Source organism: Ahaetulla prasina, chromosome 4, assembly GCF_028640845.1.
Source record: "Ahaetulla prasina isolate Xishuangbanna chromosome 4, ASM2864084v1, whole genome shotgun sequence".
Classification (NCBI taxonomy): Eukaryota; Metazoa; Chordata; class Lepidosauria; order Squamata; family Colubridae; genus Ahaetulla; species Ahaetulla prasina.
In genome coordinates, this window is record NC_080542.1 from 43,207,467 (window position 1) to 43,274,337 (window position 66,871).

The following is a 66,871-nucleotide window of genomic DNA, read 5'->3' on the forward strand; positions in this document are numbered from 1 at the left end:
AAGAGGGAGAGAGAGGGAGAGAAAGAAAGAAAGAGGGGGGGAGAGAAAGAGAGCTGACAGAATAATGGGAGAGAGAGTAAGAGAGGGAGAGAGAGAGGGAGGAAGGGAGAGAGAGGGGAGAAAGAGAGAGAGGGAGAGAGGAGGAAAAAGAAAGAGAAAGGGGGAAAGAGAGATGACAGAATGAGTGAGAGAGAGAGAAAGAGAGAGGGGAGAGAGAGAAAGAGAGGGGGAGAGGGGAGAGAGAGGGGGAGAAAGAGAGAGAGAGAAAGAAAGAGAGAGAGAGAGAGAAGAAAGAGAAAAGGGAGAGAAAGAGATCACAGAATGAGTGGGAGAGAAGAAGAAAGAGGGGAGAAGAGAAAGGGAGAGAGAAAGAGGAGAGAGAGAGAAAGAGAGAGAGGGGAGAGGGGAGAAGAGAGAGAGAGAGAGAGAGAGAGAGAAAGAGGAGAGCGAGAAAGAGATGACAGAATGAGTGGGAGAGAAAGAGGGAGGAGGAGAGAGAGAGAGGCAGAGAGAGAGAAAGAGAAAGAGGAGAGAGAGAAAAGAGATGATAGAATGAGGGGAGAGAGGAAGAGAGGGAGAGAAAGAGGAGAGAGAGAGAGAGAAGAAAGAGAAAGAGAGGGGAGAAAGAGGGGAGAAAGAGGGGAAGAGAGAGGAGAGAAAGAAAGGGAGAGAGAGAGGGGAGAAAGAGAGAGGAGAGAGAGAGAGAGAGAGAGAGAGAAGAGGAGAGCGAGAAAGAGATGACAGAATGAGTGGGAGAGAAAGAGGGGAGAGCGGGGGAGAAAGAGAGAGAGGCAGAGAGAGGGAGAGAAAGAGAAAAAGAGGGGAGAGAGAGAAAAAGAGATGATAGAATGAGTGGGAGAGAGGAAAGAGAGGGAGAGCAAGGGGGAGAAAGAGAGAGAGGGAGAGAAAGAAAGTGAAAGAAAGGGAGAAAGAGGGGGAGAAAAAGAGAGGGGAAGAGAGAGAGGGGGAGAAAGACGGAAAAAGAACGGAAGAGAAAGAGAGAGAGAAAGAAAGAGGGAGGAGGAGAGAGAGAGAAAGAGAGGGGAGAAAGAGGGAAGAAAGAGAGGGGAGAAAGAGAGAAAGAACGGAAGGGAGCGAGAGAGAGAAAGAGAAAGAGGAGAGAGAAAGAGAGATGACAGAATGAGTGAGAGAGAAAGAGAGAGAGGGGAGACAGAGAGAAAGAGAGGGGGGAAGGTGAGAGGGAGAAAGAGAGAAAGAGAGAGAGAAAGAGAGAGAGGGAGAGAGAGAGAGAGAAAGAAAGAGAGAAAGGGGGGAGCGAGAAAGAGAGATGACAGAATGAGTGAGAGAGAGAAAGAGAGGGAGAGAGAGAGAGAGGGGAGAGGGGAGAGGGGAGAAAGAGAGAGAGAGAAAGAGAGAGAGAGAGAAGAAAGAGAAAAGAGATGACAGAAGGAGGGGGAGAGAGAAGAAGAAAGAGGGGGAGAAGAGAAAGAGAGGGGGAGAAAGAAAGAGGAGAGAGAGAAAGAAAGAGAGGGGAGAGGGAGAGAGAGAGGGAGGAAAGAGAGAAAGAGGGGAGAGCGAGAAAGAGATGACAGAATGAGTGGGGGAGAGAAAGAGGGGGGAGAGCGGGGGGGAGAAAGAGAGAGAGGCAGAGAGAGGGAGAGAAAGAGAAAAAGAGGGGAGAGAGAGAAAAAGAGATGATAGAATGAGTGGGAGAGAGGAAAGAGAGGGAGAGCAAGGGGGAGAAAGAGAGAGAGGGAGAGAAAGAAAGTGAAAGAAAGGGAGAAAGAGGGGAGAAAGAGAGGAAGAGAGAGGAGAGAGGAGGAAAAGAAAGAGAGGAAGAGAGAGAGAAAGAAAGAGGGAGGAGGAGAGAGAGAAAGAGAGGGGAGAAAGAGGGAAGAAAGAGGGGAGAAGAGAGAGAAAGAACGGAAGGGAGCGAGAGAGAGAGAAGAGAGGAGAGAAAGAGAGATGACAGAATGAGTGGGAGAGAGAGAAAGAGAGAGGGGGAGACAGAGAGAAAGAGAGGGGGGAAGGTGAGAGGGAGAAAGAGAGAAAGAGAGAGAGAAAGAGAGAGAGGGAGAGAGAGAGAGAGAAAGAAAGAGAGAAAGGGGGGAGCGAGAAAGAGAGATGACAGAATGAGTGGGAGGGGGGTCAGAATGAGACAATGAGTGGGAGAGAGAGGGATGGGCGGGGAGAAAGAGAGAGGAAGGACAGTGCCTGAAGGACCCCATCCCATCACTGGGAGTCCAGGCGCTTTAGCAAGCGGTGCACTGGATTCGTATTAGTGGTCCCCGGGATTTAAAATTATGGACTTGGTGGTCCCTGAGGTCCAAATGGTTGGGGACCCCTGCTCCAAACTACTCAAAATTTCCCGCTACTGGTTCTCTGAACTGCTCAAAATTTCCACTACCTTTTCTTCAGAACTTTTCGGAACCTGCTGGATTTCACTCCTGGTCTTTCCCTCTCTTCTTACTTGGTGGCCAAAGTATTTGAGCTTCAGCTTCATTATCTGTCTTTCCAAGCAACAGTCAGGCTTGATTTCATTTGAGATTGACTGATTTGATCTCCATGCAGTCCAAGGCACTCACAAGAGTCTTCTCCAACACTAGAATCTGAAAGTATCAATTCTTCAACACTCAGCCTTCTTTATGGTCTCACAACCATACCTTACGACCGAGAAACCATAGTTTTGACCATACAGATCTTTGTTGGTAAGGTCATGTCTCTGCTTTTTAATATGCTGCCTAAGTTAGCTATAGGTTTCCTCCCAAATAGCACTATGTCCACCAGATTTAATCCCTTCTCCATGGACCAGCTCTGGTCCACGGCATGACAGAAACCGGTCCGCACAAACAAGTAAAGCCCCATCCGCGAGATGCTGGCAGCACAGACAACCATGCCCCCTCCGGTCCACAAAATACCTTTCCTCCACTCAACCGGTTCCTGGTGCCTAAGATATTGGATGCCGCTGCCTTAAATCATCACCTCCATAATATTCATATTTTCTCCCTCTGTCTCCCTCCCTCTCTCCACCTCGGCCTCTCTCTCCCCCTCTCTCCCTCCCTCCCTCCCTCCACCTCTACCTCTCTCTCTCTCACTCTATCTTTCTCCCGCTCCCTCTCTCCCTCTGTAATATATAATTTTTTATTCCTCCATTTCTGAATTTGCGCACTGAACCGACAGAACATTGCTTATTGTCAATACTGAAAGCCAGAAAGAGAAGTGGGACTAATTTGAGTCCACCGCCAAAACTTCCCATAGCCAGACCAGGAGAGGCTACTTCTGCTTCAATTCTTTCACAGAGGGGACAGATGAATGGTCCTGTTTTACAGATACTACTTTTCAGTGCAGGGGTCTCCAATCTTGGTCCCTTTAAGATTTGTGGACTTCAACTCCCAGAGTTCCTCAGCCAGCTTTGGTGCCTGAGGGACTGTGGGAGTTGAAGTCCACAAGTCTTAAAGGGACCAAGGTTGGAGACCTCTGTTTCAGTGGATGCATCCAAACTGTGAAACAGGCTACTGTACCACATTCTGTAACTTCTGTACAGTTTCCACTTTTAAGATGTATGTTATAAAGGTTGAGCTACCTTTGTTGATGGCTCTATAGCTGGTGTTAACCACGGGGAACAACAGGTATATAGCAAATAGACTGACTTCCGGTGATTTTTTTTTTTCACCACAAACGTCACCTCCGCGTAAACCAACGCGCAAACTCGTTTCTCCTGCTCCCCTTTTTCCCCCCTGCCAAGAGGTTCCTGCCTGTAGAGGGAGTTGTCATACGAATTCGCAGTTTCGCAGAAATGAGAGCCCAGACCTCTAAATAAAAAAGTGAGAAGGTTACACGAAAAATCCAACTCTTTTTATTGCGAGGGAAATATATACACACACACACACACACATATATATATACACACATACATATTTAGATTCAGCTTGAAGGTTTGAGGAAACCTGCAGATTTGAAGAATTCTGTGGAATGTGCCGAAGCGGAAACGGAAGCTGCTGATCTTTATCTCCCTGGTTCCTTTTGGGTCTGAGAGAGAAAGGAGAGAAAAGAGGCCGTGAGGTCTGACGAGACGCTGGTGAGTCTGCAGAGGCCGGACTCGATTTGGGTTAAAGAGACGCCGTGAGGCGGAAATCTTCCCCACGCCCCACTTAACGACGGCCTTCCCACTGCAGTGATCGTTTGACGATGTTTCTTCTTGACTCTTTACTTCCTTCTGTCTGCCGAGATAAAGAACAAATGCAAGGCCGCGTGTGGTGGTGGGAGGAGGGGGAGGGGGAGGATTCCTCCCCCCCCCCTATAAAAACGACGTTTAGAGCATTTAACGTCAGAGGCCTTGGCGGCTGAGATAAAAGCTTCATATCTTTGGCCTTACGTTTTATTTTTTGCTCCTTGTCCTTAAGATCTGAGGTCATAAGCGGGTAGTTGGACTGCGAACGATTATCTCTCCGGTTCCTCGTTGACGTAATAACGTTTTAGTTATAGGTTCGGTAAAGGTTACTAGTGTAATGGAGCAAAACGCATCTTGGGTACCTTTAACTCGTTTTGAAAGCTTAAGAGTTACCTGTTTTTATACTATGCCAGCAAGCCAAAGGAACCGGGGATACACATGGAGGTTTCAACGGGTAGCATCTGTGAAGAATAAAAATAATGAAGATGAAATGTAACTAGTATTGAAGACCATCAAATCTTTTTCTGCTACATACCTTTTACTTTTTATGGTATTTCAAATAATAAAGTTTATAAAAGTATGTGATATAGATAGGGTTCGCACATCACCTTGTTGGAAGAAATATCCATCCAACAACCTAAGCCAAAATATAGTTGGCTTGGTTGTGATTTAATGTATTCCGTATGTTTAGATATTACAATGTGTAAACATTACAGATAGGTTTAGTCACTAGCTTATTTTTTTTTTAAAGTAGGCTTGGTGTATCATTTTAATGAAGTTTTAGTGTCATCCAAATTCATTATAATTTGTGAAATCTAAAAGGCCAGATCCTTGCCTAGAGTAGAATGTAAATACAAAAAAATGAGAGAAGAAAGTAAAAAAAGCAGTGAATAAGCATTTTATTCTTAATACTAATTATGGAATCGGAGGGAAATACTATATACCCACATCATAGTGTTTCTTTCAAATTAAGCAGGATTATGCATGGAGCAGAAAAAGTGTAAAAATAATAAACTGAAAAAGAAACTGCTAAAACTAGTTTACATCAACCATCTCCTATTCTACTGTCATTATATACAACTTCATGCATAACATTTTGTTTTTCAAGCTTATCACTTCCCTCTCTTTGAAATTCTTATCAAGTTCAATCACAGCTTTCCTGATCTTTCTTTTCTTCATGACTTATTCACTCTTCCTTTTGTTTATATTGTGTATGTTGTTATTTTTTTTCTAGAGGACCAAACCATCTTACACTCTTTCTACCTGTTATTCACAGTCCTCCATCATTCAGCACTCATGCATTCCTTATACTATGTCCTGTGGCTCTAACACACAGACTTCTTAAGAATCCCACATTTTTACTGCACTTAATTTCTACTTATATGTCCAAGTCTCACAAAATGAGACTTAATTTCTATTTATATGTCCAAGTCTCACAAAATGAGACTTAATTTCTACTTATATGTCCAAGTCTAAGAGAAGCACAGTCATACACAACCATAACATGGACAATGACAGAACTTCATGTTTCTATATTTTGCACATCTTAAAATTTCTCCCTGCATTTCCCCATCTTCAGAAAACATTCAAAGTACACAAATGCATTAGTATTTTTTCCATTTACATATAAATTGCAGTTATTCAGTCCATTTTCCTAGTTAAATGCAACATTGTTTTGCTTTTGCTAGATTAACTAGACAACCCTTGACCCAGTGGTGGGTTTCAAATTTTTTTACTTCCAGTTCTGTTGGTGTGGCTTGGAGGGTGTGGCACGGCTTGGTGGGTGTGACTTGGTGTAGCAGGGGAAGATTACTGCAAAATCCCCCTTCTCTCTTAGTTGAAAATCTTTTGGAACATTGTCCATGACCATATCTATCTTCAGTGTTTTTACAGATGTCATTGTAATACTGCATCATGTCTATTCTAACATCTCTCTGAAAATGTTTGTTAAGTTCCTTCCTGTGATCATTATATTTCTTGGCTTTGGCTTTCTGGCAGTTTTGCCCTTTGCTTAGACATCCAATTTGTTTTCTTTTGTTTCTTGATGTTTTACAATTGTTTTTTACATTTACTCTTAAGAATTTATTTAATTGCTTATTGCATTTCCTCTCGTTCAGTGACATTCAGGACTTAAAGCTCCTAATGTTTTGCTTGAAAATGAACTGTACTCAATATTATATCATGGAAACTGGTGGATTTCTTTCACTTTAGCTTGATTTGAAACTTGCATGTGAGCAGTTCATCATGTGTTTCATAGCTCCCCTGGCCACATCATTACTTTATAACAAAGCTCTACAACCTCCTTGCACCAATAATATAATTAGATTTTTCTGTGCCCCATCTGTTGATTTCCATTTACATAGGCATTATTTCTGTCATTGAAAGACTGTTAGCAGTGAAGAAATCATTGGATTGGTGGAAATTGATACGTTGTTCTACTTCATTTTGGTTTCCCAGGTCATACAAACCAACTTCATTTTCCTTTTAACTATTTCCAACAAGCAACACACATAATTTGCATGTTCTATCAATTTCAGATTGAATTTTATCCTAAAACTCATCAACCTCTTCTTTTTCATTAGTAGCATGCAAAATGATTACCATATTAAAGGGTTGGTTGTGAAGTCTAATAATATTTGGTTATTGATTCCATTGTAGCCGAGTACTGCCCTGGCTACATTCCTCCTAATTATAAAGAAACTGTTGTATCTTTTTTGTTTTTCATGCCGTAACTAGTAAACACTGATCTCCTTTCAGTATCCCCCTAATTTCAGTTTCAACCCAAATAATATCATTTTTATTTTTAATTTCACTATGTTGAAGGCTTCTAGTTTAGCCTTTTTCACTTATTTCCAAATGCTTTTTGTTTCCATAACAATCACTGTACATTTTTTCTTTTAATTGTGCTCTATAAGTATGTATCTTTCTTTTCTTATCAGAAGTTATTCTTTTAAATGCATTTTATTTTCACCTACTGCAAGTATACTTTATCATGCTTCACATTAGTATAAATCCGTGTTCTTAGGGGTACACAGTTCATTGTTTAAAAACAGTTTTTACGTATGTATCAATATTTTTTTCTTTCTTGTTTTTTTTTTATTTAGAATTAATTCCCTCTTCATCCTTTTTTAGTATTTTATTGTGGATTTTAGTTGTCTAATATTTTTCAAGGAACAGAGCATATTGTAGTACATTTCTGTGAACTCTGTATCACATCAGAATGTTTTCAAAGAACTGGATTTCTAATGGTGGCACCTGGTGGTACTTGACTCAAAGTAGTAACTGTAAGAAAGATCTAGGTGTCTTAGTGGAAGTATGAACCAGCAGTGTGCTTCAGCTACCAAAAAAGACAATGCAGTCCTGGCTGCTTTAACCAAGATATAGCATTGAGATCATGAGAATTGATAATACCACTTTATAACATACTAGTGGGGCTATACTTGGAATACTGCATCCAGTTTTGGTCACAATACAAAAAAGGTGTTGAGAAAGTACGTAGAGAAAAGTTAGAGTTGTTTGCTGCGAGATGGGCAGCAAATAAATTCAATAAATAAATAACAAAGGCTAAATCATACGATGAATTGTTGAAAGAGCTAGGTATGTCTAGCCTATCAAAGAGAAGGATTGCAGGGACATAATTGCCTTTCAGTACTTGAGAAGCAGACACAGAAGAAGGAAATGACTTGTTCTACAAAGCAGCAAAGGGCACAACAAGAAGTAATGGTTGGAAACTTGTTAAAAGAGATCCATTCTATAACTAAGAAGAAATTCCCTGACAGTGAAACCAGTTAATTGAATAGCTTGTCTCAAGGAGTTGTGGATACCCCATTATTGGAGGTTTTCAAAATACTCCACAGCCATTCGATCTGGATGATATAAGGTTTCCTGCCATGAGTAGTGGGTTGGACTAGAAGACCTCTGAGGTCGCTTCCAGCGCTATGATTCTATGTTCTAATGTTCCACTAGAAAACCCTTTGGGTCATTGTTTCAGAGATATTTCTTTATCTAAGTAGAGAAACAGAATGACCAAGAGAATAAAAAAAGTATTACTTATGGATAATGGCTTGGGATCAGGTTATCTGAGAGACTGTCTCTTGCCAGTCACATTTACCTGACCCATCAGAGTGGGGAGGCAGGGAATATTGCGGGTCCCATCCCTGAGGGAGATACACCCGGTGGGACCCAGAAGAAGGGCCTTCTCCATGGTGGCTCCCTGTCTCTGGAACATAAGTGTGCAGCAGCTGCCAAAAAAGCCAACACAGTTCTGGGCTGCATAAACAGAGGGATAGAATCAAGAACACGTAAAGTGTTAATACCACTTTATAATGCCTTGGTAAGGCCACACTTGGAATATTGCATTCAGTTTTGGTCGCCATGATGTAAAAAAGATGTTGAGACTCTAGAAAGAGTGCAGAGAAGAGCAATGAAGATGATTAGGGGACTGGAGGGTAAAACATATGAAGAACGGTTGCAGGAACTCGGTATGTCTAGTTTCTCTAGGAGAGACATGATAGCAGTGTTCCAATGTCTCAGGGGTTGCCACAAAGAAGAGGGAATCAAACTATTCTCCAAAGCACCTGAGGGTAGAACAAGAAGCAATGGGTAGAAACTAATCAAGGAGAGAAGCAACTTAGAACTAAGGAGAAATTTCCTGACAGTTAGAACAATTAATCAGTGGAACAACTTGCCTGCAGAAGTTGTGAATGCTCCAACACTGGAAATTTTTAAGAAAATGTTGAATAACCATTTGTCTGAAATGGTGTGGGGTTTCCTGCCTGGGCAAGGGTTGGACTAGAAGACAGACCTCCAAGATCCCATCCAACTCTGTTGTTGTTGTTGTTATCATCATCATTCCCCCAGAGATTAGAATGGCCCCCACTAATACTCTTCCAGAAGGCACTGAAGACCTGGTTCTGCCAGCGGGCCTAGGGAACCCAGAGCAGGATGGAGCCCATTAAATGGCTCGTGCAATCTGTTGTCGGGGTGATTTTGTTATATTGTACTATATTAATTTATTTGATTCTTTTTGTTAGTTTTTATTGTTTTAAATGTGATTTTATATTCTGTTATCCACCTTGAATCACCATGGGTGAATAGGCAGCAATATAAATTAAATAAATAAAATAAAATAAAATAATGATAGATGTAAAATATAATTTATTTTGCCCCCTATTGTGCTATTTGTGTATTTCCATATCTCCATTTCTTCATATATACAAAATGACTAAAAATATCTAATAGAATACTTGTGTGATCCAAATTGGTCATTATCATAGTAGTAATGAAAAGAAATTGAATTGTAGATTATAAGCAGGACCTGAACATCAGTAATATTGTCTCATCATTAATTTCTATAAGATGCTTCTAATTTTCTGAGAAATAAGATTTTTGATATATTTCTTTACTAATAACTCTTGGTTGTAAATTATTCATATACTTCAGAGCTCAGAAACTAGAAATAAGCTTACATTGTTTAAAATTATAATTCATTAAAGGAGTGTTTGTGGTTATGTATTCTCTTCAATTTATGTATTTTAACTGTAGGCATTATTAATGAACTGCACTGGACCAACCAGTATAATAGGCTAAGATAGACTTTATTTTACAGCATTTTGTTATTGTTGTTTTTCAGATCTAATTTCCCCTGGTTGAAACTTTTACCTACCAAAATGTCAAGTAAGTTAAGTTGTATTTTTTCTTAGCTTAATTTACAGTATTCACATTTGAAATGATATAGAAATAATTTGATAGCTCAGCATAGATTATACTGTGGACAAACCTATATAAGAATAAGCTCCATTTAACACATATGTGTTCAACATATCACAATACATTGTAATGTGGCTTCTTTGGTTTTGTGTTAATACAGGTAGTCCTCAATTTACAACCATTCATTTAGTGACTGTTCAAAGTTATAACAGCACTGAAAAAAGTGACTTATGATCATTTTTCACACAACCATTGCAACTCCCGTAGTCATGTAATAAAAATTCAAACACTTGGCAACTAGCATATATTTATCATCGTAGCAGTATCCCAAGGTCACATAATCATCTTCTGACAAGCTACATAAACGGGGAACCCAGATTCACTTAACAACTGCAATGATTTACTTAACAATTGTGGCAGGAAAGATCATAAAATGGGGCAAAATTCATTTAACAACCATTATTTAACAATGGAACTTTTAGGGTCAATCTTGGTTGAAAGTCAAGGACTACCTGTATATTGTGTGACTTCAAGTATTATATTTTGGAATTATTTTTATTTATCAAACTTATATGCAACCCATTTTGCCAAAGGCAATTAATATGTGAAATTAATTTTTATGGACTATTCAGCAAACCAAGTTTCAATAAGCCATTGTTTAAGGCTATACAAGTAATCCTAAACTTACAATAATTCGTTTAGTGACTATTCAAAATTACAACTGAACTGAAAAAGAATGAATTAGACCATTTTTCATACTTACGATTGTTGAAGCATCCCAATGGTTATGTGATCAAAATTCAAATGCGTGGTAACTGGTTCATATTTATGATGGTTACAGTGTGCCGGGATCATGTCACCTTTTGCAGTCAATAGGGAAGCCAGACTTAACAACTGTGGCAATAAAAATCGTGAATTGGGGCAAAACTCACTTAACAAATGTCTCACTTAGCAACATAAATTTTGGACTCAATGGTGGTCATTAGTCAATGGCTACTTGTATTTGAGCCTATTATTTCTAAATAAAATGAATGTATGTACTTCAGTTTTAGATGTCAAATACACAGTTAACTTTGTGATTCTCCACATGCGTAATAAGGATGGTCATAATGCTGGTGGCACTTTAGGTACAAAAAATGAGCTGATGTAATAATTAAATAACAGCAATAAATAACTTATGAAGTCAAATGTAAAGTCATTATTTCAGTCATTAATTTTCATTTGATCTATTGTATACATATTAAACTCTGGATTCAAACCAGTATAATGGGTTGACTCTAGACATCAAAATAGATCTCAGACTTAGTCATTTCTAAATATTGTTATATCCATGCTTGCCTTTTTCTGAAATCCCTGTATTGTGTTAGGATTCCTTTATGTGGACCTTGATGTTGACCACCATTTAATTAATCCTAGCTTTAACTATCCAATCTTTTTTTTTTTTGCAATGTTCCTTGAAGTTTGAAAGTGCTATGAGTGCTTTTGCAAAATAAAAGTTTGGACATTACTCTTGTTGTGGGTAGGCACTTGTGCAAAATTCTTTGCACATTAAATTTTTCCTACTTGTTAAATGAAGAATAAGGACACAGGTTTAGAACTATTCTGCCACAGAGGCACAGAATACCCCTCACAGGGCAAAGGAAAATAAATCATACCCTGTGTAAAGACTAAAATGTCCAATTACATGAGAAAAGAAGCAAGCGGAATAAGTTAGGAGACTAACAGGACATAGAATAAAGATCTTGCATTTTTTAATATTCTTGAACTTGTTTGCTTCATTCACTTCTCTGAACCTCAAGAATTGCATATGAACTTGAAATCCACAGCTTGGTCATTCCTATAACAATGTCTGAATAATATGTTGTAGAATTGCATAGTTTTTTTTATTCCTTCATATTTTGATTTGCTGTACAAAACTTAATTTGAAGTCCTTATGATACAATCCTCTACATAGTCATTTTCCCCACTTCTTTTAAAAACAGAACGGCCATCTTACGCGCCACCACCCACCCCAGCCCCCACAACCGTAAGTATGGAAGTATTTTTCCTTATATTGCAAACTCTGATTCCCGATTTCATTTTCGTTCCACAGAGGCAATACAGTTGAGACATTTTATGGATCCTAGATTAAACATTTCCTGAAATCAGTACCAAGATGTTTTTGGAATCCTGTCAGTTAGCCTTTTTAAAGAATAAAGATTTGATGTTTCCATCTGTACAGAATTCAGTCTCCATCCTAGGACATAATTCCATTTGATCCGATGTTTAAAGTTTAATTTTAGAAATATTTTTATTTTTAGTCTTTACAGAGATTATACTTTTAATTAAAATGAATTCAATGTTGATATATCTCTAAAAAAATCTTAAATATAAATATATTGTTAAAAGCTGTGGCTACACATCATTAGAAACCAGAAAACAGATATTGTCTTTATAATATACTAAATGAAAGCATATGTATTGAGTTTTTTCTAATATTTTACTTTTATCTTGTATTTATTTCTAAAGGCTGAGAAGTAGAGGCTTTGTGAAGAAAAATTTGTTTTATAACTGTTAGATAATGGGATAGTTTTTTTCTAATAGGTTACTTTTATTTTGTATTTATTTCTAAAGGCTGAGAAGTAGAGGCTTTGTGAAGAAAAATTGTTTTATAACTATTAGATAAAAGCAGAAAACACATAAACAATGGTATATAAAGTTTTCAGTTTTTAGTTGAAATGTGACAGTTCTGTTCTAAACAAATAATATAAGATAAAATTCTTGAGTAAAAATGTTCAAATTTGTGATGTACATGCTGAGGAAAGATGATAAAACAACCTGAAAAATGAAAAGCTAGAATTAAATCTGGGCTTAAGAAATCTCTTGTTTGTGGCTATCTTCGGGATGAGTGGAATGGAGGAATTGTGAAATACATGTAAATGATATTTGCAGATTTGATTTTCACCTATATTTTCACTAAAGCAGTCTTCTTGAGTAATGATTTATGCATTTGCACCTGCTTCTTTTTCTGCACCATTTAGAATAGTTTTAAAAAAACCTCACTAGAACAGAAGCATATACTTGACACCAGATATCAGGACAATTGCCCATTTAGAAATATTGCACTTTTGTCTTTACCAAAGAAACTTATTTTTGATATTAATGAAATTTGAAATATATTGAGATAAACAATATTTATCATTTCCCCATAGTGTAGATTATTTTTTAAATTGTCAGTGATAATAACATCATATACAATGTATTCCTGCTGCTGTGTTAAAACTATAGTTCAGCTAAGTACAGGTAGTCTTCAACTTACAACAGTTCATTTAGTGACTGTTTGAAGTGACAACTGCACTAAAAAAAGTGATTTATGACCATTTTTCATCCTTACCAGTATTGCAACATCCCCATGGTCACGTGATCAAAATTCAGCTGCTTGGCAACTGACTCATATTTATGACGGTGTCCCAGGGTCATGTGATCCCATTTGTGACCTTCCGACAAGCAAAGTCAATGGGAAAGCCAGATTCACTTAACAACTTCGGCAAGACAGGTTGTAAAATGGAGCAACATTCACTTAACAAATGCCTCACTTAGCAACATAAATTTTTGGCTCAGTTGTGGTCACGAGCTGAGGACTACCTGTGACTTACTAGTGCTGCAGCCTCAGAAAATTCAGCATTTTGCTAATGATTTATTATTCAAAATTTCCTATTGCTTGCATGATTCCCGTTCTTTGGATCAAGAATATTTTTATTTATTTATTTATTTATTTTATTAAATTTTTATACCGCCCTTCTCCCGAAGGACTCAGGGCGGTGTACAGCCGAAATAAAATACAGAGTATATACAATTAAAAGAAATTAAAATAAACTATTACTAAATGGCCAGTAATTAAAAGATTTAAAAATTTAAAATATTACTAAAACCCCAATTTAAAAACCACTATTTATGCCAGTCCTGCTTATATATGTTTTTAGCTCACGACGAAAGGTCCGAAGATCAAGCACTTGACGTAAGCCAGGGGGGAGTTCGTTCCAGAGCGTCGGTGCTCCCACAGAGAAGGCCCTACTCCTGGGGGCCGCTCTGTGGGAGAAGGCCCTCTCTGTGGGAGCGTACGGGTCGATGGGAGGCATAAGGTAACAGCAGGCGGTCTCATAAGTACCCGGGTCCTAAGCCATGGAGCGCTTTAAAGGTGGTAACCAGGATCTTGAAGCGCACCCGAAAGACTACAGGAAGCCAGTGCAGACTACGGAGCAGTGGTGTTACATGGGAGCCACGAGCGGCTCCCATTACCACTCGCGCAGCTGCATTCTGGACTAACTGCAGCCTCCGGGTGCACCTCAAGGGCAGCCCCATGTAGAGAGCATTGCAATAATCCAGCTGAGACGTAACCAGAGCGTGAGTGACTGTGCATAAGGCATCCCGGTCAAGGAAGGGACGCAACTGGCGAACCAAGCAAACTTGGTAAAAGGCCCTCCTGGTGACGGCCACCAGATGTTCATCAAAGGACAGCCGACCATCCAGGAGGACGCCCAAGTTGCGAACCACCTCCTTTGGGGCCACTAACTCGCCCCCAACAGTCAGCTGCGGGAGCAGCTGACTGTACCGGGGTGCCGGCATCCACAGCCACTCCGTCTTGGAGGGATTGAGCTTGAGTCTGTTTCTCCCCATCCAGACCTGTACGGTTTCCAGGCACCGGGACAGGACTTCGACCGCTTCGTTGGGATGGTCCGGGGTGGAAAAGTACAGCTGAGTATCATCAGCGTACAGATGATAACTCACCCCGAAACCACTGATGACCTCACCCAGCGGCTTCATATAGATGTTGAACAGGGTAGGCGAGAGAATCGACCCCTGAGGTACCCCACAAGTGAGGCCCCTCGAGGACGACCTCTGCCCCCCTGTCAACACTGTCTGCGACCGGTCGGAGAGATAGGAGGAGAACCACCGATAAACGGTGCCTCCCACTCCCAATCCCTCCAACCGGCGCAGCAGGATACCATGATCGATGGTATCAAAAGCCGCTGAGAGATCTAATAGGACCAAGGCAGAGGAACAACCCCTGTCCCTGGCCCTCCAGAGGTCATCCACCAACGCGACCAAAGCCGTCTCCGTGCTGTAACCGGGTCAGAAGCCGGACTGGAATGGGTCTAGATCAGGGCTGGGCAACTATGGCCCCTTTATGACCTATGGACTTCAACTCCCAGAATTCCTGAGCCAGCATGCTGGCTCAGGAATTCTGGGAGTTGAAGTCCATAGGTCATAAAGGGGCCAGAGTTGCCCAGCCCTGGTCTAGATAGACAGCTTCCTCCAGGTGCCGGGGAAGCTGCCACGCAACCACACTCTCTACAACCTTCGCTAAAAAGCGAAGGTTGGAGACTGGACGATAATTTCCCAAAATAGCTGGGTCCAGGGAAGGCTTCTTCAGGAGAGGTCTCACCACCGCCTCCTTCAAGGCGGCGGGGAAAACCCCTTCAACCAAAGAAGCATTTATAATCCCCTGGAGCCAGCCTCGTGTCACTTCCTGAGCAGCCAGTACTAACCAGGAAGGACACGGGTCCAGTAAACACGTAGTTGCATGCAACCTCCCCAGCAACCTGTCCACGTCCTCGAGAGCCACAGAATCAAACTCATCCCAAATAACCTCAACAAGACGAGTCTCTGCCACCTCGGCTGAATCATCGCAATCATGGTCCAAGCCATCACGAAGCTGAACGATTTTATCGTATAGATAACCATTAAACTCCTTGGCTCGACCCTGGAGGGGGTCATCCCGTCCCTCCTGTTGAAGGAGGGAACGGGTCACCCGAAACAGGGCGGCCGGGTGGTTATCTGCCGATGCAATGAGGGTGGAAACGTAGGAACGTAGGTAGGTCCTAGTAAAGGACCTCACTAGTGTCCGATCAGCCTCGGAACGGCTGGACCTCCAAACAATAGCGAACCAGTGGATAGTATTATTGAGCAGTTGAAATATTTTAATGCTGAGGATTATAATCCTGTAACATTATCGACTTCAGGAGATATCTCAGAAAAAGATGTCTGTGATCTTCCTCTTTCAATCTCTTTCTGCTTGGCTATTTGAGAAGCACCCAGACTGATCTCTTTGTTGGACTTGAATTGTGCAGGAAACTTCATGTGAAAGAAAATGTTTTTGGTTTTATTTATTTTTAATAAAACAATCTGCAGGTCCCATGTGATCTATATGTCTATAGAGATAAATTACTATAGAATTATAGACTAGAAATCTTTATTGGCCAAGTGTGATTGGACATACACAAGGGATTTGTCTCTTGTGCATAAGCTCACAGTGTACATATAAACAGCAAGTAATAGATCATAGATCATAATAAACAACAATTGATAGAGGGAGGTATTATTTAAGAAGTATTAAAATATATATTTTATTGCTGCCCTTATTGAACAGTTTAACAAACTAATCACATAATATTTTTCTCTGGATATAGATACTATTGGCTTGCTATCTATTTGAGCTCTTACCACACTACTGTTATAAAAGTAGTAAGTGACTAAAAAGGACTTTTTTCTTCACGGTCTTTCTAAATATTTTAGAGATTTTTTTTACCAGCAAATAAATAAAATTATTTCTCCTTTGCCTTTTGCCTTATTTTGCTGCTCAATTGAAATATTTTTTCTATGCTATGGGACTTTAATTTGGTTTCCACCCCAAATATAGAGAGAAAATGGGAGGAGGAGGAGGAGGAGCTAAGATGGCGGAGAGGCAGCAACTACTGTAAATACCTTCTCTGGAAAACTATTTCTTTATCACTATATTTTTATTTCTTATCACTTTAAAATTATTGTTTTAAATTCTACCTTCTGCTACCTTCTGAAGCCTCAGCACTTAGAGTTGAAAAAATCCCAGGGCATTCTTAATCATCATGGGGAAAAGTAGGAAGAAACGTCCTATATCTTTTGCTAAGCAAGCTGCATCCAAGCGCAAAAGAAAGCAGAAAGCCAGAAAGAAAAGGAAGCCAAGACGTGTAAGTATTCGTACTCCCTCAAACCTCTCCATTGGATATGATATTTTAGAATGGGATTTACAAGCAGAGTTCAAAAGTCAAAACTTAAAAATCTCTCCTCCTCAATGGAAGAGAACTCTCCCCCTCTTTGAACACATACCGCAATCTGCTCTGCAGCTACACAGTTACTACAGGATGAGGATGTGAGTATTAACCTAATAAACTTAAAGAATGAAAGTGTAACTAACTTTCTAACCCGACAAAACAGTGCTTTCTGTCTTTGACACATTGTCCACAATCAAAATCAGCGTGAACTCCTTAAAAGAGATTTTTGTAAAACAGCCCTGCTAAAACACAGATTTTCTATCCCAAGTGTTCCAAAAAGCAGCCAGGAGAGAAAACATCCTTACCCCAAGGAAAAGTGAAAGCAATGGTCAGGGAACTGATTACTTCTGTGGGAAGGAGTGAAAAACGAATCTCCGATGGACATGTAACTAAAAGAGAGAAAAATTTAAATTGTACTACTATCCACAGCCTAAACAAATTGCCTTACAAATATTAAATAATAGAATAAAAAGTTCACTGGGGAACAAAGAGAGCAATTATCTTTAATGCTCTAATGCTGCGAAAAGTAACTGATTAATTTACAGCAGGCAGAGAGGTTTCCATCTAGCAAAAGCTGAAAGCAAGTTTTACTTACATTTATGCAGATCACAATTCCCAATATGTTGTTTAAAAGGAAGCCTTTTCTTCATACTTTTTCAGTCTTTCTAAAACATATTGTGCTCAGAGGAACTTGGCCTGCTCCTGAGCGAATCTGGCTGAGGGAGTATTGCCACTTTAAAGAATAAATATGACCACTTGACTTCAGATAACCTCAAGGACACTAGCTCTTTTCCCCTCCCTTCCTAAAGAGATTACTTCCTATGCAAAAACTGTTTACCTACAGCAAGACAGTGCACAGATTACGTTCTGCGGGGGAGAGACTCTTTCGGTACCCTGCCAGATTCAGAGCAAGTTGATATTATTGAAGATTGGACAATTTGAGAGAACCTCTAGTGGCAACACGTAAAATAGCCAGACCTCTAATTGATTCTGTTTGGTCAACAAATAATCTCTTTATTTGTGATATAAATCATTATCCTCAACCGTTCCTAGCATTGTTTGAGGGAGACGTGCTGGTGTGAACATCCATATTTCAACCACTCTAAATACTAAGATGTCAATAGACCCATCTTACAACCTTACACAAATAACTATTCTCAACTTTGGAGAGAAATTGCTTCTCATTAACTTCTATATATTTCCAAACATCCCTTCACCATGTGTTTTTGAAATTTGGGGAAAAGTGAAAAATTACATAAGGAGTATTCAATTACACTTTTCCACTGCCCATATCATCATTTCAGAAGACTTCAATGTCAGACTAGGCTTAAATTGGCAATCATTCTCCAAAATTCCACTTAATTTACAGACCATTCCCTCCCCCCAGCCTAATTAGAGAATCTAAAAACTACAACAAAGGGTTTTTTCAGATATTGTAAACATTTTATAAGCTGTACCTGCAAATTTTGAATAGCACTATTACTGACTACTGGCAGAGTGCTTGCATTGACAGGAATAAGACCCTCCTTGCTTGAATATACTCCGTCATCAACACATGTATCTTCCTCAGTTTTCTTATTTCATATTGACAGGTGTTCTGAGAATGAACATTGTCCCTTCTAAAATTCTTTGTTGCCCTTTTTCAGAATATTTATCCCATTCTATCTAAAGATATCCCCAAAGGACAAATATGAACAAAAGATAGTTTGGTCTAATGGTTAGCTAGGAAGTGGAAGACCATGAGTTCAAATCCTGCCTTAGTCATGAAAGCCAGCTGGGTGACTTTCAGTCAGTCACACTCTCAGCCCAACTCACCTCACAGGATTGTTGTAAAACAGGAGGAGAAAGGTGTGTTTAATATGTTCTTGCTGCCTTGAGTTACTTGTAAAAATAAGAAAACCAGGATACAAATAAACAAACAGGTCAGACAAGGAAATCCTAGTGCTCTCTGTCAATGAGGTACTTCAATTCCACTTTAACTACATACAACTATTCTGGATGACAGGTTCACTGATTAGATTTTGCCGTCTTATATACAGCTACCACAGTTCAACTTCTTCAGCCAATTCTCTCTACACATCCATCTGGCACCAAGAGGAACCAGAGCTCCTTTAATCAACCTTGATTTCAATGTGATTGCCATGCAGCCTGAAAACAGTGATTTTCCTGTTTTAAGGAATATAAAAAGCATCCTCCCTCCTACTCAACTCAGGATCTGTCCCTTTTAAAGAGAAAATATAAACAGGCAAAGAAGCAGCAGGCCCTGATACAGTATTGGAACCAACTAATCTCCGGTACTTGTTCTAAGAATTCAGCTTTGTTCTGAAAATGTATAGGTCTTCAATCTGCTTCCACTGATTTATGAGTTATCTTTTATTCCTGCATCAGTTTGGGAAGATCATTTCAAATTGCTGTACGCACAGGAAAAACAGCCTCACTCAAAGAGGGAACTAAAAATACTTTCTTGAGCCACTGGGCAATCTTCTTTAACCAGCTAGATATCTCAGTCATAGAACCACCTGAAAATTCAAAAGCGCCTTATCCTTAGTTAGATTCAGTGCTTTCCATACAGTCATTACTGGAAGAAGACATCACAAAATCATCTTCAGAGACTGTTTCTGTGTAGTGCAATAATAATTAAATCACTGGAATTTGTTAATCTTTATTGCCCTCTCTTTGCAAGTGCTTACCAGGAATTATTTCTACTCTTTACTAAATATTCTGATTGTTTTATTTGTTTATCAGAAAGATGTTATTGGAGCAATCTGATTTTATTTCCTTGACCACAGCCAAATACTGTTCTATAGTCTGTACCGCAGTGGTGAAATGTAAAATTTGTTACTACCAGCATTGTGGGCGTGGCTTGGTGAAAGGGGGGTAATGTGACTGGGTGGGTTCGGCTGAAGAGGTTGTAAAAAAATACTTTTAAAAGGCTCTGACGATCCCAGCTGAGTTGCCTGATCGTAGGAGGCTTTTGTTTTCTTTTAAAAGATTTTTTTTTGCCTTTAAAAGAAAAAAAAAGCCTCTGACGATCAGGTAACTCAGCTGGGATTGTCAGAGCCTTTTTAAAAGCATTTTTTTTACAACTTCTTCAGCCGAAGAGGTTGTAGAAAAAATGCTTTTAAAAGGCTCTGACGATCCCAGCTGTGCTGCGCGATCTTCAGAGGCTTTTTTTTTTACTTTTGAAAGCATTTTTTTGGCCAAAAAAATGCTTTTAAAAGTTTAAAAGAAGAAAAACTCTGATGATTGCGCAGCTCACCTGGGCAGGGTGGGGGGAGGCAGGGATTTTTCTACCAGTTATCCGAACTATCGCTACCGGATCAGGCGATCCAGTCCAAACCAGGAGCATTTCACCCCTGCTGTACAGTACACTGTAGTATTAACTCTAACTCTTTTAAAATACTTTAAAATAATAATATTTTTCTTTTTATCATAATTAATTGTGATTCTTGTGTTTTATTTGCAGGTCTATTGCTGAATAAAGATTTCATTTGACTTTGTTACAGCTATAAAAAAAACATATGTTATGTTGCTGTATTTTGTGTTTTAAAAAGGGCAATACATGTGCTCAAAAGTTTGTTTGTAATATAGTGTAATATAGATAGCTTAAATACGAAAAGTTGAAGAAATAAACTGAATTCTATTAATATAAATAGCGTGAAAAAAGCTTTGTGCTTAACCACTTTATTTCTTATGATATCATATTTTTTAAATATGAAAAACCCTCTGAACATTTCATCCCTTTGGATATGTGGATGTGTGCTACAGGGACACACTAACCCAGATGCTATGTTATAGATTTGAAATATATGGATCAAAGATTAAGTTTCATGATTTTCAAACATTGAAAGCATTTTCATTTGGCTTAGCTGAAGATCTAAATATGGCTCCTCCTAAATATGGCTAAATAAATATGGCTCTAAGATTAGAGCAATAATTGTTAATGTGTTGTATACTAAATGTAATTCTTTTCTACTCAGCCAGAGAGAACAGCCATTAGAGTAGTTGTTGATGAAAATTTATGTGACCTACACATTATTTGACTTACAAAGTAATTTGGTAATTCTTGGTATATTTCCTCCTAAGAGGAAAACTTTTTGTCTGAACCTGTGGGCTGCAAATCCAGCCAGTAGATGGAAATTGTAGACAGAAGAGAAATCATGTGATTGTTAATACCATAAAAACTGTTAGCTAACCATGCATTCATCTTTCCTGCAATGTTGTGCTTTGTACTATATTGATCTTACAACAAAATTCAGTATTTGTACCGCATTGTATGTTTTCAATTTTTAACAAACACTGAATGTTACAGTATGATATAGCAATTAATATTTAATTATAGGCACATTTTATAGAGGGTTTTCTTTTTAATATAGATATTCTTGAGTTCTGTTGTATTTTCTCAATAAGGTAGCATGTTACACAGAGATCTGATCTGAACATAATACCAAACTATATCTCAGATCTCTGTGGCTTCTCCCCATTCTGTAGCCTGATCTTTGACGAAAAGCAGTTTGACATTAAGTAAATCTGAAACCAAACAACTTTTACTTAGTCCTAACTGTGCTTATGAACAAATTAGCTTTAAGTTGTTTTCCTTTTTTAAAGAAAGTTTATTTAGATTAAAATATAGTAATAAATTATTAATTAGTAAAAGCAAAGAGGACAGGGTGCTTATTGCTGAGGCTCATTTTCATAATAGATTTGTATTCTAAACCAGAATCTCCTCCATGATTTTTGTCCTCTAGTTTCTTTGATTCAATTCTGTTTTGTATCATTCCTATTTCCCATGCTTCTTTTTTTTTTTTCAATATACGCTAAGGCTCCAAATAACTTTTAGCTCAATAATGTGTCAACAAATTAGGTGGCCCTGATAAAAAGCTCAATGTCAACAATTCTTTTTATAAATATTTTTCTCCTTTATCCAGTGAATCTTTATTCTTCACTCTTTTTTTGCGCACCCATCAGCACCATATTTGTATCAACTTGTTGCTCTATTATTAACAGTTTGTTATCCACATAACATGTTGGACTATTTACCCTTATTTGCAAATTTATCGCTTCTTTCATAGTTCTTACATATCTGGTTTAAGGCAAGCCAGGGTGGCATATATAAGAATAAAGAGCTACAGCAGAATGGAAAAATAATATGAGATGAAACTGAATATTTAGATATGGGAAACAAGCCTTAACCACAGCTGCAGATTATGGAAAATTCAGTATTATGCTGACCACTGTAAATATAAAATATAACTGTTAAAAAATAAAAGAACAGATAAAATATGTCATAACTTTCAGTAATTATTTGTACTTTTTGATAAATTTAAAAATGTGGTCTTTTTGACCTTCTTTGTTGTTTACAATTATGGAATATGACATGGATGCCACAGGCTATAAGGAGATTCAAAAGATCTGACTATATCTGAAACAACAAATGGATTGAGTTTAAATAAACATAAATGATAGGATGGTGACAGAGATGTTTTGTCACATTAGCAAAAAAATTATTAAATTGTTACAGTAACTATATTTTTTGAAGTCTTCACATAGCTGCTTTGAAAGTTATTTCTGGTTTTCTGTGCATGAGACAACATGCCCACTGGCTTCATCAACAAAACAAAGTATCAGCCATCTTGGAATCAGGAGAATAAGTTTGATTATTCCATTTAACATATAATTAAATGAAGCTAAATTCAAGAGGAGCCAGCCTCATATTTGGATGGCATAGAAATCAAGAACAGAAATAATGGTCTTTTGCAGTGGAATTATTGATTCCTTGGACTATCATAGCCAAATGTTCTCAAAATAAGGTAGCACATGTACAAAAAACAGTGTTCCAAGTAATGCATCCATAGAAAGCAGAACTCCGAGGCAGGTAGATTCCTCAAAGAACAATTTTATTGGATACATCGTATTGGCACAACTGGTGAAAACTGACTCTCAAAATTCCTGCAGTTTTCACCTAATTAAAGTTTTTCCACTTTCCCCAAGTCATCAGTCACATTGTCCAACAGAGGTGCTACCAGTTGCTTGGTTACTTTGTTCCTCCTCACCCAGCCACCTGTTGGAATGACTTTGGTTCCCACAGGAAAACCTTTTGTTTTGACTGTAAAGCCCCACTTAATTATTTCCCTCCCTCTCCCATCTAGAAGCCTCAAAGATGGCCCCAGCCAAGGGTGTGTATGTGGGTGGATGGATGGATGGATGGATGGATGGATGGATGGATGGATGGATGGATGGATTGATAGATTGATAGAAAGAAAAAGAAAGAAAGATACGTCTTTTTTGCATTAGTCAAATATCAGTTGGGAAGAGTTTTTCATTAAGTATTTATTAAATATTCCAGTTTCTTGTTGAAATATTCTTAATACAACAGAAAGAGCTACTGAGACATAGTGGTTAAGGGAGACTTGATACCAGTCTACTCGCAACCATGGACGTCACTTGATGTCTATGTAGATTCTCAGTCATCCAAGTCCTGTTTTTCCCAAAGGTGCTTTTTTGAAATGGCCACTGGATTTTGTTTTTCATTGAAGATGTTTCACTTCTCATTCAAGAATCTTCTTAAGTTCCAAAGAACAGAACTGAAGAAGCTTCAAAAGTTGCCTTTTTGGGGGGGGGGGGAAACACCTTTGGGACACATCACTAGTTGATTGGGTTTTGGATCCGTCCTTATCTCTCAACCAAACCTACCTCACAGAGGGGACCCCTATTGTGGAGTCAAATGGGAGGAAGAGAATGGAATGTAAATTAATGAGACATCATTCCTTTATGTATATGGGCTATTGAAAAGAGCCAGTGAAGGGCATCTTTGAGAGGAGGAACTCAACAGTATCACCACAGAATGCATAACTGGGCAATCAAGCCCCATTGTAACATGAGTCACATGTAAAAAAGAGGTAAGGCTTTGTTTATGCCAATTCTTTTGATATTGTTGGCCCCCTTGAGAATGCCTCTGATTTATTTTCTTTTTTCTTTTTTTTTGCTGTCAATTAAATAATTCTGTCATTTTATTTTTTGCCTTTCCAAAATGTGTCAGCATACTGACATTAAGTTACGTATTTGTACATAATATATCAGTAACTGTTGATCGGTATATGCAGTAGTGAATTTTTATGCAGTTACTTTCTCTTAGGAATATACTTAGAAAATTATGCAAATAAGAAAAATCTATGTATGGGCAGAACTGATAGGATTCTAACATATATTCCTAAAAGTCAAACCAAAGTACATCATCCTGAGTTCTGGATTGATCCTTTTAACTCACCTTGGGTAATAACTATCTTTTACACAGTTTAAAAGGTTGTAGGCATTAAATTTTATAATGCTGAGTGTCCCGTTAAAAATCTTAGTTTTTTTCATATTCATCACTTCTCAAGTCCAGGTTCCTTACTTAGGGGAGCTATTCTCTAAGTTTAATACAACATAACTGATTTTATTATATATTTACATATATCTGGTATTCATCTACTTATTCATTATTTATTTACTTTATCTTTATTATTCCATTTTAAGGCTACAGTTTAACTTATAAATTTTGCCAACAATCGTAAAGAAGATATTTTTTTAAAAAAATGTACAACTGACATTTGCTCTCCATGGGTGTTCTACAGAATACGGGTACAATGGTCCTGTGGGATGGGTGGCAAATGGAAGAAGTGTAGTAAGGTTTTGAAGTCATCTTTGCCTACCTTCCTCATGTAATGGCAAAAAAGATTGCCATTTAAGCATCTTTAATTTTGTTTTTCAAAATAAATGGGATCGTTGTTATTAAAGTAAGTGATAGAGAGGAAGTTTCTCTCATTTAAATTCTAAGAATTTAGGATATTAAGAAGCAATGCAATGTAGGCATGAATTTTTGAAACAGTAGAAATTATAGATAGACATTTAGTTGTTAATATAAACAAAACAATCCCTACTATCGTGAGCCTGATACACATGTATACCAGTTTGGGCACAGATTTTCTATGAACGACCCATAAGACTTTAAATTTCAAATTGACATTAATTTCCCATTGACAAAACAAGAACTCTGATTGTGTAATTATTTTCTGGTATAATCATCTTAAAAGAAAGGGTTTTCTGCCTAAGCAAATGGTTAGAGGGCCACAGGAAAGAAATATTTTTAATGATCAGCATATTTTTTCATAGTCTTTGAAAATCCCTCATTGGACAGTTTTCTGATACTGAGATACTGAGGCCAGTATCAAATATTGTTCCACATTGGCTCCCACATGCAAGAGAAACTGAAATATTTACCGGCTTATGTGCAGTGTGACATTTGTGGCACAGTATGCTGCCTTAGAGATTTCATATACTAATTAGTGTGTCTGTTGGAGTCATTGTCTAATTGATTATTCTGTGTCAGATCTCTCCTTTTTTTGAGATGTTTAAGATGAGAGTTCCTTTGATCAGACCCTTAACTCTTAGAGGGAGCAAAACCTATTCATGGACAGAATTATTTTCTAATTGCTGTGGAAGAGCAATTCAGCAGAGGAACTCCCCTGCTTCCTTCCTGCGCAGTAAATATTAAGATCATATTATTTGTAATTATATGTACATGTGGTGAACAAACTAGCTTCCTCTAAAATTGGTTATACATTGTTTAACTTCTAATTGCTAGAGATAAAACAGTGTGTTCGTGCTGGAAGCTTTGAAGTTATGACACTAGAATCTGTAGTGGCAAGATATTAAAGAAAAAAATTCCTGTTTTCTTGCCAGATTTCATGAAAACTTACTGTCTCTGAAGAGGGATCTAGCTGCTGAACACCTCATTTTGCTTGTTTAAATTTCTGGTTGTTTTTGCATGCTGTACTGCAAACCATTTTCATTTTTCTGTGTTCTCCTCGTTGGGACTCATTTCTCATTCGTGTTTTTGTCTCATTTGTTTCCATCAGCAAATGCCCAGCACACCGGGGTTTGTGGGATACAATCCATACAGCCATCTGGCGTACAACAACTACAGGCTGGGAGGGAACCCGGGCACCAACAGCCGGGCCACGGTAGGAGAATCAACTATTACATCATCCGGCAAACAGCAGGAAGTGACCAGAAATGGCTTTAGAATTAGATCTTAGCTGCTGCTAACACTTTTTATTTTAAAATATATATATAAACTTGAAAAAATAACTGTTGATTTCTTTCCATTTGTTCCCCAATCTTCTTTTCACTAACTTTTTAACAACAGCCTTTTTTATTAGTCAGTCGGAATGGGCATCGAGTCAGTTCACTTGCCAGCAGGAACACAAACAACTTTTTAAAAAACTCTTTTCATTGACCAGCTACCATTGACAAAAAATTTTCCCTCTGATCATGAAAACAGCTTATGTGCCAACTAGTGAGCAGTTAAATTTGGAGGTGGGGTGGGTAGGTAACATGATGCAAAGACCTGTATAAATCTTTAGATGAAGTAGAGCAAGAAGAAAACATCTAGAACCAAAGAGAAGAGTTTTCTCTCAATAGTTAGAGGATGGATTTTTGAAACTTGAAAATTACAAAATTTTGTCCAAGATTAAGTTTTCTCTCTCCAAATAGTGTGGAAGTTGACAGTGTTCTACAATGGGCAGAGAAGACCTCCTTTTGGCATGGAAAATGAGTTGGATTTTTCTGATTATTAGTTCAGTCAAATACTGATATATTAGTCTGCAGTATGTCTTACTGATAGTGTGTTCTCAATTGAAAGTTTTATCATAAGAAACCCTCATAAGAAAGTTTTCTCATAAGAAACTGTAGTGTGTTCCAATCTGCCAGGTATTCTCTGAGGTATCTTAGTGTTCAATCAATAGTTGAAGCACACTACTGCCTATCCTTAGTTATCGCTTCAATTTGAGACGTAGTGGCTGGATTAATTGTTTGGTGCTTCCTCCTGTAATTAATGTTCAAAAGGGTAGTTAGATTAGTGTTTGTAAAAAAAAAAGTATTGTCACACTTCAATTATGAATTTATTATTGCATAAACCCTTTTTTTCCACTTTTTATTGTTTTTTCAGCAAAAACAATAACAAACATTTACAAAAAATACAAAAATAAACAGTATAAAAATGCATAATTAAAACAATTTAAATTCTAAAAACATTTAATAAATGACCAAAAAATTTTTACAAAATAGAAGGAAAACAAAATGAAATTGTGTAAACCTCTATGGATCAAAGTCTACTGTCAGATGTATATAAATTGTTAATAAAATGAGCTGTGATTTATGGCAAGAATAAAGGTATTAATCTTTAAGAACTGCTTCAGAACTCTATGGAATTGCCTAATGCCATAGACAGCAAACACAGAGGATAGAATCCTGTTAACACCTGCATTCATGCAGTTCCTACATATCGCCTCATAAGAACTGTATGCATTTGGATTTAACTAAAAACTAGTATCACTATGTTAGGCACTCTAAGCAAAAAGTATATAATTTTTGTTAATATCTGCAGTAGCGTAATTTAGATATGATTTGACTGTGTCCATTGGAAAAAGTCTACAAGTAAGTAAAGGATCATTATTGATGCCATTATATAAGTTATTTTCATTACTTGAGGAGAAACTTTAGCTCTGATTCATATTTTTTTTACCTGCAAAGGATAATACTTTCAAACTGTTCCTGTCCAAAAATAATGGATTGTGGCAGTCCATTAGCCATTTTCCAAAGTAAAAGACTCAGGCTCAAATTCTAATATTTCACTTTTAATAAATGAATGACAAAAAGATCCAGTTTAGGCCTGTGAGTCAGACCTTAAAAAGAAATTAATTTGTTAATATGGAAGACCCTTCTTCGTATTCTTCATGACCAGAAAAAAGGCATTTATATTGCAAAGAAATAACAGATTCAGAAGTTGCACGTGATAATTGTGAGTACTCACCCTTCATGTGTTAACTGTAAGCTCATGTGTTTTTACCTGATTCATTACTTTAAATAAGAATGAATTTGGATTTTAAAAAAATTCTGATCCCAAATTATTTTTATATCAGATTCATACTGGAAGAAATTTTTGTTCTTTCACAAATTTTCATTGTATATACATATAGTAAACATTCTGAGCTTTTTCTACAATGTGTGTTTCAGTTTGGGTTTATGCTTTATAGATACTTATTGCTGCTTAAGTATTAACATTTTTTGAATGTTTTCAGGTTCATATTTGTGTGTGTAACTGTACATTTGCTAATGCATACATCTCATAAACATGTTTGTGTTTCATTAGATATGATCTATGCACCACTGCTTACTTCATGGCATTTCATAAATATGACATGGAGAAAAGCTTGTCCTTCTATTTTAAAAATGAGCTTCTCAAATGTTGTAGGCCTGTTCATGCAAAATATTATTTATATATGTATTATCACAATGGAGCCATAAGATGACTAAATCATTCAAAATCTGAGGTCTATACAGTATTCTATATGTGCATATTTAAATTTTGATCTTAATCGCTATAGTCTCTCCCAAAATAGCCATAAGATGACTAAATCATTCAAAATCTGAGGTCTATACAGTATTCTATATCTGCATATTTAAATTTTGATCTTAATCGCTATAGTCTCTCCCAAAATAGCTACATGTATTTTGAAGTATGGATAGAATTTTGTACATATATGTTATCTCATTAATTTCTACATGGAAGGTCACATTGAGTCTAAAAATTCAGACATGTATCTGTTTCCTTTGTTAAAGTGAATAAGAATCCTTAACTGATTTCACTGTTACTAATAAGGATCTCATTCTATAGTGATTACATTCTCCAGAGTAGAGGTATTCCACTACTATCGAAAAATTTGGAAAAGTGATCCCCAATCACCTAGAAATCCACTCACTATTCCCACATATACATAGACAATTGTATCACAGCCAATGCCAATGTCTGCAAATGCATTAATTTGCATATTAGATATATTACGATATTTAATAAGTCCCTTGAGAACAAAAGTTGATGGGTCCTTCTCTTAGTAAAGAGTTGATTCAAATGAAGCATGAGCACGTCTTTGAAAAAGATTAATTGTATATATATGAAAGTGTATTTTGAACCTAGAACGTTTTTGTAGAAAAAAAAAGGGATATTACCTGTTACCCATTAAGACATACGTATTTCTTTTAGCTATTCTTTTTCCTTACTAAATGCAGTGAAAAAGCTTGGTGTTTCTACAGATCTTTTGCTCCAGGAACTCTCTGTAAAATTTCCACTTGGATAATGCAGTTTGGACTAATAAGATATTCAAGGGAGCAAGCTTGGAAAAATATCTTATTCTGATAAATATTTTAAGGGTCTCTGCAGTAATTGAATAAAGAGAGTGGATATTCCATAATGGAATAAGGATAATGGAGATGATCTTGGATGAGAGTGCAATATGGATAATTCTCAAGTTACGGTTGTAATTGGGACCAGGACTAGCACTAAGCAGTGCCATCATTAAGTGATCTTTATAACCTTTCTTGCCGTGGCCTAGCAAATCAGCGTAGTTGTTAAGAGAATCTGACTTCCCTCTTCGATTTTGCTTTTTGGAAGCCCCCTGGGAGGGTTTCAGATGGCAATTATGAGATCTTGGTATGCTGAATCATTGTAAATACACAGCAGTTATCGAGCACCCAAATTTTGATCACATGACTGTAGGGATGCTGTGATGGTCGTAAGTGTGAGAATTGGTTGTAAGTCACTTTATTCAGTGCCATCGTAACTGCAAACATTACTTAAATGAATGACCATAAGTCGAGGAATCTTTGTTCAGAAATACCAAGAATCATTCATCTGACATAGAGGATCAAAATATTATTTATGCCTGGGAAGCAAGATAATATTCAGAAGAAGCTCAGGCAAATTCCTTCCAAATCCAGTGGGTTATAAACTTAGAGGAAGTAAAGCACAGACTTATAAGATTATGTTATTATATTATAGCTATCTCAATAAAGCATAGCTCTAGTCTTCCTGTGAAGTTGATCTGATACGGTCTACCTAATGGGACTGAGATCAGTTTTGCAAATCTGATTCCTCTTTACTTCCCCCACCCTTCCAAGTAAACCAGAGAGCATTTACTTGATTCATTTCCTAATATTATCATGTACCCTTGACCTTTTACTGTGCTATCTTAACTATTCCATAAAGTACTTTCAATATTCTAAAGTAAGAACGACAACTAAATGGCCTCAAAATGTTGCTGGGCCACAGTAAGTTCAATATTAAAAACTGCTGTGAATTGTAGTTTAGCAACATACAGAGGCTATAGATTTCCCACTGTACTCAAGACTTTTTTCTTTTCCTGTATTTGCTGGAAAATTCATATCATATTATCCAGTAGCAGTTCCAGGTATTTTCAGAAGTTGGAATAGAAGGGGCAAAATTGGACAAGTCAGAAATTCATATTAATTGCAGCCATTCATCAAGACAATAATGATTATCTGAAAACCTCCTGCCAGAAAATATGCTTACATTTTCTAGAGCAGTGATGGCTAACCTTTTCTGGACTGAGTGCTCAAAGCACACGTGTGTGTGCATAACTGCGTGCGTGTGCACCCAACTCCTCAAAATGCAATGCAGGTACGGGCCCCTCACACATGCCCCATCCCAGCACGTGTGTGTGCTCCTGCATGTGCCCCCCCCCGGTATGTGTGCATGAGGCTCTGCACGTGCCCCATCCCCCCGCACATACATAACATCAGAGTTGGAAGGGACCTTGGAGGCCTTCTAGTCCAACCCCCTGCCCATACGTTGCAGAGACCTGACGACCAGCTGCCCAGCGGGAGCCATGCACGCATGCGCAGCACAGCTGAACTGGGGCAACGGCTCACGTGCCCACAGAGAGGGTGCTGCATGCTACTTGTGGTACACATACCATAGGTTCGCCATCACAGTTCTAGAGGGTTGCAGGATGTCTATGTCTATCAGGACACAAGGCCACAACAATTGAGCTTGGAATTGATTGGACATTAGAACTGGGTAATATTGGTGTGCACATGGGCATGCAGGGACACTGAAATAATACAGACTAAAGTTGCTATTGGGATTCAACCTGTAGTTAAAAATGCAGGTATGAGTATAACCTCAGATATTTAGTACCGGTAGCATAACAATTGCTCTCATTAGGACAAGAAATTTGATATTTTGAGTTATGGAAGGTATTTGGGCTGTTGAAAATTGCTGCTTTAATATAAAATCTTTGTCAATTCATAGATTTATTGAAAGTACAAAGAGAAATAGTATAGCATTTTTTACTCTGCATATATGAAAATATACTTGTTCTCATGAGTGTTAATAAGTATTAACCTGGACCTCCGTTATCTATATATTATATTAGCAAATGCCTCTTTTGCAGTACTTAAATATTTGAAATAATATAACCAGTGTGTTTTATTTGGTTGTTCCGTAGGCATCATCGGGTATTACAATCCCCAAACCCCCAAAGCCTCCAGATAAGCCACTTATGCCCTATATGAGGTACAGCAGGAAGGTGGGTACAAAATGCTTGATCCTAATTAAAGGTCTGCCTCATCTTAACCTATTTCATTATTGTTTTAAAACATGTTTGAGTTCAAAAAGCAAATGTACTATAGCTTTGCTTATGGGTTTCTTTTTCCTTAAGGGAAAATTAAGGTCATTGCTTCCTCCTTTCACAGTGAATAGCAGCCTACCCAAAATGGAGGGGGGGGAAATAAGTTTCACCACAGAATGAAACATGGCCACCATACTTTCGGGGAGAAATGAAGGCCCTTTTTTATTGACTTTTTAAAAAAAAAATTAAATGTACTATTGCTTCCTCTGCTAACAAGGATGCATTGGGTGCCTTATTGACAGAATTTTCTACATTAAAAGATCCGCTTTCTGTGGAAATGCAGGATTAGTGCAACCCCATAACTGCACTTTGCAATAGTGACAGTAGGATCTGCTTTGTTCTTTAAAAGATGTTTTTGTTTTGAAATTCTCTTATTTTAGGGAAAGAGAATAAGGGTGTAGTGTCACGCCCCTTCTTTTTCCTTTTCTTGTTTTTAATTTGCTGGCTTTTTTTTTTCTGATAAAAGAGCTTAGGTCTTACAGTCAGCACTTGATCCAGTCCAGTGTGAAGGAGGGCCTAAGTCCAAAGGAGGATTGTGGTGTTACCTGCTTTTCTAACTGATTCTTTTTTTAAAAAAAGTTCATCCTTCGCCTCTCTTAAGACAAAAGAGAAGAATCATGTGCAGGATTTAAGGGAGAGGATGCTGTGACATGGATGCTGTGCAGCTGTCAATAAAACCAGGCAATGGATAATAAACATACCTCTGTCTTCCCACCCCAGAGAAATAATCAAACAGTGGGCATAGCCCAAAATAACTATCTAGCAATAACCTTGCTTTGAAAGAACTGTAGTCATGGTGATGATATTAACAAAAGATGTCTTTATTTTGTAAGTATTTAGTTAGCTGGAGCTTTACTACAGATGTTTTTATTAAGGTCTGGGACCAAGTGAAGGCGTCCAACCCTGACTTGAAGTTATGGGAAATTGGGAAGATCATTGGAGGGATGTGGCGTGACCTAACTGATGAAGAGAAGCAAGAATACTTAAATGAATATGAAGCAGAAAAGGTACACAGAAGGAATCTCCCTCTCACTCCCAAATGACGTTGGAAGTCTGTCTTTCTCTTTCATACACATAAAGCTAAAGTAAAATAAAATATAATAAAATTAAAAAGATTCGTTCTGGAGGATGTCACTTAGAGGTTCATGTACAGGAGCATTATTGAGGAAAGAAATCCTGAATCAACTTTTGCTGTTCAAGGCCAGATCCACTAAAGAATTTTAAGGACAATGTGATAGAATCATGATACTTTGGATGACTTGAAAAGAGCCCAGCTTGAGTCAAGGTTGCCTACTCTCCCTCTCTGCCCCCAGAGCATAAGCATATAACCACCTGGAAATAAAACATGTTAATGAGACTCCCCTCATCCAGTTCCTTCCAACATCATATTCCCTTTGCTGTTCATTAAATATGGATACATTCCAAAATGTTTAAATGATACTCTACACTGTTTCTGGCTGTAAGTCCCTTGCAAAAGAGAGCAATTGAGTATGAGTAATCAGCCCTGAGATATCTGTCTCTTGCTTTGTGTGAAGCTATCCTTGTATACTGTGAGGAATTCTTAATTGTTTGAAATTCCAAAGGTTAAGGGAGATGGGATTTGTTCTATTTTTTTAATTATATCTGTCAACCTGTAGATAGAGTACAACGAATCAATGAAGGCCTATCATAATTCACCTGCTTACCTTGCCTATATCAATGCCAAAAGTCGTGCTGAAGCTGCATTGGAGGAGGAAAGCCGGCAAAGGCAATCCCGAATGGAGAAAGGTGAACCTTATATGAGCATCCAGCCTGCTGAGGATCCAGATGGTAAGCAAGAGCAGAAGAAAACGTGTTGCTGGCCACAAAGAATGGCACAATGATTGAGATATAGCTTCTTTTTACTTGGCAATGGAATTTTTCAGGATTCAGAAATCAATCTTTTATTCTCTTCTTAAAACAACTATTTGGGAAACCCTTTGTGGTTTGGAAAAAAATCTATAAATATTACAATTCTTAGTTTGGGATCTGCACATAAATAGGATGAAGCTGCATAAAACAAAAGCAATGGTATTAAACTTCCATCAAGTATTGTTTAGCAATCTATAACAGATTTATTTTTATCCCATCTTTATTATTGCTGTAGTATTATAACTCAAGGGAGCAAAGATTCATAAAACTAGTCCGCTTTCATGCTTAAGGCAGGACCAGAACTCACAGTGCTTTCTAACCTGGGTACCTTAACCATTAGACTAAATAGTTCTTACATGAACTAACATAATTCTATCATCAAAGGTAGAAAATTCAAGATGTCCTCTTGCATGAATATTTGCCCCCAGCTGAATTTAATTAATGTACTGCTTAGAAAAATGTATTCTAAGCATCTTGGTTTTTGCAGATTTTTGAAGACTGGACAGTTTTGAACAATAAACTAGGTTTTTTACTGGCAGTTACAGAGGAAGTTGCTTATTGAATAGAGATCTGTAAAATTGTCTCAAGGGGTTATACAAGAGAATAAACTATGTCTTCACTTATTTAAAGACCTTGAGTCTTTTTCATAGGAATTTGAAAACAGAATTGAAATATACCACAAAAATAGCCAGATCAGATTAAGAAGTCATAATATTCAAAGTAGAGAGAAAATAATTGAAAGGCTAAGTATTTTTTTAATTAATTTTTTCAGTCCTCTAGATTCTTTGCTCAAACCAGTTAAGGTCAGATGAATTGTTAGAAACTTTAATCATTTTTTTATTTCCGTGTTTCAGATTGGGGTGAAGGTTGAAACATACAATATAGCTTGCCTAAACCACCCACTGAGTTCTCACAGTTGACTAGCAAATCTTCCAAATTACAACTCTTACCCTAAATATAATATGGAAGTTCTCCATTTACATTTTAAGATACATTTGAAATAAGATACCCAGATTTATCCTGGATCATCTATGAATATCTGAGTAGAATTGCTTTTTAAAGTTTACTTTGGATAGTTCCAGCAGCTTCTACTTATAGATGTCATTTTTTGGTACCATTTCTCATTTTCATGTCTCACAAAAGGAAGTTGACTTTTTTCTCCCAGAATTCTTTGCTTTAAAAAAGCAGTACCTGGTTGAAAGGGGAACTGTTCATCTGAAAAAATATTAATCTCTTTAACCCCAACTTTGCTTTTCTGTTAGACAAGGATAGGATCATTTTCTTTTTTTTAATGCAATGCATTCTCATTTTGGAATAAGTTCAAGACTGAAGATAAAAATCAAGGAGAAAGATTTACCTTTATGCTGAGTCATATAGCCATGTGATTCTCGGGATAGCAAACCTATGGCATGCGTGCTGGAAGTGGCACGCAGAGCCATCTCTCCAGGCACATGAGCTGTCACCCTTTGCTCTTCTGGATTCCGGGCAATTGGCCAGCTGGTATTCACACATATGGGAGCGCCAGAAACTGGAAGACCAGCCACCCGGTGTGCATGCACGCACCAGGAGGATGATCTTCCAGTTTCTGGCACACTTGTGCATGTATACTCCTGCTTCAGCACTCGGTGCCAAAAAGGTGCGCCAGCATTGGTATATTCCTTTCTAAAGCAGCAGTTTTCATCATGGGACATTCAGAAAAATAAGCAACCATACATGGCTTATGAGAGATATAAACAGTCATTCAGTAGTACAGTGATCATACATTCCCTTATATTTCCCAGCCTTTCATTGACTCCGTCTTGTGCTGTACACTACCAGAAGTTCAAAGGCTGCACATCTCTGCCCCAAATATTTATTGTGTGGCTCCCAGCTGCTGATTTTCAATAGTTATTATGGTTGGTCATGCAATCAGCCAGATGTTTATATAGGATTTAGCATTTTTATCCACTTATCAAATACTTCCTAAGACCTTGGGTAGGCAAATACTGTTTTTTACTAAAATATCATTGCAGATAAATATTTGTCTATCAAAGTAAAGCTGCCATTTGCAATTGACTGATGATGATTTTGTCAATGCCGATGATGTTCATGCTCCAGCTATTTTGGGATTGTACCCAAGGTGCCTATTATGGTGGTATTATCTTTGCTTTCTTTTACCAAAGTCATTCCATTTCTGTTTTCAGGTATTTTGTATTTTCTCCAGTTCTTTCTCTTCTCTTCTGCTATACTGCAACATCCACTATCCAGATTACTTGTCTTTATTATCAACAATTTTTAAGTTTCAGAAGTTATGTAGCAGATGTTTGTCTGTTTGATTATGTTGATTTCTAAAGCCCCAGTTTCTTCATTTTTTTATTATTTTGTCTATTTTGTGGTCAGTTCTTGCTTTAAGGCAAATGGTATTTTTGCAAATATTCCAATACATCATTGTGGTTATTTTGTCATGCAATTTTTTTTCTAGTTAATCTATGTGATTTTCTTGCAGCAGCTAATTAGGTGGTCCAGTATTTCTTTTGCTTCTTTGCAGATGTGGCATTTGTTTTCTGTTTTTCTTTTCTTAATTTTGGCTTTGTACGTATGTTATCTTAAGGCACAATCTTGCATAGCCAGAATTAGTCCCTCTTTTCAGTTTTCTTTCTCTTAGTCATTGCCAGCTCTTGTTATTTTCTTTGCCTGCTTTTTTAATGTACTGGCCATATTACACTTTGTCCCTTTTCTTTTGTCACTTGGACTCTCTTGCAGGTTTGTCCAATCTTTCTAGTACTCTAGTAAGCCTTCATAGAATAGTAGTTTCAATGCATCTTCTTCATTGTCCTTCAGATATTCTTTAAATGCCCTTTTTTTCAACTGTCTGCTGTACTTACAACATTCCATACCTACCTATTTCCCTTGGTAAGTAGAGTCTGTCAATATTGCTGTATGATGAAGAATTTGCAAAAAAATTTCTAGTCTTCTTATCCAAGGTTTTTAATTCCCCTTGAATCCAGTCCACTATTCCAACTGTGTATCTAATTGACTGGAATTGTCTTGGTGTCAATTGCCTTGATGGTATTTCTTCCATTGAATTTGGACTTTAAGATCTTCATTCTTCTAATTATTCAACACTAGCCTTCTTCTTGACTTTATTATGCTTGATGTAGTCAGCCTGAAGGATGCCCAGATATTTTTAGTGATCATTTTCATCCAGACTTTAGATATTATTTCAATAGGACATCTTGATTCCTTCAGTTTTTTGTAGTTTTCCCCTGTTGATGATAAGAGTGGCACTTTTGGTCATCCCAACTCCACTGGAATATCCTAGCTGTATACTTGGATTTGATTGAACAGCGGTTCCATTTCAGATGTGTTTTTCCATACAGCTTCAGATTGTCTGTGTAAAGTAGGTGGAATAGCTTAGCAAATGTTTTTGATATCTGATAACAATGGCATGACTTGTTTTTTATTGTCGACAGAGGAATCAGTACAATGACGAACAGAAGTGATTCACTTGAAAGATTCATCTATTAATGTTTTCCCAATCTTTAACTATTGATCAGCGACTGTGTCTTCCATTGAGCCATTGAGCTTGATAATAATGATGATGATGATGATGATGAATAAGCCGATTTGCTTTCAACACTGAATTAATGGAGCTGCTTGGTGTTTTCTCTTAAAGTTCTTTCCCACTTGTTGCACCCTGTATCTTTTATTAGGCTTTTACTATCAGCAGAATATTTACTATATTCTTACCCTACCAAGAGTTCATTATCACCTGCATGAAAAATCCTTTTTATTGAAAATTTTTAAATCAGGATTTTGTTCAGTTACTGCATAGAATCCAGGTATCTTGTTTTAGAAATAACTTGTTTAGAAAAAGAGCCACCCCCCTCCCCCCAATTTAGTGATATGTGTCTTGGGTATCTTAATTCTAAAACCTTGGACTCAGAACTCCAGTATCTGGGTGAGAGAATCCCTGAATTGTATGCTCACTTGGAGTTATTAGGATGGGCTGTGAGGGTATATAAATATGATTTTCACTCCCAGATATCATTTTAAAAATAAAACTTAAGTAAAATATAACGTGGATGAACAGATCTAGTGGCCCCATATATAAATATTTCTAGCATATTTAGCTTTTCAGTTCTTTTTTTAAAACATGGGGTTCATTGGTTGGAGGGGATAAACTAGAAATTCAAGATTGCTGCTCTGAGAGACTTTTTCAAAAATAGTTTTGGAAAAAACCAAGCCCATCATTGTGTCTTTTGAAAAGCACTTTGGAGAAATTCTTTGACTCTTAACTCTTTGATGCTCCCGGTTTTGACAGGAGGAAACTGGGTGGCTATGAATTCACAATTAAGTTCATTAAGGAGCTATTTTCATAGGGAATGATGTCACAGAAAGAGTGAGAGTTTGTTATGCGGGATTCCTGTAATCACCTCCATTCATCTTTAAAATAGTGACTGGCCTTTTTTCTGTTTAAAATATCAAATCAAAATATTAATTATATAAGGAACTTGCGTATATAGTAAATATTTTACAAAATACATTTTGTTTTACATAAAACATAGTTAATTTCTTCCAATGCTCATTTTTGCCATTTGTAATATTGGGGTAAATCATCTTTAATTTAAAACTACCTTGTAACTGATAATAGCAAGTTATTATAAGTAATCAAATGGGCAGATGAAGAGAGAAAAAAACTCTTGGGCATCACGTAGAAATAATTTTTCCTTAACAAGCCTTTGTGAGCCTGTATATATATATATTGGTGGATTATATATTTTTAAAACTTCTATACCAGGCCAAACTGCCTGCTAGCCCAGGAATAGACTTCAATGAGCAGAGAACAAATTGTTTCCAAATCAAACTTATATGGGATTTAATTGATTTCATCTAATTAAAAATCATTTACCATTCCATATGGAAAAAGCAGTTGTGTATAGAGATATTTAGAATGAGAAACATTGGATTTGAAACTTAATATAGTTCAAAAGAAAAAACAGGAAAGTCCAGTTGCCTCCTGAAAAAGCATCTTTGGGACTTAGTATCGTTGTGACTATCTGTCTCTTTTAATGTTTTGGACTAACATTTTCATAGTGTTCACTATAGTTCATGCTGGTCAAAGCTAATACAAATACAAATTCAAAAGCCCTATTGTCTATGCTTGGCCACCTGAGAGATAAATTGGATTGTTTGCCTCTTATGTCCCAACTAAGTTATCCCTGTTTATATGAATTTACTGGACAGATTAAATCTGACATTAGAAATTTGCAAGTGGCAAAGACCGGAATCCCTTTTCTGCAGCTTTTTTTCATCTATTATGCCGCAAAACGTGTTTGAATAGTAATAATTATTTCCTGACAATTTTTCATTGAAAATAATTCTAATCCCTTTCTGAGTAAGCAATTATGTGATTGAAATTGGAGGGTTTCACAACCAGCAAGTATTTAAAACTGCATGTGATCAACATTTGCACACTTCATAGCCAGTTTCTGATAAAGAGCCGATAGACAAGCCAGCAGTAAAATAATTAGTTGTAATCATGGGATGTCTCGCTTAATAACCTGTGGTGACTCATTTATTGACCTAATGGCAAATGATGATGTAAGTCATTCACAGTAACATGATATTTTGTTCAGCGATGGAGTTGTCTGTGCCAATTGTGTTTACTGTCTATCTTAATTGAATTTTCACTTTTATTTCTCTGCATATATTCATCAATCCCACTGTATCGGATTCTGTTCTATTATATCTCTTTATTTCTTTTGTTTACGTAGACAGCTAACATATATTTAATTCGTTTGTTTTATTTGCTAATTCATGTTCTTTACCCTGTATTTCTCTTAAATATCAAATTACAATCTTCCATATGTTATCGTCATCACCAAATAGACTCATATATTGACCTGCACGACTCACCATATCTTCGGTCAATCAATATTGACCAAGAATTGTTATTTTTTATAAAATATAGACTAGGTTATCCACCCTTGGTCATTTTTATGCTGATTAAAGCATTGCTTGATAATAGTATGGATTATATTAGACAGTTTTAATTAAAATAGCACATTTTAATATGACATAAGTGCAGGCAAACTTCAAGTAGACTTACGCTATTCTATACAATCTCTGATTAGAGATTACTGTATTTTTCAGAGTATAAAGCACATTTTTTTTCCCCAAAAAAAGAGGGTGAAAATCTGGATGCGTCTTATACTCCAAATGTAGCCCTGCCCAGCTTCTCAAACAGAGGTTTCAGAGACTGAAAAAAAGCATCAGAAATGAAGCTTCAGAAACTAAGCCCCCAAACAGAGCTTCAGAAAAGAAGCCCCCAAACAGAGTTTCAGAAAAGAAGCTCCCAAACAGAGCTTCAGAAAAGAAGTTCCCAAACAGAGCTTCAGAAAAGAAGCTCCCAAACAGAGCTTCAGAAGCTTTTTTTCTGAAGCTCTGTTTTGGAAGCTTTCAGAGGCAAAAAAAAGTTTTTTCTGAAACAGAGTTTCAGAGGCAGAAAAAAAAGGCACAGAGCTCACAACCAAGGAATCTGTTGCTAAAATTCACCTCTGAGAACAGCTGATTGGGGTAGCTGATTGGCAGCTGATTTTTAGTAAGTCTATGTGAGTATATATTTTACATGTATTCTTATTTTGCAAATGTCAACTTTTGAGAAATCAAGCATTCAGGACAAAAAGCTGAAATGTTTTTATAAAGGGGATTAAATTGATAGAAAGAAATAAAGGAACAGAATAAAGTTTATGCCAGGGTTATATGGTTATCACTGTGCATGGTTTTGTTTCAGATTACGATGATGGATTTTCTATGAAACATACTGCTACTGCCCGTTTCCAGAGAAACCATCGCTTAATTAGTGAGATCCTAAGTGAAAGCGTAGTCCCTGATGTTAGATCTGTGGTTACTACAGCAAGAATGCAAGTCCTCAAACGCCAAGTACAGTCATTAATGGTTCATCAGGTAAAATATAAACACCAAATGGGTGGGATGAGGTGAGGTAGGATTTAAGAAGAGTTTATTTAAGGCAAATGATCCAGAATCATAAATGCTTATAATGTAGTTTGCCTATTGTGCGATAAAACTGCAAGACCTTTGGATAGATCTCCAACACTCATTTTAACTAAGTTCAGATCTTTTTTATAATGTCTTCCTCCAAACTTTGGTTTTTAGTTCCGTAAGCCTTTGAGGAAACACACGATTTTGCTGTTCCAGGTTTGCTTTACTGCAAATGTTGCAGTTACATAAACCAGATTTATTATGTGGTATTATCACAGATTTAGCAAGAACCAAAAGAATGTTTAGTCTAAGTCACCATTTGGAGACAAAGTAATTTTTTAGCAGTATCTTTGTTGCTTCTTCTTAATCAGACTGTGTGACCGTGTAAAGCACAATTGACGTATAAACTGAGAGCTGGTAAACCACAGAGATGCTTATGGAGAGATAACTCAAGCTAATATGAATTCAGCAGCAGTAGCTTTCCAAATGAAATAGATTATTATATCCAACAGATATATGTATGCAATAGCACTTCCTCCCATATTTTGTAAAAGTTCAACCTGTCAGTTTGTTGGTACAGGTTCTGTCAGTGATCAGAATATGCAAAGTGAAGAAGCAGCAGACCTTTTTTCCTTCTTATGAAATAACTAGGACATTCGGAGAATGGGGGGAGTTCATTAATAGTTTGTTTTGAATTTTCTTTAGCCTCAGCATGAAGGATTGCATTGCTTGCCCACTATTAACATTTTCATATTGTCCCATTCTTTTCAAATGGGCATTTTTCTATGAGTCAATGAAGCAGATTTGAATTATCCTCCAAATTAATTCTTATATAAGAAAACACATGGTAAGACCATGAATATTTCTGCTCATAGAGCTCACCTCTCTGACTTGCTTTTGGGAGAGGGATAAAGAATGAGATCTCACCTAAGTACCTTAGATCAGGGGTCCTCGGGCCATGGGCCGGTATGGGTCTCTGGCCTATTAGGAACTGGGCCCACAAGTTGCAGAAGAGTAAGCAAAGCTTCATCTGTGCATGTGCAGGATCTAGGTTGCAAGCAAAACCATCCCCCCCTCCCCCGGCCCAATGCGTAGAAAACAATTTGTCTTCTGAAAGTAGTTCCTGCTTCCAAAAAAGTTGGGGCCACTGCTTTAGATTATATATTTGGTAGATAAGGTATAACAAAAAGGTGTGAACAATTCAAATATTTCTGTATATTGTGTGTTCTATCACAAAAATGCACCTATTGAATTAAATGAAACAAGAAGCTTTTAAAGATACTGCCAAACATTTCCATTAATGTGGAAAGAGCAGAACCGAGTTTTCTACATCTGTGTTAAATTCCAGATATTAGTAGATTTTTTGGTTTATTGTTTATAGCTGCTAATATTTAAAACACAAAGCAAGTGACTTATTCTGAATTGTCTATTCTTGAAATTCTTAATTCTACAATGTTGAAACCTGCACCAGATAAATAAATAATATATATTTGCATAGTTTTTATAAAATCCTACAAGGAAATTTTGAGCATTTTTTGTAGACCTGGATAAATTCAGATTAGACATAAAACTACTAATTTGTGAGAGAGGGGATTTCGAAATGCAGGATAGGTTTTGGTATAAGAAAAGATATGCCATTTGCCACATGTTTTAGAAAGATATGAAAAGAATGATTCAAAGGTTATCAGGCATGGATATTTGCCTTATTTTGAAGCAAAGTATGTGAAAAGCCTTAAAGGCATATGTAGCCTTTGAGTCAAGTTTCTGCTTTCCAATTTGCAAAGCATTCAAGATTTGTTGTTTGAAAAAAGTAAATTCAGTTCCTCTTTTTCATCAGTTTTTCAACAGTCAAATATACCATTATATTTCAAATAATGTGTATTTGTTTTTTCACATAATACTTTCATTTTCCCCTCTACACAGCGTAAACTTGAAGCTGAACTCCTTCAAATAGAAGAACGTCATCAAGAAAAAAAGAGGAAGTTTTTGGAAAGCACAGAATCTTTTAACAGTGAGCTTAAACGGGTAGGGTTCTCTAGAGCATCTCTGATTTCCCTAAACATGTGTAGAAGTCCCTGGTTTTTTTTCATTTCAGATGGAAAGAAAAAGTGCATGTTAAATCTAATATTGTGATGCCCTGGGGGCAAAATCATACTTTCACTTTTTAATGTATTTTGTGCGTGGATCCTGCTGTCTAATGTTCTATTGGACATTAGTACAAATGAAGCCTAAGTTCAAATATATATATATATATTTGTTTTCTGAGGTTTTCGCGGGTGTTTGTATGTAGGTCTTTCATTATTCGGGTTTTCTCCCGCGTAAAATTGTAAGTGTCTTGGCGACATTTCGACGAAATCCCATTCGTCATCTTCAGGCTAGGTGTTTACAGCTTCGTGCTTCTAGGAGAAATGTGTGATCGCAGGTGTTTCTTCCTTTTAACTGCTAGTGGGGGTTTGAACTGATTGGTTGGGAGGTTGGCTGTGTTCTGATTGGGAGGAGGTGTGTTCTGATTGGTTGGGGGTTTGGCTGTGCTCTGATTGGATGGTGGGGTTGGCTGTGCTCTGATTGGATGGGGTGTGTTCTGTTTGGGGGGGACTTGGTTGTGCTCAGGTTGGTCTGAGATGCAGGGGATTTGACTTGGTGAGCTGCATTGCTGTTGTTTGGCTTCACGTTCGTGGTCGTGCTACATCTTCATGGTGGGTGTTACCATGAAGATGTATACCTCCCGCCTACCAACCATCTGGAAACCCGCTCTTATCGACAAAGGAGTCCCTAACATGAAGAATGATGCAAGACTCACACTCAAGAGTGCCACACAGCATGTCATCACCACACATCCACGCGGAAAGCAAACTCAAACCCACACCGATGATGAAGCATGACCACGGACCAGAAGCCAGACCACAGCTGCATCATTAGCCATTTCAAACCCCTCCAATCCATACATGCAGCAGACTAATACCCACCATGAAGATGTAGCATGACCACGAACGCGAAGCCAAACAACAGCAATATATATAATTTATATATTATATATATAATTAATATATAATTTATAGAGAAACAGCAGTTAAAATCCACACTTTGCTCACATAAGAACAAAGCCAAAGCCTGAAGTTGATGAGTGAGATCTCATCGAAACATTGCCTAAAAATTCCTATGTCCTATTGAATAATTGAGGGGGGGAGTAAAATACTGCCCTCTGCACCAATGCTAATTTTAAAATAAAAGAAATACAGGCCAAAAAGTCCACAGCTTTTCTAACCAAAGCATTAAGCTGGAAGTAGTTGGCTTTCCAGATTTTTGAACAAGAATTCCTTACCTAAGGAGGAAATTAAAAAAAACTGACATATACCCATGCACTACATTTTCACTACATTATATATCTGGGTATAACTATTTCACTTGCCGTCTGATGAGCAAGTTCAAATGATTGAATATACCATCAAATAGAAAATTATCAGGAAAACAATTTCAAATTAACTTTCTTGTCTCATTTGATAGTTTATATTTTTCTTCTCTCTCTTCAGTAGGAAAATATTGCATTTTGTGTATTCACATTCTTTATTTGAGACCTGAATACAGTTTATGTATTAAATGTTGCATAATTATTATACTTGGTGAATTTTCCTATGGATACTCTTATAAATCTGTATTTTTAGCCTATTTTTAGAACTCGGTGATAGTTCCATTTAGAGATGTCTGAGATTACACTATAAGCAAACCATTGAATTCTTAGATTTCCTATTTCTAAAGTTCCTTGTTTTTCCTTCAAAAAAAGAACTTAGAAAACTGATGATAAACAGCTTATCTGTAGATATTATAACATTGCATAAACTATCAAAACCAGTTCTGCAAAATGAATAGGTCAATTCATTGCATTCAGTAAAGCCATATAAATGCAGTACTAAAAGTATTGTAAAATGAATAGTGTTGACTAAGAATTACAGATTACTTTAGATTTATAACTGAATCACCGAAGAATTTTTCAACATCTTTAGACCTGTCTGGTTAGAAATTTCACTATTGACAAATAAGTTTCTTCATTGTCTGGCATGTGGATTAGCCTCCTTTGTTCCTTCTCCAAATTCTATGTTCTTTTGGTACTTGGCTTTTCCATTTTGCCATGATATATTTGGCATAGTTGTATTGCTTATAATAAAAATGATGCATTTGTTGTTTTGGAATTAGCGTATATGGGACAGTAAATGTTAGAGAGTCAAGCTAGAGATGTATAGTTCTGTTTTCAACCTCTTAACACTTCTGGGATTTTAGTATAGACTACTGTATCATCATTTTCTAAATAACTTGTTTTTCTTGAGTTAATAGGAGTTAAAATCCAGTTTATGCAAGGAGTATTGGATTGGCAAAGTTGCCATACTGCCTAGGCAGTGGATTGTTATAAAGCCACTTTGGGAAGTTTTGGTAGAATAAGATTTGAATGGTAGTACAAGTAGTCCTCAACTTAAAACCATTCATTTAGTGACTGTTTGAAATTATAATGGCACTGAAAAAGTGACTTATGACTGTTTTTTACACAACTGTTGTATCATGTAATCAAAATTCAAACACTTGGAACTGCCATGTGTTTATGACAGTTGCAATGTCCCAGGGTCTTGGGATTACCTTTTGCAACTTTCTGTCAAGCAAAGTCAATAGGGAAGCCAAATTCTTTTAACAACTGTATTAGTAACTTAACAACTGCAATGATTCACTTAACAACTGTAGCAAGAAAGGTACCGTAAAATTGAGCACAATTCCTTTAACAACTGTCTTGCTTAGCAACAGACATTTTGGGCTCAATTTTGGTCATAAGTTGAGGACTGCCTGTAGTAGAATAGGAAAATGTTCTAAAAGGAATCCTGGATTTTAAAAAGTCTTATTTCTTTCCCTTCTCTTGCTAGCTCTGCAGCCTGAAGGTAGAAGTGGACATGGAGAAAATTGCAGCAGAAATTGCGCAGGCTGAAGAACAAGCCCGTAAGCGGCAGGAAGAAAGGGAGAAAGAGGCTGCAGAGCAAGCTGAACGCAGTCAGACCAGTATCAGCACTGAGGAGGAACAGGCAGCCAGCAAGACAGAGGAGAAAAAAGAAGAGGGAACTCCTCCCATGGAAACAGGTGATTGGAGTGTGCAGTGACCATCAATCACATATCGGAGATGAAACGAAAATAATGCCTTTAAAAAGGATCTTTGGGGGAAATTAATTTAATAGAGGACAAGTGTATAAAGTAGGCTCTTTTTTCAGCCATGTACATTGCATATGAAGATTGGTTTTTTAGTAATTGTTCTCTTGCTTCCTTCCATAGATTTCAAATAATCAACCTTATCTTTTTTTCAGAGATGATAATTTTTAAAACCTTTATATTTTCAATAAAAGTAGAAAATTGTGACGTGTTCCCTGACATCAAAGCCCATTCCTAATGTCTAAAAACGCAGAAGTTCATTTTAGAAAAATGGAATTTGCCTTAATTCAGATGGACAATTTGGGACAAGGGAGAAGACCTTGTCCTGAATGGGTGTATCTTATGTTTAACACCTGATTCATATCTCTGATCTCCCCAGTAAGAGCTCTTTGCAATTTACAAATTATTGAATTTGGCTGTATTTTAGTATACAGGTATTAAGTTAGCAACTGCTCAAAGTTACAACAATATTGAAAAAGTCCTCACATTTATACTACATCGCTGCATCCCCAAGGTCACATAATCAAAATTCAGGCACTTGGCAGTCAGCATCTATGTGCAATGATTGCAGTGTCCCAGGATGATGTGATTGCCATTTACAATCTTCTCAGCCAGAAAGCAAAGTCAAGGGGGAAGATGGATTCACTTAACAACCCTATGATTCACTGCAGTAGTTTGTTTAACAACTATGGCAAAAAAGTCATAAAATTGGGTGTGACTCACTTAACAACCATCTTGGTTAACAAGGGACATTCTGATCGCAATTGCAGTTGTAAGTTGAGGACTACCTATATATATATGAGGGACAGAATGTTCTGCAGAAAACATTAATCATTGAGCTAACAAGATGTATGCCTGATAGTTTTTAGGACTCCCTTTTTTATCTGCCTATTATTCATTTTTTGTCTATATGTTCTCTTGTCCTTGAAAAATATTCTAGGAATTCAAATTAAGAGTCTCACAGCATTTTTTGTGTTTGTGTGTCTCTATGTGTGACAGAAGAACCTCCTCCAGAAGAAGCTATTGAGAATCAGCAGAATGGTGAAGGGACGTCCACTCCTGAAGACAAGGAGAGTGGGCAAGAAGGTGTTGAAAGCATGGCAGAGGAAGGAACAAGTGATAGCAATACTGGTTCAGAAAGCAATAGTGCCCTAGCTGAAGAACCCCCACCTGACCCAGTAACTTCAGAAGATGGTGAAAAGAAAGAGTAAAAAAAAAAGTCAGTTCTTTCCATATAGGTCTTCCCTTTTTCAAAAGATTCGTGAATTGTAGTGGCGTTGATATGTAAGCTGTCATTAGTATTGTTTTTTGTAGATTGTTGCACAATATAATCCATGCATTTTTTAATCTATATGCTATGATAAAAACATAGTAGTTACCGAACAATATGATTTACAAGAATAGCATCATATTTCTTAATTTAGTTTTATGATTGATTTTGTTATTTTCCTATATCTAAGCCTTTGAAAAGTTACCTTATTCTCAGTAGTGGGCCGCTTAGGGTGAGATTTATGTATTCCAAATTATAGTTTCTTTCAAATCTGATCAATATTATTACTTATAGAAACTATAGAATTTAAATAACTGCTCATTTTCAACAAAAATGTCCCATTTTTACTACATCCAAAACAAGTGCTACATTGAACCGTGCAGTTCATTCAAAATCAAATTTTCTGCCTCTCCAGAATACTTTTTAAAAATATTAATTTTAAATGTATAATAAAAATAGTATGTTCAACTTCACAAAGGAAAAAAAAGCATCAAAACAAGTACATAAAAATCATAGGATATCTAATTCTCCTTATAGTTCCCTGTTTTGGGATCTGTAAAAGAAAAACACCTGCACTGTTGCATATGCTAAAGACTTTCATCACTAAAAGCCAACATTGATAAAATTATATTCCTAATTTTTATAACTTCTAAACCCCAAAGTCTTTCATCTGTTGTTCACTGCTTAGCTTATTTGTTTGCTTTATTATTTTTTCTCCCTTGCAGCAATTCAGGTTCTTGTGCAAGCAGAATACACATTCTCCCAAGGCACATGACTCTTTAGGCCATTCTTGTCCAAAATATAATTGCGTTATTCACATTCACTTTGTTCAGAGTAATGTGGGATTCTTTTTGGAGGGCTCTCTTCCGCCCCGCCCCTCCCCCAACAATACTCTTTGATGCCTTGGCTGACAATGATTTTATGTGTGGTACAACATAATTCCTGGCAGTTGCTTAAAGCTTATCAAGCTTTTCTCCTTCACACCTGTACCAAGCAGTAAAAGTATAATGTAGTCTTCAGTAAACAATTCTCTAACAATGGAAGCCCGAAATATTTCTTGCACCTTCATGTAGTTTTATTTTTAAGCATGAGCCATTGAAGTTTTGCTTTAGGGTTAAAATCTCCAAGGAATTTAAGTAAAAGATAGTAACTTTAACTAAAGAAAGGCACTACGTTTTGTAGAAATTTCCTAATCCATTGTTGCTTTATAGATTTGTAATGGCTTTTATTTAGATTCTCTCTTTTTTACTCTTGTTTATTCAAAATGTTTTTTGATATAATAAACCAGTACTTGTTTTCAAACAGTGAAACAACTGCAGTAGTCTGTACTTGTCTTGGATACATTGATGGTAAAGTGCTGTTTTCTTGCAAAGAGAGAACCTAGAACAGACTAGAGAGATTTTAAAAAGCAGAACTCCTTTCAATAAACCAACGTTCCTGGGATATGATGGTACGGAAGAATATATTTAAAATATGTCCACTCAGTTCAGTGAGAAACTGCTGAGCCTCATAGTTGTGGTTGAGCCAGAACTATTCACAATATTTGTAAAATATTTTTCAGTATTCCAAATAAGTACATGTCTTTCTCCTTATTTGTTTTGCATTTTTAAAATTTGTTCTTTGCAGAAAAAGATTTGTATATGTTTCCATAGTTTTCTCTCACATCTGTTCCTAGTTGGCTTGCTGTTGATGATACTGTCAGCCAAATCTGATGTGCTCTGCAAAAACCAATTTTTACCATTTTTATTCCAATTACTGAATGGTCCTGAGTTTTCTAGTAAATGATTTCCCCGTGTCCATAATGTTTTAAAAAACACTAAGCAGAACCCTAAATATTCTCCCAAGGAAATGTTAGGATCATAATTGTATCCCATTATTTATTTATTTATTTATTTATTTCGATTTTTATACCGCCCTTCTCCCGGAGGACTCAGGGCGGTGTACAGCCAAGTAAAAATAATATATTTTTGACAGCTGTGTCAAGACAACCATTTAGACCAGCAAAAACCTGTATCAATGTAAAAATATAATTTGTTGAATTGAGGTAATAAAATAAGCATCTTGGTTGCAAATGCTTCCTAACTTTGGCACAGTGTCTTGGCAATAAGATAAATAAGTTGGAAGAAATAGGGATTGGATTTGCGTAACACATTTCAAATGATTATTAATATACCAATTTTCTTGGTTTGCACAACATATTGAATCATAAATTAACCAAACAAGCCAACATGCCAAACCACAAAAGAACATGATTACAATTAAGATTGAGAAAGCTTATACTATTGTTTGAATGTATTCATTAAATCTAAACACTCAGTTAAGCTATGTGAAACTACCTACAGAATGAGACACATAGGACAGTAATTGCTCTAAACCTGCAAATGAGGCTTTGATCTAATAGTTGAATTCTGTATTGTGGATGTAGGATTCATCATAAAATTCTCATTAAGGATCTTCTATCTTTCCTCTTAAAATTCTTTAAGCGGCAGGCAAGTGCTTTTGGTGCAGTAACCATGAAAAGCTTGAGACTCTCACCTGCAAGATACATAATTTTTAATGATGACTTCAATTTGTTTAGTAAAAGATTGTGTCATGATGCCCAACCCAGATTACATTCCTTTTTGACTTACCAAAAACAAGTACTAGGGTAATTGGTGTCCCTCCACCTACTCTAACTTTCTTGCCTCACTTCTTTTCCCAAGAACCTCAAGGCAATGTACATAGTTTCTTCACTCCACTTCTAAACAATTGTGTAAAGTAGGTTAGACTGTGAGAAAGAATGAATAGCTTGGCCCAAGATCACTCGGTAATTTTCATGGTGGATTAAGAATCTAAAATTTTATCATCCATAGTCATACCTTGATAAAGTAACTCAGTCTTCCTTAAACTAAATTCTACCAAACCTTTGGTCTGTAACTCCTATCATTGGTCATTGTAGCTAATCATGATGGAAATTTTAGCTCAAAATAATAGGAGAAAAGCAGACCAATGAAAGATGCTCTAATCATTGTACCACGCTGTCCTCCTAATTCTATCAGTGTAGATTTATTTTTGGTGATACTTATGTTTATAATACTTTCTGTTCTGGAAGAGCCTATGAAGTAGTTGTATCATTTTGCACAATTACTCTTTGAAAGTTGGGCGTGGAGTAAATGATTTTTTGTAAGTACCTGAGGCAACTTCAGTGTGTGTGTGTGTGTGTTCTTATGTAAAACCCCAGGAGGAATTGGCTTCTGAAGACAGTTTAAATCCATGCTATCAAAATTTCATTAACATTTTCTCCACCCAAAGCTCTAATAGTCTTGTTCCAACATGTTCTTGTTCTATCTTGATTTCACCAACTTCAGGTATATTCAATATGGGTTTCTGTTCCTGGTTCTCTTCGCCCCCCCTCCCCCCAAATGACAGTCATATAGGAGCCAGATGAAGTTTTGTAGTAACGTCAAACTAGTCTGGAGTATCAAATTGGATAGAAGGGAATTAAGAACAAATGATAAAATTAAGAGTAATTTAGGACATTTGTGGTTTTGCCGTAAGGGTTGAAACTGGTTATGTTAAATTGTCCAAGATCAAAGTGAAGATTTACGTGGGAAACTCTACAGAATCTTATATATGTAAATGTAAATTTGAAGCAGGGAACTAATTGTAATCCATTGGTTTTTTTTCCCATGCTTAATGTCCAGAATTAAATATGCTTATCAAATTATTGACTTTATGATGATCTAGAGTTTCCTTGACATTTCTTAGGATATTTAGATGGTAAAAGAACAAGCTCAAGGGAATGGATAACTGATCAGTATGTATATTTTAATAGTTTCAAAATAGGGTGTTAATTTTTATAGATTCCTTTTCGTGTTTTTGAATACATATTTTTGTTTTTGAATACATATTTTTGAAAGAGCATCCTCCACTGAATGCAAACAGGACTCCATGATTCTTATATGGCTTTCTGAAGTTCAGAATAACAGAGTTGGAAGAGACCCTGTAGGTTATTTAGTCCAACCCCTCATCCAAGCAGGAAACCTACATCATCTCTGAAAGATGGCAGTCCAGTCTCTTTTTGAAAGTTTCTAGTGATGAAGCTCCCACAACTTCTGAAGGCAAGCTGTTCCATTGTTTGATTGTTCTCACTGTCAAAGAAATTCCCATTTCTGGGTTGAATCTCTCCTTGATCAGTTTCCATCCATTATTCCTTGTTTGGCCTTCAGGTGCTTTGGAAAATAGCTTGACCCCTTCCTCTGTAACAGCCCCTCAGATAATGGGACACTGCTATCATGTCTCCCTTGGTCCTTCTGTTCACTAGACTAGCCACGCCCAGTTCCTGTAACTGCTCTTTGTATGTTTTAGCCTTCAGTCCCCTAATCATATTGTTGCTCTTCTCTGTATTCTTTCTATAAGTATCAACATCTTTTTTATAGTGTGTTGACCAAAACTAGATGCAGTATTCTAGGTGTGGTCTTCTGCTTCTATATGTTTCAAAATAACTTTGGAATGCAAGAATATATTTTGCTTATTTAGAGCTGATTTTCCCTGCTTCATGCCAAAGTAATTTGGCTGTTTTGGGGATATTATGCTATTTTTCATGCCTATGTTGACTTAGTTGCTTGGCTCCCTAATTTATGTCTTGGGCCAGTGTTACATTATGGAACCATTTGCCTTCATCTTTATGGTAGGCAACCTACTGCACAAAATAATTTTTAATACTCCCCTCAAAAGCCGATTATGATTCTCAGTATTTAAGTTAACATTTTATTTTTTTCATTTTCTTTTGAGATTAGTTAAGCTGAAAGAAGAAGAGAGAATTCAATATATGAGGCTTAAGAAAAAATGACATGATATACCCTCTTTTTTGCTTTAACTGTTTTCTTCCCATTGAGTCTGTTATGACAAGACATACATGGAATATTCAGCCAAATTTTAAATTATTAGTCATCCGTGAATACCTAGAAAACACAGAATCTCAAAAACATACCATTAATATTTTTGGACAAGAGCAGGAACCAGAAACTGTTAAAAACCTCAGTTACTGTACTCACCTAAAGATATCTACCACCATCAACAGCTTGAGTGCAAAAGAAAGCAGATAGAGGACCTAAAAGATTACTGTTTCTTAAATTTACTTTGTCTTTAATTAAATAAACATTGAAAGTGCAAATTTCGAACTTAACAGCCAAAGTTGCTGGTTTTTACAAAAAAGCTCTATAGTTAATAAATCAGTTAAGATCATAGCTATGAGCACTTGTGATTTATAAACAAATACATGTATGTATGTATGTATGTATGTATGTATGTATGTATGTATGTATGTATCTAACTGAAACCAGAATTTACTTCCAGCTTTAACAAACACTTAGAAAATAATGAATTTTGCTGATGTCCGATTAGCAAAAAGCAGAATGATTGAAGTTATTTCCAATTCAGTCATTTATTGATGACAGTTTAATGATTTTTAAGAAGAGAAATGCTGGTCCTAAACCAGCTTAAAAGTTATATCATTCCATTCGAAAGAGTTAGTCTTAGCTCTAAGCATGTATAACACAGATTGTGGGATTGCTTAGTAATAAAGATAGGTATCTTGTACAATGTATTTACTTTAAATATTCAACAACTAAGCTCCTGGGTTTACAACCAAGTTCTCCAGCTAAGCTCAAGTTTAGTAGAATGTAATTTCAAACAAGCAAGAAGAATATCACATTCTTCGTACTTCTGATTCGAAGGAAAAGAAATGGAAATATTGAGGACTACATTTCCAGTATATACTAGAAATTAGGTGAATATGTCTGTACAACACAAGACTTTTGAGATGCTTCTTTGAAGTATTCTTCCATAGATTGCAATAATAATTTGTGGCCCCATCTTGGGAGGGGGGAAATCTACCCAGAGAAATTCATTCTGGGAATTTTTTTCTAGGGAAAAAGTTTTTTTTTCCCTGTGAAGACAAGAAAAGCCAAATTCACGTTTCCTTCATCAAGCTTTTACAGAATTGCTGAACAGGAGCTTCTCGTACTATCAAGGATACCATATGATTAAAAGCAGCTCTCACTTTCATACAGCACATTCATCCTTGAGATTATTGTCCTACATAATTTAATTTTTCCCCTCCCCCTTAATCTCATTATTTATCAGGACACCTTGTCTGCCTATCATGAATATGGCCTTAAAACAGTCTTTACAGGAGTATACTGAAGTTTTAAGGGTCTCATTTCATAAGCAACAGCATTCCTGGGAAATTATTCTCCTTGGCCTCTTAATTTATTACCTTGCATAAACTTAAAAGAATGCAAGAATAAAGAAAAAAGGTTCAAAATGCAGAATAAAAATAAAACATAAGCAAAAAACATCGTGAAGGTGAATTTGAGGACACATTCCCCATTTCTCATATTTTTTTTCTCCTCAACTGCTAACCACTATAATATTAATGTTATGGTTTTAATGTTTAATATAAACAATGGGGTTTTTGCTCATATCAATTTATATAATTTCATCTGTTGTTTTTAATCAGTTGCTTGACTCTTTTCTTAGAAACCATAATTCAAATGCCTGAATCTGCCTTGCAGTGTAATGTATCATCTAAAGAGAATTCCTGCTTAAACTTGGTTAAATGTCTATTATGAATCTATACAGTAATTTAATCCCATACAATGTCATATTCATCATGAGCCAGTTTGGCAATAGTGGTTAAGGCTTCAGGTTAGAAGGAGACTGAGTTTTAATCCAACTGCTTTCTTGGGCATGAAGCCAGTTGGGTGATCTTGGCCAGTCACATTTTCTCAGCCCTAGAAAGGAAGCGATGGCAAACCACTTTTGAAAAGTCTTGCCAAAGAAACTCCTGCAGGGATTTGTCCAGGCACTCTCCAAGAACCAAATACAATTGAACAGAAGAAGAAAAAAAACCAGGAGCATCACATTGCGGCAACATGGGAACTAGACTACAATAAATTCACACATTTATTTTGCCCGCACATTTACACCAACAGCACCTCTGGATTCTTCATAAGACAAATGAAACAAACTGTGCAAAAAAATTGATGGACACAAGTCTGACATTAGGACTCAAAATAAGAACAATTATCAGAGCAGTTCAATATCCCAGAACACTCTGTACCAGTTCTCAAAAGTGTCTGTTTTAGAAAAGTAGGGCATCAAAGGACCATCAAACAATAAATAGTTAAATTCACAAATTTTAAACTATTTCAAGCAATTTTAGAAGGTCTCAACAAACAAAAAGTTTTTAACACAATTGCTCATGTACTTGTGATGTACACCTATGATCTGAAACCTTAAATCTGCTTAATCAAACTGACTGTCTCCCAACATTCTGGACTACTACCATCAATTTCAAACTCGCATCAGTCTAGGTACTCTAAACATCTAATGACATGAAAGAAGGTACCAGCTTCCTTAGTTTTTGCTATCATAGGTTAACAAAGCTCTCTTACAAGATCCCATAGTGGGGTTTCTCCTGCATTTGGAACTGTGAGGTGTTTGTGCTTACAAAAACTTCTGACTTACTTGATCAGGAAAAAAAACAACTAAAACTATTTTGGAGGACTGGACGCCTTATATACACTTATTGCTAAAGGAAGAAAAAAATAAGAGTTATCGGTTTGATGATATTTTAAAAATGTGGATTAGGGGCAAAAGGGATTTATAGACTATCCAAGAGAGAGAAAGGATTATAAGATTATAATTATCTGTTAATGATAATGTCAGAAGTCATATTTCATAACTTTAATTTCTTTTCTTTTTTGAACTTTTTTAGATTTGTCTTTTACTTTTTGTAAAGTTCTCAATAAATATAATTTTTTAAAAGTTCAGCCATGGCTCATTAAAGAGATGTCTTGCAGCCATTTCCTGCTTTTTTCCTTCATCAGATTCTGCTTTATTTCTCTAACTCGCTGGAGAAATACTCCATGTAAGTCCTATTACATCTTATTCTCTTGTTCATATCAGAATGTTTTGAGCCCTTGTGCATCTTATCTTGGGGGAAATGGCTTTTCTGATGGCCATGTTATGACTTTGCCGAGGTGAAGAAAAACAAGTCTTGCAAGAAGTGCCTTCCTTACTTTTTTACAGGGAGAAACTCAGACGTTTTCTTCCTTCCAAGGACAAAATTGGCATTTCACTTGAATAAAGACTTCATATTGCCTAGCTTTTTTCACATCCTCCCAATGCCTTTGGAAACATTACTTCATTCTTTAGATGGAGATCAGGTTCTTGCATTTTATCTGGACGCCACAACAATATTTCACCTAGGCCAACATTTATTTCTGGCCTTCCAAATTCCATCTAAAGGATATGGCCTTCCCCTTTCCTTAGTGTTGCTCCAAAAGGATACTGTCAAGCTTTAGGCTTTGCTTCTAGATGGGATCCCCTTCCAATGCAAGCTACTTCCACAAAAGTGGCAGCAACATCAACAGTTTGTCTCTTGGATATTCCACTACTAGAGTTGTGCCCATCAGTGACATTGTATCAACCATATATCTTCATCAAGCATTTTAAATGGGGACAGTGCTCCTGAAAATGCACAACCTTCAGCAGAGCAATCCTCTCTTGTAACAATCAAAACTTCTCAGCATGTGCCTGAATCACCACAATGAAGAGTTATTACCTGCAATTGCAATTCTCCAAGCAGGCATCTATGAAGTGACACAATCTGTGCCCTCTACCCTACTCAATTTCAGCTTTCCCCATTGATTGTTCCAGTCAGAAACTGAAAAGGGTCAACAATGTATTTATACATGCTGGACAGAATTTCCACAATGAATTCTCTTAAGCTATAGAACAGTGATGGCTAATCTTTTTGCCATTGCGTGCCAAAAGCAGGGGGAGCACGCACCCATAATTCTATGCACCCCACACCGCCACCCATGTGCTTGGGACCCCCCTGCCCTCCCCCCGCCTTTGGCATGTGATGGCACAGTGGGCCCAGTAGGCCCGTTTTTCACCCTGCCCAGGCTCCAGAGCCTTTCTAGGAGCCTGGGGAGGGTGAAAATGGCCTTCTCCACCTACCCTCCCCCGGAGGCCCTCCGGAGGCCAGAAATGGTCCGGAAGTCGGCAAATGGGCCATTTCCAGACTCTGGAGGCCTCTTGGGGGGAGGGAGGCTGAAAAACGGGCCTTCCCCATCCCCCTGAGGCCCTCTGGAGGCAGGAAACAGCCTGTTTCCCTACTTCCGGTGGGCCCAAAAGGCCCAAAAATTAGCTGGCCGGTGCGCGCATGCCCACCAATATGGCTCTGGATGCCACCTGTGGCACATGTGCCATAGGTTCACCATCACAACTTTAGAAGATTCTGAATGGAGCTCTGCCCACTGAATCCAATCTTATAAATTTACAAGTGACTGGAGTTATAGATAAGTGGTTAGTATTAAGTTTCCCTTATAAATGCTCACGTTGGAGGTTTCCCCCCTTATCCTGTATAGTCTAGAGGCTTCCTTCCAAACCTACTGATTCTTCTTCACTTTATCAATTCTCCACAAAACCCAAGAATTTGGCAATATCTGTAGCCCATATTTCTTAACTGCGAGCTGCTGCCTTTTATTCAACCGCAGTTTTTTTTTATTTTCAACCAATACCTTTCTTTACAACAAATGTTAATTAACTGCAATTACTGGGAGAGATGAAATGTTTCACTGAAAAGGGCGTGTAAGAAAAGGAGAGAAAATAACACATTTTTTTCATTTTCCCACAATAGAGGTGATGAAATAAAGTGTCCCAAACCTCCTAAAAACTGCCTGAATGAAATTATCAAGTGAATGGTTAAGCCGCTAGTCGCCAAACTTCAGTAACACAAGATCAACCTGTCAAATGAGTCACAGCAGTATTCGTACTGATAATGGGTTGATGTTATCATAGCTATCGTTAAGATCATCATAAACACAGACAAATTCTGTAAAGCCTGGCATGCAGTCTTGGTGCCTGTCCCACATCAATAGTCTGGTATTTTGAAAGGCACACCTATGCCAGGTAGGTTTAAAGGCACGCAGGTGATACAGCCCCAAACATTAGTACCCAAACAAGGAAATATGAGGATTGAAATTTCTGGCTCGTTTAATTCCCCCAGTAGCCAGCCAGACTCTGGAAAACTAAAAAGCAGGACATGAAAACAATAGCCATGTTCTATCTATTCCATCAATAACTGGGTATTTGGAATCAAATGGCTTCTCAATATTAAACTCCGAAAGTGCATTAAGCCACTGTGACTTATCCTTTCCAAATTCAATATAATCGATGGCAAAAAAGCAGAACCAGTGAGATATATTAGCATTATTTTTATTGGAGCATTATTTTTATTGGAGCAGTTTAGTAAAGTTTCAAGTCAAGTTACATCGCCACGATGTAAAAAAGATGTTGAGACTCTAGAAAGAGTGCAGAGAAGAGCAACAAAGATGATTAGGGGACTGGAGGATAAAACATATGAAGAACGGTTGCAGGAACTGGGTATGTCTAGTTTAACAAAAAGAAGGACTAGGGGAGACATGATAGCTGTGTTCCAATATCTTAGGGGCTGCCACAAAGAAGAGGGAGTCAGGCTGTTCACCAAAGCACCTGAGGGTAGAACAAGAAGCAATGGGTGGAAACTGGTCAAAGAAAGAAGCAACTTAGAACTAAGGAGAAATTTCCTGACAGTTAGAACAATTAATAAGTGGAACGACTTGCCTCCAGGAGTTGTGAATGCTCCAACACTGGAAATTTTTAAGAAAATGTTGGATAACCATCTGACTGAGATGGTATAGGGTTTCCTGCCTGGGCAGGGGGTTGGACTAGAAGGCCTCCAAGGTCCCTTCCAACTCTGATGTTATGTTATGTTATGTTAAGTATAGTTCAATGGCTGATTTTGAAGAAGCTCTTCCAGCATGCACAGGACTGTGGTAAGGATAAAAGAGGAAGGAAAAGAACTATATACGCTATAGAGAGCTTCAAAGGAATATAAACACAGATAGGCCTTATCTTACAACCTTTCATTTAGTGACTATTCAAAGTTATAACAGCACTGAAAAAAGTGGCTTATGACTGTTTTTCAAACTTATGACCCCTGAAGCATTCCTATGGTCATGTGATCAAAATTCAGATGCTTGGAAACTGACTCATATTTATGACGGTTGCAGTGTCCAGGCCATCATGTGATCACATTTTACAACCTTCTGACAAGCAAAGTCAATGGGGGAAGCTAGATTCACTTAACAACCATGTTACTAACTTAACAACTGCAGTGATTCACTTAACAACTGTGGCAACAACTGTGGCAAGGAAAGTTGTAAACTGGAGCAAAACTCAGTTAATAACTGTTTCACTTAGCAATAAGGGGCTCAGTTGTGGTCTCAAGTTGAGGACTTACTTGTACAACAAATAATTAACTAGACATTGCTGTTTTGCTGGTTGTGTCCTGAATCTATTGTCCTATCCCAAGTCTATCAGTTTCACCAGTGTCCCCTGCAAGTCAGACTTTTCCAATGAGGTGCTTTTCCAGCCATGTTGGACTACAATTCCCATAAATCTCAGATAGCTCATCCACCTGTTGGTTAGAGAATGCAGATGTGCAGACTATCACATTTGGAAAGCAGTAGCTTAGGGAAGACTCTTTTATGATTATGACTATTACAGTAGAGAGAGAAGAAAGCTACATTCATGACCCCATTTTATAATCAGATTTTTTCTAAACTTTTAAATACTTGGATGGTAAGATTTTATGGAAAAGAACATGCTCCATCCTGCATATACCCTCCCTTTAGATACTCTTTTCTGCAACTTATGCGGCTCTCCAGTGTTCACAATATTTCAAATCCAGGTTCCATTTTAATTGGTAAAAAATTTTTTCTTATTTGTTGAATCCTCCTCTTGGTCAGTGTTGACTGAGTTGACCTGATGGTTAGATATCCTACCAACATGATGTCTGAGACAGAACAATATGACACACTCTTGGTAGCTTTGTAAGCAGGATGGCAGAGAGAGAAACATTATGAGTTGAGGGCAGTTGTTTTTAAGTAGGGATGACCCATAATATTTTTGGGAGCATAGCCTCTCTCCCCAATCCCTTCCCATTCCTCACCTAGTAGTGGCAGCAGCAGGTGCCACTCACCTTCAACCAGATCCTATACCTATGTCATAGAGGATCCATGATGTGCTGACCTCAGAAACTGCCTATATTATCAGTTTATGTGATTCCTTAACAAAGCAAAACAAGAAGTTCACTCCAAGGACCTCTTCAGAGCAATACATATGAAGAACGGTTGCAGGAACTGGGTATGTCTAGTTTAACAAAAAGAAGGACTAGGGGAGACATGATAGCTGTGTTCCAATATCTTAGGGGCTGCCACAAAGAAGAGGGAGTCAGGCTGTTCACCAAAGCACCTGAGGGTAGAACAAGAAGCAATGGGTGGAAACTGGTCAAAGAAAGAAGCAACTTAGAACTAAGGAGAAATTTCCTGACAGTTAGAACAATTAATAAGTGGAACGACTTGCCTCCAGGAGTTGTGAATGCTCCAACACTGGAAATTTTTAAGAAAATGTTGGATAACCATCTGACTGAGATGGTATAGGGTTTCCTGCCTGGGCAGGGGGTTGGACTAGAAGGCCTCCAAGGTCCCTTCCAACTCTGATGTTATGTTATGTTATGTTAAGTATAGTTCAATGGCTGATTTTGAAGAAGCTCTTCCAGCATGCACAGGACTGTGGTAAGGATAAAAGAGGAAGGAAAAGAACTATATACGCTATAGAGAGCTTCAAAGGAATATAAACACAGATAGGCCTTATCTTACAACCTTTCATTTAGTGACTATTCAAAGTTATAACAGCACTGAAAAAAGTGGCTTATGACTGTTTTTCAAACTTATGACCCCTGAAGCATTCCTATGGTCATGTGATCAAAATTCAGATGCTTGGAAACTGACTCATATTTATGACGGTTGCAGTGTCCAGGCCATCATGTGATCACATTTTACAACCTTCTGACAAGCAAAGTCAATGGGGGAAGCTAGATTCACTTAACAACCATGTTACTAACTTAACAACTGCAGTGATTCACTTAACAACTGTGGCAACAACTGTGGCAAGGAAAGTTGTAAACTGGAGCAAAACTCAGTTAATAACTGTTTCACTTAGCAATAAGGGGCTCAGTTGTGGTCTCAAGTTGAGGACTTACTTGTACAACAAATAATTAACTAGACATTGCTGTTTTGCTGGTTGTGTCCTGAATCTATTGTCCTATCCCAAGTCTATCAGTTTCACCAGTGTCCCCTGCAAGTCAGACTTTTCCAATGAGGTGCTTTTCCAGCCATGTTGGACTACAATTCCCATAAATCTCAGATAGCTCATCCACCTGTTGGTTAGAGAATGCAGATGTGCAGACTATCACATTTGGAAAGCAGTAGCTTAGGGAAGACTCTTTTATGATTATGACTATTACAGTAGAGAGAGAAGAAAGCTACATTCATGACCCCATTTTATAATCAGATTTTTTCTAAACTTTTAAATACTTGGATGGTAAGATTTTATGGAAAAGAACATGCTCCATCCTGCATATACCCTCCCTTTAGATACTCTTTTCTGCAACTTATGCGGCTCTCCAGTGTTCACAATATTTCAAATCCAGGTTCCATTTTAATTGGTAAAATTTTTTTTCTTATTTGTTGAATCCTCCTCTTGGTCAGTGTTGACTGAGTTGACCTGATGGTTAGATATCCTACCAACATGATGTCTGAGACAGAACAATATGACACACTCTTGGTAGCTTTGTAAGCAGGATGGCAGAGAGAGAAACATTATGAGTTGAGGGCAGTTGTTTTTAAGTAGGGATGACCCATAATATTTTTGGGAGCATAGCCTCTCTCCCCAATCCCTTCCCATTCCTCACCTAGTAGTGGCAGCAGCAGGTGCCACTCACCTTCAACCAGATCCTATACCTATGTCATAGAGGATCCATGATGTGCTGACCTCAGAAACTGCCTATATTATCAGTTTATGTGATTCCTTAACAAAGCAAAACAAGAAGTTCACTCCAAGGACCTCTTCAGAGCAATACATATAGGCAATAGGCAGATTATTGTGCACTTCAATTCAATGAAAGAGAAGGATATTAGGTGGCATCTTGGTCCCGCTCAGCTGTCATCTCAATCCACTATCTAAAGTAGGCATTTAGTCACTTGGGCCAGCCCATCTTTTAGCATCATTGCTAAAAACAGCATTAAAACTTTACTTTTTCCCAAAAAGCCTGCTAGATGGCGCTAGCACAACACTGGAGGATACCTCACATCATTAAAACAGCTTCATCTCCATCTAGTGGCATAATGCTGTGAATTTATTGCTGGGACATTTATTTTTGTAGACAAAAGATCATAGATATCATTCCATACCAAAAATCTGGTCCTTTTTCGTTTTCTAAAATAACTCCCCCTCCTCAAATCTGTATGTTTAGAAATATTTCCAGTCTGCTCACTTTTACCATTGAGTTAATCTAGGAGAGCTAGTACAGTCCAGGGGTTAAAACAGTGTTTCTCAATCTTGACTTGTTTAAGAAGTGTGGACCAACAGCCAGAATTCCCCAGTGAGCAACACATATCTTAAAGTTGCCAAGGTTGAGAAACACAAGGTTACATTAATGGATTAAGAGAGGGAGATGCATGTTTTAGTCCAATGTGTATCCCAGCATTGTTATCATGGGAAGATAGGAGGAAAGAGTGCTAGTTATGCCACATTGAGTTCGAGAAGGAAAGGCAGGATAAGAAACAAATTTCTTGACTGGTTTGTGTATGGGGAAGAGTCCTTGAACTGAATTGGGAGATAGAAAAGGCTTAACAGGTGAATGTCTTAGGGCCTTTACTCTTAAGCAACACAGCACCTTGGGCCACTCCTCATAGCAGCTTTGAGCTGAAATCACATCAAGGCTTGATCAAAGAAGCCAGTATCACACAGACTTCAGTACAGAATCAGAGCCTCCATCTGTGTTTATATTACTGATTATTTTTAAGGCAGTATCTCTTTGCACACTTTGTATTTCTTCATCCTGAACAACCATTTATGAGAACAGCTAATAACAAATACAGCTCCCATTATTTGTGGTCTCTGCCTAGAGTTCCTCCCTTTCTTTCTCAACCTTCTCCTTATCAGCGTTCCAGAAAACCCCCCACTCCAAGTAAAAACTCCCAAGCAAGCATCTTTCAAAGTTCCATTTACTAGGATAGGTAAATTGGCACATCTGGGAAAACCCGAATCTGAGAGGTCTGGGTTTTCCCTCAGTAAATCAAAACCCCAAGACCATCCCCTGACTCCACAGTTGATCACATGCTCCAGTGGCCAACTGTCCCATCTCGAGACAGCACTCCGACCACTCCTTCTCCAGATGCAGAATCGGCCTGATCTTGACTGACAGGAAGAATGTTATTGTGTCTAAAGACAACCCCTCTACTAAATCCCGCCTCCTACTTTCCCACACATGAGAAAGTGGCAACACAGAAGCTTCCGGCCTAGTATGGCTTCCGAAGCTGACATTCCCAGTTTCTTACATAGTGCCCATAGCCCTGATTTAATAAAGAAACCCAAATGACTGGATTCATATTATGTTAAACTGAAACCGGATCGTGTTGTTCTGGGTCACATTAACATAGTGAGTAGATTCCCATATCTCACTATGCCATGGTTTGTGTAGAAAGCAGCCTGTTCATACATACTTATGTTATGATATACTATATATCATTATGCCTCAATTCATGCATCATAGCTAAAGCGCATTACATTAACCTGACATATTGGCACATTGACATATTGGGGGAGAGGGGGTTAATAAGGTAAACCATTCCAAACTTTTCTTTTCTTTTTTTTTTTATTCAAAAAGTTTTACAAAAAAAAAATTTCCCCCCCTTTCCCCCCAACCCCTCTCCCTTCACAAACCCCCTCCCCCCTCCCCCCCTGGCTTCCCGGAATAAACACAAAGTATAGTTAAAAATAAAACAAACATATGCTAAAAAAAATTTCCCCCAAAACTATTATACCAATTCTCCCTCTCTAGCTCTGACTTCCTCCTTACATAACCAAATCCTTCAAAAAATTAACAATAAACAGTAATAAAATATATAAATCAGTAGAACAAATTAATCCTAAAATATTTAAAACCAGCTAAAGCATAAAAATCCAATCCAGTTCAGAGAATATCTCCCTTATAGCTTCTATAACCATATAACCATATAATTTCCCCCCCAAGTCTTTCTTACATAAGATCTTTCAAGAATATTCTATTTAAAATTCAATACAACAGATTATAAAATTTATAAAATTTCAATAGAGAAAATTACAATATTATTTAATTAATTACAATATCTATTCAACTTTAGTCCTTCCTCATCAAAATCCAGTATATCCAAATATCTAGTCTCTTATAATCACAAATTGCCTTTCGGGGACACTAATATTTTTGTCTATTAATATTTTAAAAAAACCTTGTTTCAAAAATAATACTTTTGTCTCTTGCCATTTTTTTTGGTGCATTAATCTCTGTCTTTCCTTCGTTGCTCCTTTTAAAAAGTCAATCACAATATTTCCTAGTAATTCCTTATGTCCAGAAATCCAAAAATTACACCATTCCAAACTTTTCAATGTGTATTTTATGATTTCATAATAGAATAGAATAGAATAGAATAGAATAGAATAGAATAGAATAGAATAGAATAGAATTTTTTATTGGCCAAGTGTGATTGGACACACAAGGAATTTGTCTTGGTGCATATGCTCTCAGTGTACATAAAAGAAAAGATACGTTCATCAACATACAAAACAATTGATGGTCATGCACCGACCAGTGCGCTCTCACAGAGAGGGCCTCCTCTGGATACCGTCAGCTAAACAATGTCAGCTGGCGACCTCCAGGGGGAGGGCCTTCTCTGTGGGGGCTCCTACCCTCTGGAACGAGCTCCCTCTGGGGCTTCGTCAACTCCCCGACCTCAGGTCCTTCCGCCGCGAGCTGACGACGTTGCTGTTTCGAAGAGCAGGACTAGCTTGAACGTAGTTTTAAATTGGGGTTTTAAATCAGGGGTTTTAAACAGGGTTTTAAATTTGTATTTAAAAGTTTTAGGCCATCAATTGAATTAATTTTCTATTCTTTTTTGCTGTTTTATATGTATTATATGTTTTCTGTTGTTTGTTCTGTGAACCGCCCTGAGTCCTTCGGGAGATGGGCGGTATACAAATATAATAAATAAATAATAATAATGGTCAATATATCAATATAAATCATAAGGATTGCCAGCAACAAAATTACAGTCATACAGTCATAAGTGGAAAGAGATTGGTGATGGGAACGATGAGAAGATTAATAGTAGTGCAGATTTAGTAAATAGTTCGACAGTGTTGAGGGAATTATTTGTTTAGCAGAGTGATGGCCTTTGGGAAAAAACTGTTCTTGTGTCTAGTTGTTCTGGTGTGCAATGCTCTATAGCATCATTTTGAGGGTAGGAGTTGAAACAGTTTATGTCCTGGATGTGAGGGATCTGTAAATATTTTCACGGCCCCCTTCTTGATTCGTGCAGTATACATGTCCTCAATGGAAGGCAGGTTGGTAGCAATTATTTTTTCTGCAGTTCTAATTATCCTCTGAAGTCTGTGTCTTTCTTGTTGGGTTACAGAACCGAACCAGACAGTTATAGAGGTGTAAATGACAGACTCAATAATTCCTCTGTAGAACTGAATCAGCAGCTCCTTGGGCAGTTTGAGCTTACTGAGTTGGCACAGAAAAAACATTCTTTGTTGTCCTTTTTTGATGATGTTTTTGATGTTAGCTGTCCATTTTAGATCTTGCGATATGATAGAACCTAGAAATTTAAAGGTTTCTACTGTTGATACTGTGTTGTCTAGTATTGTGAGAGGTGGAAGTATGGAAGGGTTTCTCCTAAAGTCTACCACCATTTCTACAGTTTTGAGTGTGTTCAGTTCCAGATTGTTTTGGTTGCACCACAAGGCTAGTCGTTCGACCTCTTGTCTATATGCGGATTCGTCATTGTCTCGAATGAGACCAATCACTTTTGTGTCATCTGCGAACTTCAGTAGCTTAACAGATGGATCATTGGAGATGCAGTCATTGGTATACAGAGAGAAGAGAAGTGGGGAGAGCACACAGCCTTGGGGGGGGCTGTGCTAATTGTACAGGTGATCTTACTTAGCTTCACCTGCTGCTTCATGTTTGTTAGGAAGCTTGTGATCAACTTACAAGTCTGTTACGGTACCTGTAGCTGGTTTAGCTTAGTTAGAAGAAGGTCTGGAATGATGGTATTGAATGCTGAACTAAACACTACAAAAAGGACCCTTGCATAGGTCTTTGGAGACTCAAGATATTGTAGGATGTAGTGCAGAGCTATATTAACAGCATCATCTGTTGATCTATTTGCTCAGTATGCAAATTGCAAGGGGTCTAACAGCGGATCCGTAATGGTTTTCAGGTAGGAAAGCACTAGCCTTTCAAAGGTTTTCATGACTACAGATGTTAAAGCAACTGGTCTGTAGTCATTCAGTTCCTTGATGGTGGGCTTCTTTGGCACATGGTTATGACTGAGCAATTATTAAACTAGATAGCTGCTGACCAAGCCTTTTACACATTTTGCAAATCAGCACGTCTAACAGGTGGTAGATTTGGTCTACAGAAGAGAAGGAACAGAAAAAGGAGCTTCAGCTCATCACACTTGACTGAATGATTTGTGCATGTCACACTGCCACAGCGAACACCTTGTACTATGCAGTAACCACAAACCCTACCATGAAGGATCCTATGCAAAAAAATATCTGTTGACAGTAGTTATATAAGAACCTTCCCTAAGTAAAAAATAAGAGAAATAAGAGGTTTAAAGCAGGGACAGACACCATGAATTATTTAAAAAAAAAAAAAAAGTTCAGTTGGCCTAATAAAGGGGCTTTTTTGGATTTTTCTCTTTCTCATGGCCTCAAAATAGTTACTGCTTTATCCAAAAGTATAAAGTGAAGATATATCAGTGAAATATATAAGAAGTCACAAATGGTTACACCAAAATCATGAATTGTAGTTTTGTCAGACACCAAGATATGCATCCTTCAGGCTAGAACACAAGGATGTCACTATGCACAAGCAATCATTCTGATGTGATCTCAAGTTTGCTGCAGACAGCTATTATAGCTGTATGCCCCCAAAAACACAGAACTTATTTTTAAAATATCATTTCCTAGTCCAGCTTTCTCTAATCCACTCCATCTAATAGAATGAGATGGCAACCGTAATCCCAAGCCTAGGTGGTCAATGAAGTTGCAGTCCCAAGAAACTACGGCAGTGTTAAGTTAGGGAAGAAGTGAAGAAAATCTCTAACTGCTATAATGATAGAAACCAGAGTCAAGAGGAAGTCAATTAAGTAAGAAGGGTTTATTGGTTTGCCACTCCTTAACACCTGGCAAAAATACAGAAAATAGGGCCAGCAGTCATCTACATACATGTTTCCTCTATCTTCCCCTCTTCCTCTGCTTTCATTCTGACAGCAGCATCTTTCACCTTTTCACAGCACTTATAAAGTAGCTTTAGTTCCAAGAGATCTTCTGTTCATGACTTGTGAAAAATATATACACCCGGCCACACCATCTGAAGCCTAGATTGGGTTCTGTATCTAAGGGGCTGCCACAAAGAATAGGGAGTCAATCTATTCTCCATAGAACCTGAAGGCAGGACAAGAAGCAATGGATAGAAACTGATCAAGGAGAGAAGCAACCTAGAACTAAGAAGAAATTTCCTGACAGAATTATTAATCAGTAGAATGACTTGCCTCCAGAGGTTGTGGGTACTACAACACTGGAGATTTTTAAGAAGAGATTGGACAACCATTTGTCTGAAATGTTATAGGGTTTCCTACCTGGGCAGGGGATTGAACTAGGAAACTCTCAAGGTCCCTTCCAACTCTGTTACTCTGTTATTCTTTCTCACATACAAGTTAAAGTAATATCCAGCAATCCTTAAACTATATCAACAAAAATTTGTGGGGGGGCCCACCCTCTGATTAACTTCACCACAAGCACAACCCAAGGAACTTGTGATGTCCTTATTTACATTGTTGAAAGCACATGAAGAACAAGGATTGCAGATTCCCTCAGATTTCTCTATCAGCCTTAC

At 37.4% G+C, this 66,871-nt stretch overlaps 1 protein-coding gene and 1 long non-coding RNA gene across 5 annotated transcripts; one reads left to right on the plus strand and one right to left on the minus strand.

Moving 5' to 3' along the window:
- Positions 1-3,766: 3,766 nt before the first annotated feature.
- On the plus strand, positions 3,767-48,077 carry SMARCE1 (SWI/SNF related, matrix associated, actin dependent regulator of chromatin, subfamily e, member 1). 4 transcript variants are annotated; one of them, XM_058184022.1, is made up of 11 exons: positions 3,767-3,785; positions 9,765-9,808; positions 11,824-11,867; positions 25,809-25,913; positions 31,257-31,337; positions 32,315-32,446; positions 33,077-33,248; positions 40,105-40,277; positions 42,237-42,338; positions 45,218-45,428; positions 46,494-48,077. In XM_058184022.1, exons 2-11 carry the CDS (start codon positions 9,802-9,804, stop codon positions 46,703-46,705), a joined length of 1,239 nt encoding a protein of 412 aa, XP_058040005.1. In that variant the 5' UTR covers positions 3,767-3,785; positions 9,765-9,801; the 3' UTR covers positions 46,706-48,077. The 4 variants fall into 4 exon arrangements, with proteins under 4 accessions (XP_058040005.1, XP_058040006.1, XP_058040003.1 ...); XM_058184023.1 differs by lacking the exon at positions 3,767-3,785 and adding an exon at positions 3,914-4,039 and having other exon boundaries at positions 46,497-48,077; XM_058184020.1 differs by lacking the exon at positions 3,767-3,785 and adding an exon at positions 3,921-4,039.
- LOC131198874 (uncharacterized) lies at positions 3,861-19,017 on the minus strand. The gene is made up of 5 exons (XR_009155179.1): positions 17,507-19,017; positions 17,217-17,300; positions 10,605-10,735; positions 4,526-4,593; positions 3,861-3,990 (listed from the first exon to the last, which is right to left on the minus strand). It is a non-coding gene; the product is annotated as an uncharacterized LOC131198874 (long non-coding RNA).
- Positions 48,078-66,871: the final 18,794 nt, after the last annotated feature.

Excerpts from the sequence above, each read along its gene's own strand:
- SMARCE1 (XM_058184022.1), top strand. Across the intron at positions 25,914-31,256 it reads GCACCAACAGCCGGGCCACG|GCATCATCGGGTATTACAAT; the intron begins GTAGGAGAATCA and ends GTTGTTCCGTAG. Across the intron at positions 42,339-45,217 it reads TTAACAGTGAGCTTAAACGG|CTCTGCAGCCTGAAGGTAGA; the intron begins GTAGGGTTCTCT and ends TTCTCTTGCTAG.